Source organism: Acartia tonsa, chromosome 1 (genome assembly GCF_053477335.1).
Source record: "Acartia tonsa isolate MP-2025a chromosome 1, ASM5347733v1, whole genome shotgun sequence".
NCBI lineage: Eukaryota > Metazoa > Arthropoda > Copepoda > Calanoida > Acartiidae > Acartia > Acartia tonsa.
This window is the reverse complement of record NC_137260.1, coordinates 22,499,248-22,571,336: the sequence shown is the minus strand read 5'-3', so window position 1 is coordinate 22,571,336 and position 72,089 is coordinate 22,499,248.

The window sequence follows — 72,089 nt, the reverse complement described above, 5'->3', positions numbered from 1 at the left end:
TTCCCTGTTATACCTGGATGCTTTGTATTAACAACACAACTCTCGGTTGCGTGCACAGCAAGATAAAAAAGGAAGGTAGTCTGTCATCATTTCTTATAACCCCGACATTAACGCTTCTAAAATAAACTTTATCTACCAGGCAACATTTGATAAAATGATTCCATGACCATAGTTTTGTGACGATATAATAACAGAACCCAGGTTTAACTAGGTTGGATTAGGAAATGTCTGATATAAGTTATTGAAAAGGTCATCATAAGTAGATCTGTTAAGAAAAGTCAAGAAGATATTTGATACTAAATTAGGAGACTTACATCCGAGATACAGACGGATAGATAGATAGAAAGAAGGACCAAGGGAAAACTCTGAAAACTAAATAGTCAAAAAAAATATATATTGAAAATATATTACTCCAAGATTTTGTAAGTTATTTTATAGAGATATATTTATTGGATATCAATTATCTCTTTTGTCTTACACTTTTCCGCCAGTATGAAAAAGGCACCAAAATTCAAATCAGCCATAATCAGTCTCAGCAACAATTAGCTGCAGCCACCTTATTCTTAATCAGTATCAGTTATCACCAGTCACTATGACATTCACTAATAAGACCTACTCCTTCAAACAGTTTTCAAAAAAACGCCAGTCACCATCAGTCGCAGCTACCTCCAAAACTGCCGAACCCTTACATTTACCATAGCTTGCTTTTTAATAAGATGCAGCCACAGCCGCCAATAATCTGCCGTTTTCAACAATCCGCACATTGTTTTGTATTTTATGCTGCTAGAATAATTTCTAACACAGCCAGTCGTTTCCTTTTTTGGACAATAGAAACCTTAAAACTAAACAATAAGTCTTTAAAAGTGTGTAAATATAGTTTTTTTTTATACACAGCGAACTTCAAAGGCCGACAATTTTAATAAATAATTTTCTTGCTCCGGCTCTACAGTACGTACTTGTTAGGCAGGGAGGGGACATTGGACTGTTGATTATACTGGTTCCCAAAGTTTGTAACCATATTATCTTATTCGTCGTATACTCTTATACAATTATTACAAGAACTTTCCAGCCAATTTTTGTCATTGTACAGAAAGGGTAATTTTGTTTATTATCATCGGTTAGATACATCAATTTATCGTTCATTGTCTTATCCCTTAAGACCCCTGCGTACTTGTATAACATGTCTCATATTTTCTAGCAATGACTTTAAAAACTCCCAAGAGGCTAATTTCAACAATATTTTAAATCTTTCAACTTTTAGTTTTTCAGCGCTATCACACAAAATACCTTGTTGAGCACTGATAACCACCCCAATCCCAATATTTTTGTTATAATGAAAAATAAGGCCAGGGAGCTGGTTAGTTTTTCCTTATTTGTTCATTATTTTGGGCCAGGTTATGTTAGGTTATTTTAGGTACCGGGTTGCGCCGCATGGTTACTGGTTAGGTACTCTCGCAGAGCATATCTTCAATTTGTTTTAAAAATAAGTTGGAGAGAGGGGGATTATCAGTGCTAAACGGGGACTTTGTGTAAAAAAGCACAATTTTTCCCCTCTCCATGTTTTCTATATGTTTTGCTTAGATTTGTTAGATTGAACATCAAGGCTATCAAAGACTTAACAAAATTTATCTGTAGATTAAGAAAAAATCCAATTATAATAATAAACTGATAATTTTACAAGCTAAATATAAAAGTATGATCTATAATTACTACTGTCAAGTGTGGATGGAAGGTCGAATAGCAACACCAACACATAGCTGCTATGCAACATCAAAATTATCTTCGGCAACCCTACTGAAGTCTGAAGTTTAAAAACTCCCAAGAAAGCTAAAGTAAAATAAATCTGTGATAAAGGGGAAGTATTTTACACCCCTTTTAACCTGGCCTTTTATGAAACAAGGATTAATTAGACCAACGCAGTTCAATAAATGAATAAATTTCTTATTTAAAAAAAAATCTTTGTATTTAATTAAAATGTATTTTTGAAGACCATATATATTGAGTATTTGCGCTATTCAAAATGAATGGTTAAAATAGATTTTGATCCAGTTGTATTTAATAAGCAGGAATAGGACACTGTGCGATAATTCAATACTCCCCAAATTAAGTAATTTTAATTTTAATGTTTAATTTTGCTCTTTTTTTTAGAGTAAGATTCATTTACCTCTTTACCCTGCATTGTTCTTTCCCTCCCTGATTTGTAAGATTTTGATAAAAGTTTTGTTAATTTATTGGCAGTAAAATAGGCATTAACACCAAATTTGGAACACGGATAGATTATATGAAATTAATAGTTGAACAGGTTTTTTACTAACCCCGGAACCTATATTGTTCTCTTTACAGTGAAGATTCTTTTAGGTCTTAGTAAGGTTTATATCTATTTTGGGGTAAGGTAATCATCTAGAGAACCTAAGGGCATCATCCGCTTGTTATAGGATGCAATACTCTAACGCCCACTGGTGGATATTAGGTTAAGTAACATTTAAAAGACAACTAACCCTTTTGTTGCACGACCTTTGTCTGAGAAGTCCTAACTTGTTAATGAGTTGCACCAGATCATGTGTGGGGAAGAAATTTTTTTCATAGGACCATAATTTGTTTTAGAATTGACCTGTACAAATACCTAGCTTCCTTGAAAACTGTAAGCTTATTGATCCATTTTATTCAGAGATCTTATTGAAAACACGGTTATAAAACTACACATCCACCTATTTCATTATTTAGGATACTTATCCATATCTAAGCACATGCTATTCCTGTTTTGTTAATTGATTTTGAATGAAGTCACTTTTATTGTCCACACACCTTTTAAATTTACAATTATACTAGTGAAGCTACTATATAAGTAACCCTGTTCTGTTTTGTATATTTTGAGCAGACAACTATTCTTTTGAAGGATAATGGTCGTATCAAGACCAGTTCTTATTTAATAATTTATTCCTTTAAGAACAAACTATACATAATTAAATCACATAGTCTTGAAGTATTAATATATACAGTTTAAAAAAATAGCACATAAATTGTTAATAACAAGAGATATTATAATATACTGTAAAAATTAAATAATTATATTTGAGTATCAAGACCAGTTTGCAGCCCATTCTTGCTCTCACTGGGTGCAAATAAACTCAAAAATAAAATGGCTTCTTACTACTTTAGGAAAATAATTGACTAAATGATTTTATTGTCTAAAACTTTTAAGCTCTCAAATTTTTCTGGTAAAGCTACTCTTAGATTTTTTTGCTGGTCTACACTGGGGACTGATATTTAGCACCGCAAATATAACTATTTTTTCTCTAACTTAAAAGATTCGCTGACATAAAAACAGATTTTAGCCTTTTATGTTTATAATTGGGAATACGTGGTTACTTATCCTTGTAAGTGCTATTTAAAAATACTTATTTTTAGCTTTTTACTTGGGTTGGCTATGGTAAGTAAAATTTCATCTTTTCACAAAGTTTACTTGATAATTTAGTTGCATATACTTTTAATAAAAGTCCTCTAAGTTAGACAAAGTATGCAAAGCTGCGCCTGCTTAAAATGAAATGTATTCCCCTTTCCCTGACATTAAGCAGTAAGTAACATTTCTAACGTTTCTAATACGGCACTATGTGGTTTGGTCTAAATTCTACACCTTCCGGCTGAATGCCGATGTTTAATGGCATCTTGATTAATCAGGGTGTATATAATGAGTAGCTTCGCGTTTAAAACTGACCAACTTATGAAATTCCTTGTAAACTTTCTCGGAAGTTTAAAATTTTGAACTACATACTCAAAATATATTACATAAATTGTGGGTGTTTTTACAAAAATATATGTAAATAAGTGAAAACGAACATTTGATTTAATTCTTAGATTTTAATTACTTTTTAATCCAACTTTTAAATTTTTCTTTTCATATAGTTCCCCAGGTTTGAAATAAATGTTTTCTTTGGATGCGCCGTCTCCACGAAACCCTTACTGTAACCCAGTAAAAGGCATCCTTTATATATCACCTGATAATTACTAAAGAAGCATTCGTAGCAATGGTTTTCTAAATAAAGAGGTGATGCAATCATAAATATCTCTAAATAACTCTATAATATTTAAATTTGTTTTCTTTAAAAAAAGGCCGTACAGATTTTTAGTCCTCTATTCATGAAAATTCTTAGCTCACAAAGTGTTAAATTCACATAAAACAATTGGAAGGAGGATCATTTTATTGTCTTAAAACTGTATCCCTGCCTCACTATAACCAAGGGAAATTCCTTAACATACCACTTGATAATTAATATGATTAAACTCATAGACAAATGTTGTTTAATCAAAGGGGTGATGCAATGAAGAATAGCTTTAACTATCTGATATTCAAAGTTTCTTTAAAAAAGTTCAAGCAGATTCTTTAGTCCTCTATTCATGAAAATTCTTAGCTAACAATGTCACAATTTCACACATAAAAATTGGAAGAAAGATCAATTCATTGTGTATTGTCTTAAAACTGTATCCCTACCACTAGTAAATGTTTGCGGGTTTAATAAAACACTTTTTATGAGCAGAAGATGTTATTTTCATTTTGAGGTAGATTGCGTAATTTTATTTAAAACTTATTTTGAGGCAAAAATAGGCAACATCCCGCAATTCCCATTTGTACCACCATGAACATCTTCCTATCTTCATCTAAATAAAATAGTTGTATTTTTTTAGATTTGGTGTATTTTTTTTTATCACAACTACATAATAACATAGTAAAATATTATTATTAAAGTAGGTTATGTGAAAGATATGATATATAATTATGAATGTTAATCAATAGGTCTGCATAAATAAAAGAAAAATTTATACGTTTATTTAATGTTATGTAGTCGAGAGAAACAATTACATACATTTTAATAGGTCCAGGGACCCCGCAGGAATAGGGCTTGTTCTAGGTAAAGAACGATGGTGGAAGAAAGGGGGCTCATAGTCGGTCCAGTTTTTGTTTGAAATTTGCAGACCATATGGTCTTAAAAATGATGCTATTATGAATATTACGTAAAAATAATTTTTTAAATCCTTTATGTAAAACAAGTAGGATGAGTGTGTGTATATTTTTCACTAAAGATCTGTGAGGAACAAAACAAAATATCTAAAATTTAACTCTAATAAGGAAATTATTTTGCCATCTAAAATAAATTTGGGTGTCTAAACAAAAAATATGAATTTTAAGTAACCTGATATTTTTTTTATAAAATTTAATAGAAAATTCTGAAACATTTAGTAATTTTGAAACACATCCATAGTAGATATTTACTTTTTGTCTATGTAGATTTGTTTTAAATTAGATAAACCCATTCGAGCCAATACTTAATAAGATTTTTAAATTTTATTTCGGCCATATTTTTAAGTTTTTGTTTTCTCCCCAAAACATTTATCAAAGTTTGTTGATTTACAAACAGGCCAAATAGAATAATATCGAATACCAGTTTTTATCAAGAAATAAACAAAGTTTTGAAAGAAAATTTTAATGCTATTGGTGTATTCTAATAATTAAAACAGAAATTTCAATTCGTCTCTAGAGTGTACAATTAAAGCATTCATTGGTTACTTGCTTCAGATTAACGCCTGCTTACACCTTAAAAGGAAACTCTTTTATTTCATATTTTTAAAGTCTTTACATCCAGATATAATTAAAATACTATATGGCTTTCCTATACAGTGAAGCTCCTTATTGGTTCTGGGATAGTTATTAGCTATTTTAGGGGAGGGATTTTCCTCCTCTAATTTTTTTTTAAAAATTTGCCCTTCCCTCACAGTACCTCAAATCAACCCACCTCAAATGAATTGAAAAAAAAGGATGGGGGGGGGGGGGGAGGGTAGTTTTTTCCTTGTTCCTTACCCCTACGGGGACCTTAACACTGCTGTGCTAACTAATCTAGGGGCATATTTTTTCTTGGGTGGAGGGGTTAGGCGATGACTTTAAATACCCACTTTTTCTAAAATTGTGGGGCAATCATTAGAGATCTGTTGGACAATCAGTTCAGCTGTTTACGAGATATCTAACTGTACCTTAAAACATTCGTCTAAAGGGTGATATTAATCTAAAAGATAAGGCCAATAAACTGCCTAGATATATACCAAAATTAATGAGTAACCCTATGTAGAAATGCCTCGACCAGTACTACAATTTTGTTAATTTATTGGTCCATGATAGCAGGGCTTAGAGGGATAAGTAACTGGATAAAAAACCCTTGGAGTAGCCCTTCAAAAAAAAAATGCCCCGACCAGTACTACAATACTGTTAATTTATTTGTTTATAATAGCAGGGGTTAGAGGGATGGATGAACTGGATTGAAATGCTATAAAGTTGAAGGTATGGAATTTGAAGATTAACAAGAATAGTTATTTCTCTTATCGTATTATAAACGGCTTTCCGCGGATATAGAATGTACAATTATAAGATTAAAACTAGTTTTTTTAGCCCCGTGGTGCCGAAGGCACCGGCTAAAAAAACTAGTTTTAATCTTATGATTGTACATTCTTATATTCGTAGAAAACTGGATTATAATACGATGCTAGACATAGTTTTTTCGTATTCATGAGAACCGGTTCCTATCCACCGGATTCGAATAAATACGAGAAAAAGATTTCCAGTTTCGATTCGAAACCGATTATTATCCGGTGGGTTAGAACCAGCGTTGCGGAGCCGTTTAATTTTGATGCGGCTCCGGCTCCTACCTAAAATTAATATATAAATTTTTGTTTATTATTGAATTGAGAAAATAAAATAAATAATATGAAATATTTTGCTTTGATTTCATTAAAGCTATATAAAAGTAGAAGGATGTGTGCCTATTTGTTAAGTAACAATAGTTTTTCAATTTATTAAATAGAAGTAGATCGTTAAAAAAATCATTTTTAGCTAATCCGGGGCCTGAGCCGTTTTTAACGAAAATTACGGCTCCGGCTCCACAAAAATATGGCGGCTTCGCAGCTCCGGCTCCGCAACACTGGTTAGAACACGTTCTCAGCCATACTGAAAAACTATGTCTAGCATAGTACTATAACCAGTTTTCTACTAATATAAAAATGTACAGTCATTTTTGCAACTGCGGAAAGCTGGTGATAATACGGTGCGAGAAATAACAAAAAAATTTAGCCTAAATATGAGTTGGTTTCATTTAACCTCGAGAAAGTTCTTAATTGATACTTTACTTTAATCCATTTTGCCTGAGCATATATAAAAAATGTTTGAAAGATTAATGTTATGAAATGTTTTAATTAAATACTGTGAAATGGAGGCCATATTTCAGCCAAGGCCAAGGGCTATCACTGAAAACGGCACTGTAAAAAATATTTTTTTTTGTGATGTTATTGAAGACATATCTCAAAAAAGAATAGACCAAAGGCTACATTTAAAATCTATGATTACTTTTACAATTTGGTTGTTATCTAAATAAGAATTGTTATTATTTTTTTTCTTCAAGAAAGCTGTAAAGAAGCCCTTCCCTGGAATGCGTAAATAAATTAATACAACCACCTCGTTTTCGAACTTTTAATGTTTGTATAAAAGTTCTTCAGGAATTGCCTTTCTAACATAAAAGTTAAAACTTACGAAAAATATATTATTTTTAAGAGTACTGTTTATTAGGGTCTAAAAGTGCATGTTTATTAAGTCATGATATCTACATTTAGAACTTGCATATAATAATTAGGAATTTTGGAGCAAAGCTTATCTATGATTAAATGTGTAATATAATTCGCAGGTATCTTAAGGGATAAATTGATCAACAACTCCGATGATGATATACAAAATCAACCCTACCGTAAATTATAAACATTGGTTAAAATTTTGGACCAACCAGTTAAAGTTTAAGAAAGGTTTTTGATCCATAAGTAACGAATCAAAGGCATTAAAAGAAATGTGTTAAGATAGCATAAAAAGCTGAACAGGCGAACAGATAAGTAAGTTATTAAATAAGACGCTCATAAGATAAGTGATTATAGGAAATTTTAGAGAAATGTCTTATATAACAGTCAAATACCATAACATTTTCTGATCTACAGATGGGTGGATGGATTTACAATGTACATTTTACAAACAAGTAAATCAAAGATCAATTTTTTTTGCAAACTATCATTTATTCTATTATGGCTTAGAATCTAACCCATACTAAAATATCGTGTATCGTATCGTATTAAGAACAATTTACCACGAAAATATAAATAAAATATCTCAGAATTAATATCTGTTATATACTGAAATTGGTCGTTTTTTTGCTAACCGCAAAAAAAACTATCTGTAATGTGCTGCGATAAATAACTATTCCTTAATTCTGACACAGATATTATGATATTGCAATTACGGTTGTTTTAATGATATTTATATTAATTACTGGCTATTAATCTAGGCCATAGATATTAAACATATAATTATCCACTCACAAAGATATAACTTCTGAAGAATATTTGTTAGTATCCCAATCCTATTATATAAAGTAGTAAGCGTTTTTAGTCTGTCCCGAAGGATCTCGCTAACCGCTGAACCGATATTGTTCTCCTTTACAGAGAAGCTTCTTATAGGTCCTGGGAAGGTTTTAAACTATTTTTCGAGAGGGTGTCTTAACCCCCCTCTCCCCCAAAAAATATTTTTTATAACTCTTTGGAAACTCAAATTTAAAATAGGATGAGGTCGACTTTTCCTTCTCCTACCAGTGCAGTGCCCCTAGAGGCTTCTAGGGGCGTAGCCGCTAGTAGTATTATATTTCATAACATTTTCAGCATGCTTTTTAGAGTAAAATATAAAGTGTTAGAGGCTGCGACCCTAAAATCTAGGGGCTTTGTTTTCAAAGGGGAAGAAAGGGGCTGCCAGAAAAATAGATCAAAACCACCTGAAATCTGAGATAAATTTACCTAAAACTATTACGAAACCAATGTGAAGCTTACCTGAAATAGAGAACCCAACCAGTTCAGTAGATATTGAGATCTTAAGCTGCAGGCAAAAAAACTTTACTACTTTATATAATAAGATAGCATCTATTGACACCTGCACTAATTCTTTATTTCTAACTAGCGGCTACGCTATTTGAGGCCCATTATGACACTTGCTGTGAGGGGGGTGGGGTCTTTAGTCGCCCACCACCTATTTCTATTTCAGTTTTAAAAGAAGAAGAAAAATTAGGTGGATGTGTGATCAAAAGTTTAGGGGCAAAGCAAATTGTGTGGAAAAAAAAGATGTTTGTAATTAAAATTAGAGATAAAGAAAAAGAAAAAATGGAAGAGAGAAATGTTAATTAAAAAGAATAAGAAAAATCCTATATTAATACACCATTTTACTCTAAATAATGAAGTTTATTGCACTGATAAAATAGACTAATAGATTAAACAACTTATTGAAGTACCTAATATTAAATTTAAGTTTTTATATGTGTTTGTAATATGTGTGTTAAAATAGGGTTAGAAATTTAGCTGCTTTTTAAGGATTCCATTTTATAGATACTTCATAAAACTTAACTATTAGCTGTAGATAGGTTGCTATATTTTTAGCAATTACTATTACTGCATGGTTAAAAACTCATGCACTTCTGTACTAAACCCAGAACCACTTCATTATGCAATCTACATTTTCCTGGATATTTTGTCTACGGTAGTCCATAAGTGTACAGCTTTACAGTACATTCTTTTTATTTGTTAAAGCAACACGTATGATAAAAGAAAACGATTCTTTTAAAAGTAAAATGCTTATATTTCAATCAAAATCTATATTTTTGTATTTTTTACCGATCCACTTCATTATGCAAATCAAAAGAAAATCAATGGGAAAACGTTTGTTTTGCACTTTTCTCCACTTTTAAAAAATGATTCTGATAAAATAACATTTTTTTAAGGGATTTATGCATTAATTATAATGAAAAACAGTTTTAGGTAGATTTTAATGATTTTTCTAAATAAGAAATAATTGAAAAAAAGAAATTCTATCCCTATCACTTTAGAGGACAGCTGCTGACCCCCAGTCTTATGGATGAAGCTAAATACATGTTAAAGATAAAAATAAGCCTGAAAAGTAAACAAAAATGTTTTTTGATGAGTTAAAAAAATCCATTTTAAAATCTTGATTTTGAGGATGATAGCCTTTAAGATGCTCTTACTGGTAGTGAAGGTGAGCTAAATGTTATCTAAGTATATGACCATTACAACAACTTGACTATTAACCTATGTACCATTTTTTGTAGTCATAGCAGCCTCCAGTGGAGCCTCTCGACATGAATATATAACCATTATCTAAAAACTACATTATTTACTTTATAAATTTTAGTAATTAAAATTGCAATTTTTTTCTTTTTTAATATTGCTTGGCTGGAGGCTGCTATGATTACAAAAATTGGACTATAGTTTAATATATAAGTTTTCTTCATGGGCATGCACTTTGATAACATTTAGCTCACCATCACCACCAGTAAGAGCATCTTAAAGGCCATCATCCTCAAAATCAAGATTTTAAAATGGATTTTTTTTAACACATCAAAAAACATTTTTGTATACTTTTCAGGCTAATTTTTATTTTTAATATGTAATTAGCTTCATCCATAAGACTGGGGGTCGGCAGCTGTCCTCTAAAGTGATAGGGATAGAATTTCTTTTTTTCAATTATTTCTTATTTAGAAAAATCATTAAAATCTACCTTAAACTGTTTTTCATAATAGTTAATGCATAAATCCCTTAAAAAATTGTTATTTTATCAGAATTAATTTACAAAAATGGAGAAAAGGGCAAAACAAACGATTTCCCATTGATTTTCTTTTGATTTGCATAATGAAGTGGATCGGTAAAAAATACAAAAATATAGATTTTGATTGAAATATAAGCATTTTACTTTAAAAAGAATCTTTTTCTTTTATCATACGTGTTGCTTTAACAAATAAAAAGAATGTACTGTAAAGCTGTACACTTATGGACTACCGTAGACAAAATATCCAGGAAAATGTAGATTGCATAATGAAGTGGTTCTGGGTTTATAATATATACTCCTAACCTTCAAATTCAATTATATCTCAACACAGTGCAAGTGTGGTATCCGCCTAGGTTAAATGGCGGACACCCAAGTTCAATTGACTACGGCAGTGCGAACAGACGTGGACACATATATTATAGAGAAGCTACGCTTCTCTAGCAATCACTAAATAACAAACAGAGTCTATTCAGATGTTCCTTTATTCAGGGTCTAAGGTTTACTACTGTTATATACAACAAACAATAAATACACAGATTGGAATAAGTAATCATAAACAGAATCAATATAAATACATACACAATAATCAGTTTGGGCAATAATGATCCCCCATCCCTGGAAAGGGTGGGGGAATTGAACAATACAGCTTAACCATAATAAGGCTGTCAAAATCTATCATTAATTCTAAGGCATAGGGAGGGGTCGGCTGACCCCTTCCCCAGTACTCGGGGGAGGGCCCTCAGCCCTTCTCCGAACCAAGGTCAGGGTTGCCATAGAACATGGCTCACGGCTGCCGAATACCACACAAGCATAGAAAATATAGAAAGTAGGGGCACCAAAAAATATTTATGATTTAATTAAGAGCTACATATATGTTTATGTCCAAAAGGATCTTGAAAATGGCTGACTTTTTTATAAAGAATTTATATACAATTTTTTGAATTATTCCTTGGGTTTTAGGATTCTTTTATACAAAATTAAATAGGTTAAACTATAATGCATATTTCTTCCATATATCAAAATACTCAATATATTCATAGAAATATTATCATTGTTTTTCTCTCGGGGGGTTAATGTATACCCAAAAACCCCAAATTATGTGGGCATGCCGGATTTAAACTAAAAATAGTCTCTTTTTCTGACCATAAATAGCAGCAAAATAATATGTTATTAACTATTAATTTTGCCCTTTTCATTACATTAGAAGTAAATTATATCATTTGACTTTACTGAAACTAATAGCATTTGCACCAAAAGCTTGAAAACCTCTAGAAAAAGAGTACACCACATGATTTCATTTAGGTTTACTAAAAGTTTTTGTCTAAAAAAATGCTGGTCCTAATATTGTTCACTTTTCAGGGAAGCTCTAAAGAAGTCTTGGGGAGGGTTGGGGGGTTAGGCTATTTTCCTGACCTGCACGCCCTTTCCTAGAGGCTATTGTAAAGCAACCTAAAAATATTATAATGTTAAGATATGTTTAATGTCTCAATATCGCTTCGGGGGAGATTCGATGGGCGGGCTCATGTAGTATTGAATTTGAATATCTAAAAGCAGATATTTTCATTTATTGTACTTTATTAGTAAAGTTGTTTTAAGACCATTCTCTTTTATTTTTAGTTGTTTCATTAAATTAAAAGATCATTTACCAAGACGTTCCTATAATTTTCATATAAACATGAATTTCAATGCACAATTACAGGGAGGGAGGGAGTAATGGCGATTTAATTAATCTTCAACTATAACTCTTAATATTTTCAATAATTATTAGTTACCAGACATATCATACTAAGAAAACAAAAACTAAGATTAGTTTTATTACATTGTCTTATCCCTAATTCCATAGAATTATTTCAATGAAACTATTTTAAGGATTCAGTTAGGGATTCTTCATCTAAAAAAATTAACCTACCAATCTTAAACTATTTTCCTGTTTTTTTTTACAAAAAAAGTCCCTAGGTTCTTTTAAATAGTTTATTTGTATAAAATTTTTAATACTATTGAAATGTTTGGATTATAAATTGCTAGAGAAGTTAAGATGATGTTTGTAGGTGAATTTGTGGCTGGATTCAATATCCAACATGAAATGAAGTTGAGTTCAAAACCCGCCCCTCTCCCCTTTACTTAAATCATTTTCATTTATTTAGAGAGCTGACTTTTCATCATATTAGTTTAATGGCGAATACGCTCCTAGTTACCTGTAATAACTCTTGTGGCCGGGTTAGGGGGAAGTGAGGGGGAGGAGGGAGGGGTTAAACCCCCACTTTCAATTGTAGTTTTAAAAAGATAAAGTTTCGAATTTCCGCACTCTTGCAGGAAAGAAAAACCAGTAAGTCATACAGTGGCGCCGCATAGCGGGACATATTTTTTTTTGGCGATTTCTATTGGGAGGGTGGTTGTAACCTTCCCCAAAATAGCTATAAACCTTCCCAGGACCTATGAAGACCTGCACTGAAAAGGAGATTCTTCGGTAGAGACAGACAGATGCACATAGAGGTCATGTTACTTTTATATAAGGATTATATCTGATTTACTAGTAGAGGCCTATAGCAACCATGCAACTATTGTGATTTATGGTGAGGGTTTCATACTGGCCCAATAAATTTATGGGGTTATTGTGCAAAATTTGAGTAATTGTTTACACCGAATTATTCAATCTAATGGTGAAACTTTTTATCCTATTCTTATCTAAGATTTTTTAAATGGTCCAATAAAAGTTTTTTGGCGCACAGCAACATAATAGAGACGTTAAAATTGGTTTATACCTAACTATTGTTATTATGTCCGGCACATGCCATTAGTAGTAAGACTATGGAATACCTTTGCTACTAGATCAAAACAAATGCAAATTAAAACTTATTAAGGCAACAATCGGTTGATTGTCTTTTTTGTTATAATTTACCTAATACCTAGGAAGAAAAGCTGTCTAGCTTAAACGAGGTTAAAGAAAAGAGAAAATTACACTAAACAAATGTTAAGATTATTCTTGGATATATTTCTTTGAAAAGTTTGTAATGTTTATGTAGATGTTGTACCTAGAGAGATTGTAAATTAATGTATTCTATAATATAATATGTTTAATCAATACCACAAAAATACCTATTCTAAAAAAAATCAAAATCAATTGAAATGAATAAAGATATTAAAACAACAAAACATTACGACCAAAAAAGTTTTACTGAAACTCAGATCTTGATAGAAAAACGTCTTAAATTATACTTTAGGATTAATAAACAACATAAGAGAAATTTAGTACTTGTCCAAGGCTGGTTTTAAGCTATTTTGCAAGCGCAGGTCAAAAAGAAATAACCTCCCATTGGATTACCATTCAACCTTCTCGTGTTGATTTGCCTTGTCTGTAAAACTTTATTTATGTTATTTACTAAGTATATTTGCGATTACTTTTATTTAATGAAATCTTCTAATTTTTAACATGTACAAAACGGCCTGCTGTATTACATCAAGATCCATGACAGATCTATATAGGAAATAAACGTCTATATATGAGCTCGAATTCTCCAAGTAAAGAATGTTAAAAACTCATAGTGCTCCAATAATCTTTATTAAATTCTCATTGACCAGAACGATAAGACCCATTATTCTATTTTTAGCATCATTAATTCAGTTTTTTAAATTCATGTTGCTATTTGAATAACATTGAAGTATTTGATTTCTATTCATAACACAGAAAACTTAAATTTATAATATAGTAAATCTAAGAAAACTTAGTTTTAATATAAATTGATTCGTGTGACACTCCCGTAATGTGGTCTGATATTAAACTAAACATTTTAACCCTTTCAGGAAGAAAATTTGAAATGAAAAATATTAGGAGTATATTTTTTAAAAAATGTTAAAAAAAATGAAGCGAAACGTTAAATCGTGTATTGTTACATTAAATATAGATAAAACTGAATAAATCAGTTAAACAGATATTATAGAATAAGACGTTAAAGGCGTAATCTTTATGTGCAACTTAATATTTTTAAAAGAAAGAGAGAGAACGGGTGGATAGAGAGAGAGGGAGAGAGAGAGAGAACGAGGGGATAGAGAATAGAGAGAGAGAGAGAGAGATTTAGAGAGCGAGAGAGAGAGAGAGAGAGAGAGAGAGAGAGAGAGAGAACAAGAGAGAATGAGAGAGAATTAGGGGATAGAGAGAGAGAGAGAGAGAGAACGGGGGGATAGATAGAGAGAGAGAGAGAAAGAGAGAAAACGAGAGAGAACGAGAGAGAATTAGGGGATAGAGAGAGAGAGAGAGAGAGAGAGAGAGAACGGGGGGATAGAGAGAGAGAAAGGGGGGGGGGGTACATATTTAATTTTTGTATAAAATAAAATTTGAGTAAAATACACATTAAACAGCTTAAATACAAAATATTTTATTTGGACATACTAATGTGATAGAGCAGCTATGTAAAGCAATGGTAAAAAATAAAGATTTTGACTTTGACTTCATTGAAGGACATAACAGTTTCAAAAATTTTATTGTCGAGTTTGAATTCAATAGGACAATTCTAATATGCCTAAATTAACAATCAGAACCATCTGTTAGGGATATTCGGATGGACAGACCAACCCCCACTGTAGAAAAGTTTTGCTTTTAACAAGAAATAGATCATTAACATTATACAATTCCTTTTCAAACTGACCAATAAATGAGGTGCATACTGGAAATGCTATGTTGGGAATATTTACACAATTTTTCAGCCATTGATTAGTAAATGAGAAAATCACATTTTCCCCTAATCCTAGCCAACAGACGAACGGACAGACATTTTGAATTATAAATGAGATTCGCTACTAAATAACAGCGGAAAATAAATTTTGCAAATGTTTCATTATAATCTTGATAAAAAATTAAAGCCATCTAATTTTAATAGCAGCTGAAAAAAACGTACAAATATTTTAGCTATAGGCAGACAGAAGTGCATTGGTTTCCAAAAAATTAAACCTTCTATATTAAATAGCAACAGGGAAAATAAACATTTCTCCTACAGTAATTTTATTTATTTCAGAGCACTTAAGACATAAAGTAAAACTTTTTAAATTTAAATTTATTGACTTCGCTACTAACATTTAACAGATAAATAAGGATGACAAAATCCATAACTATAGAAGCTCTTGAATTAAAAAAATAAAAGGCAAAGCAAATGATAGCAAAAAGGGTGCACAAAAGACAGACATACTGAGTAATGATACTTAGTGGTATTTGAATCTTTACACAAAAAAATATCTTTGATAAAAGCTGGGAAAATTATTTAAGAGCATTACCGATAGACCGACAGACAATATTATTCTTAGAGTATACATGCTTTGGTCAGCAAACATAAAATAAGCCTTCTGTCTTAACCCTGAAAGATCGGGCCCTCTACAAATTCTTAATACATCGGATTTTATACCTTAATATTTGCATCAGCCTTCTACCTTTCCAGTACGGATATTTAATGTTCTCAAGAACATTACAGACCAGCGAACAACGTGAGCTGTAGGCTAGTTTTATATATAATTGCCACCCTAATAAATTTGTGGAAGTGGATGAACACCTGGTTTTATTAATGATTGTGCGGGGCGGAGTAAGACTGCCAAATTCAAATTTATAAAAAATTATTATCAACACTTCAGCAGTTTACATATTAGTTTTGAATAACTGCATTTTGTGCAGAATTGGTTCCTACCTACTAAAACAGCTCATATTTGTTTCTATCTGTACGTATTTATGATTCTCAAGATCTTGGAAACCATTTAAACCCTTAAATTTGGTGCTAAGCAGAGGGATGAAGAGCCCTTCCTTTTGGAAGAAGTGATGCAGCTAAAATAGGTTTTTTTCTTAATAAAAATAACATGTTTAATTAAACTGTGTTGATCACTCTATGTAAACTAAATAATTGGAAGATAATTTCTCTCTGCAATAAAATTGGTATTAAACAACAATTCTTTCTTCACATTGTAATAGTTATTTCTCGCATCCGGTGGATAGGAACCGGTTCTCATCCATAATTGTACATTCTATATCCGCGAAAAGCCGTTTATAATACGATGCTAGACATAGTTTTTTCGTATGGATGAGAAGCGGTTCCTATCCACCGGATTCGAATGAATACGAGAAAATAATTTATGAATTCTTAGCCAAGCTAAATAACTATTAATGTTTTCTTTTGAATTACCTTAAAAGCCAGTCTATTCAACCTGAATTGAATAGAAATAATAGTTTGAGCCTAGAACATCTTATTTAAAGAATTATAAAATTCAATAAGATGAATAATTCTTTCATTTTGTTCAATTGGCAAACTTTACAAAACATTGCATGGCTACAAGTTATGCTATAATTGTTGTTCCTATACTAATTAATTGTTATATTAAGATAATTCAATTAATATTCTATTTTATAATTACAAACAATTAGTTTATGATACTACATTAATTATGATATGTTGCTGTAAGAATAAGGGATATTTTTAAAAGCGAAGCATCTCTAAAATCAAGATCTAAAATGTAAGAATGTCCTATATTCTGTATTTAAGCAATTTTGCAACAATTTTACATTATAATTATATACACATTTGTTCAGACTTATAAATTAATATTCTGCTTATCAACTTCTGATAATTTACAAGTGTTCTGATTTTAGATCTTCGCTTTTATGCATGTTGTCATTCTTGTTTTATTTTAAGCAATCTAATAAGGCGCTTATTAAAATCACATTTAATTTCAGTATCAAAGACTTTTTCACTTAGTGAATTTATCATATTAAAAAAGATTATTTGATCCAAATACAGTAATACTTTTTGGGCTTTAATAGATCACACTTTTTAACAAAAAACTTTCGCCTATTCATACAAAAGTTACTGAGGAATATAACGTCGGTCTGATAGACAGTAGGACAAATACAAACAGTAGCTGCGGTACTAAAAAGAAAAACAATTTTCAGCATATTTTTAGCGTGTTATTGTTTACCAAGCTAATAAGACATGAACATTAAGGATTAATTTACGTTTTTTTTTTACAAAGGAGCATAGGGTAAACTAGGGTAATATATATTTTTCCAACTACTGATTGAAGCAATATACAGTGAATACGCCTTCAATTACATATTAAATTAATATACAATACAAACACAATCAATCATGCCTTGCAAAATACCGTAGTCCATCCTGCAAATAAAAAAATTACCCTAGGCCACCCTGACTTAAAGAACAAGAGAGATAAAAAGGTACAAGGATACACTCTACAAAATACCCTAGTCTACCCTGACATAAAGAACATGAGATAAAGAGTTACAGGGATACACCCTACTGAATACCCTAGTCTACCCTGACATAAAGAACAAGAGAGATAAAGAGGTACAGGGATACACCCTACAAAATACCCTAGTCTACCCTGACATAAAGAACATGAGATAAAGAGGTACAGGGATACACCCTACAAAATACCCTAGTCTACCCTGACATAAAGAACAAGAGAGATAAAGAGGTACAGGGATACACCCTACAAAATACCCTAGTCTACCCTGACATAAAGAACAAGAGAGATAAAGAGGTACAGGGATACACCCTACAAAATACCCTAGTCTACCCTGACATAAAGAACAAGAGAGATAAAGAGGTACAGGGATACACCATACAAAATACCCTAGTCTACCCTGACATAAAGAACAAGAGAGATAAAGAGGTACAGGGATACACTCTACAAAATACCCTAGTCTACCCTGACATAAAGAACAAGAGAGATAAAGAGGTACAGGGATACACCATACAAAATACCCTAGTCTACCCTGACATAAAGAACAAGAGAGATAAAGAGGTACAGGGATACACCATACAAAATACCCTAGTCTACCCTGACATAAAGAACAAGAGAGATAAAGAGGTACAAGGATACACCCTACAAAATGGCAATTACAGGAATTAAGAGAAAGGTATAGTAGATTTTTAAAAAAATAAGTGTATCGTTTACCAGAGCTGGATCTTTAAATCATTTTAATGGTGATTTAGATCGGGGTGCGCCGAATTTCAGCCAATTTGGCGCACCCCGATCTGGTTCACTACAAAAATGATTTAAAGATCCAGCTCAGATTGGAACTAATTTTACAGACTAACATGCAATTGATTTAATTTATTTTGTCTTTCTATTGCCCCGCCTCCTGATTAACAAAAACAAGATAAAAAATTATTCCCTACTCCTCATCATAAAAAGTCATGTTTTAATCTTTTTTTTTAAATTTCTCCAGTTTTCATTTGGACTTTCTGGTGAAAAGTTTCAAAATAATTTGTGACATTTTTTTTCATACAAATTTATGTTTCATATGTTGATCATATTTGCTGTTATCTAATGTCTCATACTTATATTTTTTAGACAAAATAAATTGAAAATGATTGCTAACATCGAAATATATCTTCATGTCTTAGAATAGTGTGTATTTTTTAAAAATAGGTTAAAATACATACTAATTTTAGAATATTGTCTTTCAGTTATCGTAATTTTATGCAAATTGGAAGTTAATATGCCAGGGCATTCCCTTTCCTTTTGATTTATGTTTGGCATTATCTATACGGATTATTAAGTGACCTGATTAAAACCTATTACTCCAAAGACAACTTTAAAAAAACTTTTTTCCTATCCCTTTATTAATGAACAATTATAACTGGTAGAGAAACATTTTAAATTGCTAAAAAACCTATTTAGTAATTACAGAATTACAGCGCATCTGGGGTGTAGATTTTGCTGTAAGTTTTTAACCTAAAATGATTTTAGGAATCACTTAATATGAAAAAGGATTTAATGGCATTTAGGGTTTTACCGAAATGTATGGATTGGCCATTAGCAGATAAATCATTAATTTCAAAATAAAATCAACTACCAAAGATATATCTTGAATATATAATCATACTTATTTATTGTCATAATTTTTAAGTAGTCATAAAAAAATGACTCTTATAACATCATATTTTATGATGTTTGATAAAAAAACCAATGATTTTATATGTCAATGAAATCTTTGAAATTTGTTTTGGGTCATACTCTTTTATTGTCCCCTCCCTGTATGCCTGAGGTTTAATTATTATGTTTTGTTTAATGATCGTCATTATTCACCGCCTTAACGTGCAAGAAGATACATTTTTGGAGAATTCTTCAAGGAATATACAAATATGGTTGAGATACATTAAACAATTCCACAAGTAGCGAAGCAATAGCAAAATTTATACATTTTATATAAAACGACCAGAATAAACTGTGTGTGTAAAAAACATAGAGAAGAGGGGAATTGCTTGTTCCTAAGGAGGGTGTAAATAATAAAATCTTTTGAGAATGGTCGTGCAATCAACGGGTTGTTATTTTATTACAATTTTTTATATCTTACTAGGTGAAAAAATAGATAAAAAGGATTTTTTAAATTTCATGGTAAAATTTAATTTAGTAAACCTTATGATTTGTGAGAATTTATATTAAAATCCTTGAAATCGTTAGGGCAATTGTAATAATTTCAATGGTTATAAATTTTTAGTTAAATATGGGCCACTTGGGCCACTGAATGCCATTCCCTTCATAAAAAGTACAGATACAAGTCTATTTTGAGACATACAGTAAATTTTTAATTTAATATGTCATTGTCCAACTTTTCTATCTTTATGATATAATTGCAGGAATTCACACTTGTTGATAATATTTTTTGATATAAAACTTATTTTTTGAATTTTTGGTTGAAAAGTTTGAATACTTGTACTAACCAATCATGGTTAATCTTGTCTAAGTTGTAAAAAGGCTTTCAATACACTGTAGTAATGTTTTTTTTTGTCTGAAGCTAAAGATCTCGAAAATTTCTGACTTAATTGGATGTATTTTTCAAGTAAGGTCTATAACAATCTCGGGTGGTTTTAATCTATTTTCCTGACATCCCCCACCTTACCCCAGAGGCTAGAGGAGAATTAGTACACATAGTACATATAAAATGTGATATTGAAAAACCTTTATAAGGATTTTTACACCAAAATAGTAATTTTAAAAATATGCAAGCTGGCATTTACAATATTTTACCATAAAACAGCTCAAAATAAAATTTTTACAAAGTAAACTAGGACAGGGATATATTTCTTGGCAAATTAATCCTTACATCTTCATTTCTAATATGGTTAGTTATTTATTATGCAGTTGTCTTATTTCTTTAAAGATTTTTTTGGCTTTCTTTTATCATTCTCATTATTTTGCTTGATAAAAGAGTGCACAATTTCAAGTTTTTTAGATTAAATCTTCTTTTATCCAATTTTTTTTAAGGCGGTAAAATATTTTCTTTTAAGTAGATGAAAAAGTGAAAACATGAACAATATTATTCTTTTCTAGCCAAAAAAGTTTCAAATTTGGTTCAGTGTGAATAATTACTTTTTTAAAGTGTATTATATAGACTGTTAGTCTCCAATTCCACTTTGATCAGAACATATTATTGCAACAGCACAAACTCCCTTCCTCTTTTCGCTCTCATCATAAATCAAAACATCTCTTGCTTTTTTAATTGTTCATTATATGCCGTTGTGATATATTTACGCGGAGTTGAAGACTCACACCAAAAAAAGTTAAAACATGAACTAATTTTGTTATTCTAGATTAAGAAAATATTCCCTAAAGACCCCTTATTCTCTTGTAGTAACTAGAGTTTCATTTTTAGATGGCGGAAAAAATATTTTATTTCATCAAGTTGCACAGAAAACAATCAGGAGATCTTTGCCTTGGGAATGTGAAAAAGAATATCAAAAAGATCAATGTCTTTTCACAAGGGATGAGTTGACAATGCACATGGCCCTAAAACGATACAGGGCAATTTCAACTCCTTTATTATGTTTTGCTCTATGTTAGGTAATATCTGTATCTATTTTCCCTTATTTGTTTGTTAAATGTTCAAGAAAAACAGATAATGACTTCACGTAGGATGTTTCTTTAATCTGAAAATATTTTATCATTCATCTTAAAGGAACAAATAATCCACTATGAGCTAAAGTCAAACTGAACAATATATCCAAAAAAAGTTATAGATAAAAATTAGTTTTAACAGGCTTATCATTTATAAACCTTTATATCTTGAATAAAAATTATCCAATGCTTGATTAAGTGGTGTGTTAGATGGTGTATGAACAAATTTGATGGTTTACAGGAAACATAGTACAGGATCAATTTTAAAAATAAAGATAGGAATAGTTATTTCTCGTATCGTATTATAAACGGCTTTCCGCGGATATAGAATGTACAATTATAAGATTAAAACTAGTTTTTTTAGCCCCGTGGTGCCGAAGGCATCGGCTAAAAAAACTTGTTTTAATCTTATGATTGTACATTTCTATATTCGTAGAAAACTGGATATAATACGATGCTAGACATAGTTTTTTCGTATTCATGAGAACCGGTTCCTATCCACCGGATTCAAATGAATACGAGAAAACATTTTAACATTTGTAATAAGGGAATTTTTAGATATATTTGTAGTTTCAAAGATATTTTGAAACAATCTGTTTCTTTGCAAAAGCGGTGGGGGGGGGGGGAGGCCGGGGGGAGTTGGTTGTTGACAAAGAAGTGCCAAACTAACCCACGCGGTAGGGGCGTGATTTAAATATATATAGTACACATACATATTATTACAACGTAGCTATAAGACTTGGGTAGCAATAAAATGAGACGTTGGGTATCCCTCTAACTGAACCGATTTTTGATTAGTCAACGGATCTAAATTTGTCTCAGCCAGGATATAATTAAAAGCCTAAATCAGCCAAGGATTAGCTGAGTACAATAGTTTTAAACTAAAAAAATTAAAAATAAAGAGCTAAATGAGTGATTGCGTCTTTCTCTTTTTATCGACAGACGCACTTGGATATATCATTTTCATAATGAATGATATGTATTTCGCTTTTTAATGTCAGTTTATGTGTAAATTTGGTGAGCTACATTATTGAGTAGCGTTGTTAAGTGTGGATGGAAGAATTTTGTAATGAAAGCAAAAGTGGGGTAGAGGATAAGGGATGGGGTAGAAACCAGTTACAATAAATCCTGAATTTCTTGTCAGTGGATCAAATTCGACCGGGGAGTTTATATTATGAAATCTTCCTATGACCAATATAAGCCGACATAACATTTTTTGTTTATGGCTAATGTTTAGCAATGGATAGTTGCCATGGCGGATGATGTGACATTTTTCTTATAACACCCTTTGCATACCTTAGAGATATTAACGGTAAAAATTAAACAAAAATCAAACTAGTTTACTAAAAAACTTTTTATATGGCTTAATAGTTATTATGAAAAAGCAAGAGCCCGGTGGCCGCGCTTAAGAGTCGCAAATTATAAAATTCACTGAACGGACAAATTTCCTTATAATAGACAGAATAACATTCAGATGATTGTAAAGTTGAGGGGCATAAACGCGGATGCCGAGCTCTGAATTAGTCTATCTTTATATTATACCCCCCCCCCCCCATCCAAACAAATTTTGACCATCTTGATTTATTGAGAAACTTTTAATGAGTAAATAATCAACAAAATATAGAAAATAAATATAATGTGTTGACAAGGATAACTATTTTCATCTCTAAGCACAGCCTGTGTACAAGAAATGGCAAATAATCTGTCAAATCTCTGCACTACTACGGTTTAAATATTTGTAGTAGGAACTCAACATTTTATTTCAACCTACAGACGGACAGACTAAACTTACTTCTAGAGTAACTTCGCTATAATAATGGATATAGAATATACTTGGGTACTATGACAGAGGGACAATTGTCGTCAATTTAGGTTGCTTACATGAACATCAATTATTGGTCAGTTCGTTCATCCAGCATAAAGGGAGGGGATGTGGTAAAGGGAGGAATTGTGATGGAGGAATTGTTATTTTAGCCAGCTACATGTTTAACTTTAATAGAGTACATGATAATCTGGTGCAAGAACCATTTTAGATAAATAAATGATTAGTTTCAAAGGTTTATAAGAAAATATCTAATTTTCAAAGACAGACAACATAAACTAAAGAGTAACTGCACTAATTTGGAGATAAATGAATAGGGGGAGAAAATATCTAATTTTAGGTGGAATCCGATGGGAATTGAATTTCGAGGGGGCATAACACTCCGCAAACCCTCTCCTCTTAAAGATTCCCTGGCCTTATATTCTTGAAATAAGGTAAAGCAAAAAAGGTAAAGGTAAGTTTTATATAATATTAAACCTCTTTTAATATCTATACTGATTTCAAATAATTTATCGATGACTTTATAAATAATCTAGATTTAGGTTTGATTTAAATGCCAAAAAAAGCAGCAATAAAATTTCAATTATTCAAATTATTTGCGCATCCTTTTTTTCTGAACTTACTATAGGAAGCACATAATCTATGTGGAATGTTTTCTTAATCTCATCAAAACTTTCAACCTGGGACAATGATACACAATCTGAAAATTATTTGTAAAGCATAGCTGGCAAAGGTTATGGAATAAAGTTTTTTAATAAAGTAAATGAAAAAAGGAATAATATGCAAATTTGAAAGGGCAAGTATGGAATGGAAATAACCTAACAATAAAAAGAGGATACGTCATTAACAACAGACCATCACTTAATATCTTAATTTGTGCTTGACTATTTAATAACAATTAAAGATATTTACTGATTAATTGCTAGATACTACTTTCCTCTCCTCGATCAAATGTTTTGAGTTAACACAAAAAGTGATATTTTGTGTATTTTATTTTATATGCATGTCTATTTATTTTATTTAACATTAGTGGCTGCTTCCCTAGGAATAAGAATGAAATACTTTTAGGGGTATTTACTCTTCTTGGGTCATTATATTTTATGAGAGATAAGAGGTAATAACCTGTTAACCAATGTTGTTTAAAAGTTATTGTTTTTGAATTTGGTATAGATATGTAAAACTTTATCATTAAAAGCACTAAAGTTAAGAGCTTGGGCCCAAATATATAATTTATATCTAATTTACACTCTACTCTTTGAATATTGAAAATTTTATAACTGAATCTTAAAATACAACTAGAATTTTCAAAACAAAACATTTTAGAAAGGGAAAGGGAACTCAATGACAAAAATAATTTAAAATATTTGATGGATGACTCCTTGTCAACAGTAAATTCCACCTTTTAGCAGCGTTCCAGGGGACAGGGAGGCAGATTTGGGGCACAGTGAAAGAAATTCTTTAGAAATAGACATTTAAACTCTAAATTCTGCATTTTGGCATTATGACAGGGTAAATGGAAATTTTGAACACAGCGAAAAAATACTTTGAATTGAAAACTTAAAAGAGTAACTATCAACTATAACTATCATGAAATTTAAAATGTACCTTTTTTGGGCCCTTTTAAAGTTAGTTTTATGTAATATTGTATTTTTAATTCTATATTTTCCCCATATGTTTCATAGCAAGACACTCCCGTATCTTTCTCTTTATTTTCATATGGGTTAATATGGGAAATTTTCTTGGGGGGGGGGGGGGGCGGAAGGGGAGAGGTTAAAGTCCGTAGGGAATGTTAAGGTTAATATTTTTAAAGGGGGGGGGGGGGGGGTTATGTAGGGAATTGTATAGGTTGGGTCATGTGAATCAGAACAGAAAAGTTTAGGTATGTGAGTCTATTATCAAGGCAACATATATTTCATCTTAAAAACAATTAGTAGAGCAAGTCAGACAAAATTAAAAATCACAAAGATAAAAATTAAATGTATTTATATGACAAAAAGATAAGTCTAAGATAAAGCACCATTGATACTAATAAAGTGCTTATAGATTTAAAAAAAAGTAGATATATAATTAAATTTGGTAATATTTGAGCAACTCTATTGAAGTATGCACGTATCTTGCATTAAATTCATTTCAGAAACGGATTTTAATTATGTAATTGGAAACATGCAAAGTATTAGAGAAAAATATATTTCTTTTTCAACTTTTTATTTTTTTTTGTAAGTTTACAAATGTTTTAGTTTTGAATATTGGTCAAGTAACATAGGATTTGCTATCGTTTAAAAAGAACACTAGGAGAAATTGTATATAAATCAGTAAATTTCGCCAAAAACTACATCTTTAGATAGTATAAATTTGATAAATAAATGCTTTATATATAAATTAACCTTATGAAAATATCCAGACGAATGTGCACACCAACGAACAGACCCTGGATATATAGTATAGATGCGCTAATTTCTCCTCATTTTCTTTAAAAAAAAAATGAAAGTTAAAGTCATAACAGTGTAAAATGTGAAAATAGTCATAAATATTTCCACATGAAAAAAAACTTTTAAATGAAAAGTGTATTCATAAAAATTCACACAAGTCTTAACAAACTCTTAAGAATTATTTTTAATGAATGCAAACTTATTCAAGCAGAGATGTGGATATGTTTATTAAAGCATAGCTGTAAAAAGATTTAATAAATGTTTCAGGGTAAAAGATTTATTGAAAATTATTGAACATGAAAAGCAATCATAGTTTTAAAAGCCATTCATACATTCATACCTTCGCCTCATTAGGCATGTGTCTTCTTAGAAGTATTATAGTATTTTTTTCAATATCAAATCATGTAAAAATTTAATTGTTTGAAAGATTATTCGTACCTCACTAAAATAATTATTATGTAAACTTTCCTTTCATTTTCCAATCTATTTAATTTCAACCTTCAGATTTTATACAGTATGACCCTCGAAAAAGTATTTTTTAGGGTGTACAGTCCTTATTTCTAAATGTATCATTAAAAGTAGCATATGTCCGTGTTCTCTGTACATTTCCACACAAGCATATATACAAATTTTAATTTTACCTCCATTAACACCAGAGATTTTTAGAGATAAAGTTTTGAAAAAGTGATTGAGCAAAAAGTAACTTTTAACATGAAACGACTTTTTACCAAAATTAAGGTAGAAATCCTTTTATTTTTATTACTAGCAGAAACTTTATACAAGAATGAAATAAAAAATTTAGATTTTAAGTTAAAAGCATTTTTTTATACATATTTTTTGAGTCTTTTAAGTTTAATGATATTTTGAAAAACATACTTATTAGGCAAAATTGTTTTAGATTGAAAAACAAAATAAATCTTTATGCATTTAACAGGAAAATTGTTTTTGTTTCATAATCCTAACTTTAATAACAAAAAAGCTATAAAGAAAATTAAATTACAATATAATGATTTTTTAGTCTAAAAAGCTAAATTAAACCCCTATTAACCCTTAACAGTCAGGCCCCTTGCCGCACTTAATCAGTCGGGGGGGGGGGGGGGGGGGGTTCAACGCCCCCCCTCATTATCTCAGTTCCTATTAGAGCTAGAGGGCTAAAAATTTTTGTGCAAGTCCCCTGTGTTATGGTGAATTTCCGACCTTAAGTAAGTCAAGGTCAATTTCCGCTTCCTTCACCCTTTTATTTAACAACCTTTGTTTTTAGGTCCTTTTTTACTTAAAAATTTCAAACGGCTGTAATTTCTTTATTTTTAAAGCTAGAAGAAAATTTTTTTTGCAGAAAATGTTTATTCTATTTAAATTTTATATTTGAAATATCAAAACATAAGTTTCAGCGGCCGCAGCTGTACTTGGCAGCTGCCAGCCGCCGCAGTCGGCGGTCGGCGGGAAAACGGCGGCGGATTTTTATGAAATTTTAATACATTATGTAGACATGTAAGAAACGCTTAAGTTTAAAATTTGAAGTCTCTAAGTCAAACATTGCGGCCACAGGAGCATTTTAAAGATTTCTGGAGACCTGGAGGATCAGGACCTGCAGGATCATACCTGGAACCTGAAATTGACTTGAACACCTGTATTTAATATGAGGATGTACTACTAGAGGATATTTTAGTATTTTGGTAAGATAAAATGCTTTGTTTAAATCAAAAACAAATTTTTGTTCTTTACCTGGATGACCCTGCCAGGTTTGCTGGCATCCTGTGCCCGCCAGGATAGAGATATTCAAAAAATTCCAACTCTCAGTTATGTGTCATACCCATACTTAAAAAGTCAAGCAGTTTGGGCTCTTTATCTTTCACACACAGAAAATGAGATAGAAAAAACCGTATGGGGGGGGCGTTCAACGCCCCCCCCCCGACCGTTAAGGGTTAAGGGATTGAGATGTCAGAAAAGGGGGCGGAGCAACTGTCATAATTAATCTTTTTTATAAATAAGAGTAAATAAATAGCTTGAAATTTGCAAACAATCAATTCATTTAGTAGTATTTTTTGTCTTTAAAAATTGATATTTTTTGGTGGAATAAAAAAGAAATAATTAGTTAACTTGTTTTTCTTTGTATATCATTCTTCAGTTACCAGAAAGACATAATATAACCATCCAAAAATTCTAAGAAACCCCAAAAAAATTTTTCTCAGTCACTTTTTTAAAACTTTAGCTCTAAAAATCTCTGGTGTAAATGGAGGTAAAATTAAAATTTTTATATATGCTTGTGTGGAAATGTACAGGGAACACGGACATATGCTACTTTTAATGATACATTAAGAAATAAGGGCTGTACAACCTAAAAAATACTTTTTCGAGGGTCACACTGTATTATAATAAGTTAGTAGCTAAAAGAAATAATTGTAAAAACTTAACTACAGTTTTACCATTAAAAGAGATTGAGCCCAGGGGTCATCAAATTAAATTTACATCTATATTCTGTTGAACATAAAAGTAAACAAAAACCTGACCAGGACAAATACAAATCTTTTCTGAAATTCTACACCTTTCATCTTTTTTTTTCTTCAAATCCTATAAAAGCACTTTAGCACAACAAAACTATGTCAGTAAAACCACATACATACTGAGATGGGAGAGGGTGGGGTACAAAAGTGTAGTATCAAATTTTAGGGCATTGTTCATTTTCTTTCATTGATTTGCTTATGAATAGGCTCACACATATCCCTCCTTTATTTAAACATTTATAAACAAAACACCTATACTTTAATTTATTCAACAATTTTCTTTAGATTTTAAAATATTTCCTTTTCCTTTTTTGATGTTCTAAATATTATCATATATTATTTTAAATGTTGTTTAAAGAGAGGTCCTCGTATATTTATCAATGTCAATATAAAGGGTGTGCAAAAAAAATGCGTAGATTCAAATTCAAATTGCCCGGCTTGTGATAATAGTAGAAAAATGTTACGGATACCGTTAGAATCGCTATGAACTCTATTTTTTTTGGAAATAAAACAGTTCCTGTGCTACAAATAATATAGGAGCTAGGTGGTAAAATGTCCCAAAATTTACTCGCAAGTCAAGTTTTAAGGCAGTTTGAACATTTTAACAAGTAGCTCCTAGACTATTTGTAGCACAGGAATCGTTTTATATTTTCTTAAAAGTAGACTTCATAGCGATTCTAGCGATATGCTTACCTTTTTTCTACCATTAACCCAAGCCGCCAAATTTGAATTTTAAAAATCTACGCAGTTTTTTGCACACCGTTTATAATGTCAAATAGAATGGTATAACTTAAATGATACACTTATAAAATAAATATATCTATACATATACTGGCTTGCATGATAAGATTGATAAACTGATTGCAACTTCATATTATCCAGAATCCGTTGTAACCAGAAGGCCTGTTGCTTACAATGGCAACATTTTTTTTGTTGACAGCATCGAAGATATACATTAGATCATTAATTAATATTAAACGCTTAATTACCTAGTCTAAATGAATTCTATCAATGAATATAAATGCAGCTGCACTTGTTTAGAATATAAAACAGAGACAAGGTGAGAAAAGATTTTAATTCATTTTTCAGAAATTAAAGAAAAGTTTAAAAAGATTTATACTTTCTTTATTTCTCCACCTTATCTACCATTAATAATAAAAGTACAATATGCAATTGTATGCTGTAATCAACAGAGAAATAGTATAGTGATTTCGCTCAAGAACAATTGACCAGTACCATTAAGAAGTATTACTAAAATTAGTTGTTTCCAGTTGATTATAAATTGAGGAGCCTCTAAGTGAACTTTCATAATATTCCGAAACAAACTTTCTTTTATTCCTGATAAATGTTGAAAATTATCGCAAACAATTTCCCCAATTATTCCCCACATATCTATGAACTTTAAATAACAAAAATACTTTAAACAGGAACTGAGAAAAGTGGGCCATAAGCATTTTTGTGTTTGTTGCAGATTTGACAAAATTGATAATCCATTGTTCTTTACTTAATTAAATGTGTTCCTGCATTATTATATCATTCTGAATGTTCACTAAAACAAATTAAATGCTCACTGGACAAATTTTTTCAATTTAAATCAAATTATCTTATTGTTTTCATTTTAAATATGAAAAAAGTAAATTATTTTGATATTCAAATTTTGTCAAAACAGTTAATAGTTTGAAAGAAATACGAGTTTATGGAATAAAGTAGAAGGACAATTTCATAATTCTTTTCAACACAAATATTTCCTCATCAGTTTTTATTAACTAGTGTATGCGCTCCTAGAATCTAGAGGCTCTGTATTGTATTAGAAGGGGAAGGGGAGAAAAGAAAAAAAGCCTAAAACCACCATAAGACTGAAACTTTAAAAAATAGCTGAACACAACCCTAGGACATGTCTGAAGCTTCTCTGAAATGGAGAACTCAATCAGCTCAATGGTTGTTGAAATCTTAAGCTACATACAAAAAATAATTATTACTTATTAGAAAGATCAACAGAATAATAAAATTATGTGTCTCTTTGTCAGTTGTCAACTTGCAAGGAACCAGATTCGTATGTAAATGTGGTAAACACATCATTTACTTCTCTCTTTCTAAATGTCATCATAGGTATTTAAATTTCGTATTCCTGTTTATGGGTGCAAGGGATTTGTTATGAACTAAAAAAAAATTTGATAATTTTTTAAAAGAGAATTCATTAAAATTTATTAAAATACTGTTTCTAGGCTATAATTAATTAGCTTTAATTTATTTTCTTAACTTATTTCATAATTGATACAATTTTGCTTTAAAAATTAAATGACCTTTTATCCATGGGGGTGTTAACGCCCCCTGTTTATGACATATTAAAAATTCCTGCAGAAAAATATATATATCAGTTTAAATTGATAAATAATCTACCTGACGACGTCCGGTTCAGGGACAGGGAATAATATCCTAAGCTCAATATAGAGCAGGTTCAGGGACAGGGAACAATATCCTGAGCTTAATATAGAACAGGTTCTGGGACAGAGAACAATACCCTGAGCTTAATATAGAACAGGTTCAGGGACAGGGAACAATATTCTGAGCTCAATATAGTATAGTTTCAGGAACAGTGAACAATATCCTGAGCTAATATAGAACATGTTAAGGGACAGGGAACAATTTCCTAAGCTCAATTTAGAACATATTCAGGGACAAGGAACAATATCTTGAGCTCAATATAAAACATGACATTAAAAAAAAGGGGGATCAAGAAAACGACTATTTGGTTAATCTGAATGGCGAATAAGTCAAGAAGTGGTTATCATAATATAAAAAGTGGTAGGATTTGTGTCTGTCTTTTAAAAGATATTTTTAACCGTTACTAGGCTGAGAAGGTTATCTTTTGCAGGGAAGCTTAATACAGGTTCTGGGTATGAATAATATTTTCTATGTGTTTTATGTTAGTTTCTAATTAACTGAATTCGACCTCCCCCCCCCCAATTTTTTTTTCGTTTTGAAAAGAATAAATAAATAACTTCATAAAAAAACCTTCTAAGTACGTATGGCAAGCTGCACTGTAAAGAAGAACTGTAGCGGTTCTGTGGTTAGTGAGATCCTTCGCTACAGACAAAAAACACCTTATTACATTTTATAATAGGACAGGATAATTATTAATTATATGTATCATTTCAAACAAAGTGTTGAACGAACAAATATAGCTATAGCGTAGCTGCGCTTTAGAAATCAAAATCAAGCTTTTTATCTACCTGTCCACCTGTTCTTTATCTATCTTGATAAAAAGCACTAGAATTAACAGGAAGGAAAATAGATTATTATCTTGTAAGATTATTGCTATGATATAAATAAATAGGATAAAATATTGTAGACTTTAAAAACAATCAATAACAATAAATGCTAAATAAGCAATCTATTACAATCCTAATAATTTCATCCATAAGTAGCTTATCATGAAAAAGAGAACACCATTGTGTTAGAATGTGTTTTTCACACTCTCAAATAGATTAACAGATGAATTGAAACATCCAAAACTATCAGAACTACAAGCTTATGACTTTTCAGTACGCTTTTTGCTAATGAGCTTTTCTTAAACTTGATTAACCACAAGATATAAAAAACTCATCTCTGTATATAATCACATCGCCCTTTTGTTTTATACACAGAATAGGAAATAAGTAATTAGGCGCATTTATTTATTTAATAAAGTTTTACATTTACGGAGGTGAAAGCACACCTGTATAAGGATGACTTTATCAGATTATCAATCTTACAACTTCCCAATTTTATCAAATGTTTCGATATGCCCTTTCCTTTTAAATAGCAAAGCCACTCTTAACGTCTTTATTTGTCGGTAGGTCGACAATGTTAAGAATTTTTTTTATTGGCAAAAACTGGGAAAATTATTATGATAATATAAAGAGAGAGTATGTGCGTTTTCTGGTTTTTCTAATTGTGGTTTTGCGCAAAGCTGCATAAATTAAAAACCTTAAAAAATTATTTAATGGGTTTAAATCATTTAAATCAAATTCTCATTCACAAACAAAGTTTATTGCATTTGTAGGATTATAGATAATGGATGTGCTTAGGGACATTAATTATACAGTAGCTGCGTTACACAAAAAAAAAACAAGGATGTAAATAGGCGTGTGTGCGTGTTCAATGATGTTGAAACGATTTTTCAAAGATTATTTCTAATTGAAATATGACAGGTATTTAGGAATAGGGAAAGGAAAACTTGAAAAATTTTGCTTCAACAATTCCGTCAATTTTTTTTTACATTTTTTAAGAATGATAAATTTAGGAAAATATAGTTCAATAAGTTAAAAATAACCTATATTTGACTTGTTAAAACAACCCACAACCTTAGCCGCGGATTTGCTAATCAGCAGCCACCGGAATATATGTCTTTTTGAATGCCTATTGCCGATATATAAATGTATTAAAGGATGTAAATTAGATAGCTAAATAAATAAGTATAGATATCTTTTAATTAATACATGAAAGGTGTTAAAAGGTAATTAAAAATATGATACATTTAGATATTTATGTCAAAATAAGATATAACTGATTGATAAAAGATCATGATTTTAGTTACTCCATAAATAGGATTCGATGTCCGTCCGTCTGAATGTCAGTTTTTCTAAAAAAACACACTAAACTTTTAAGAAAGATTCTAAATACATAACATTAGCGGATGTACATGGAGGTTGTGGGTGAAGCTTCTATTTTCAATTCAATTTTATATAATACGATAGAATATCAATTGCAGTAATTAACTTTTTTTAAAACAAGGATTACAACATCCAATCCTATGGTAAAATAAATTTAGGACGGTTCGATAAATCAATTGACTTTTCCCAATTAAACTTACAGTATGAATTTACTAAACAGTAAAAAAATATTTCTAATAAAAATGTTTAATTGAACATTTTGTAAAAAACAGATGAAAGAGTATTGAGTTAGTGTCACATTATAAACATGAGACTTTGAATTCTATGTAATGAATTGTTGGATCATATGAAGGAAATGAAGTCATTCCTGAAAAGGACAGAAATCGATTTGTTTCTACATTCATCAGATAAAAATTACATTGCAGAGAGACTAAAGTAATTTTAAGGCAGTCGCACTTCTACAAAAAGACAAAGACTTGTTATAAAAAGAGTTTCGCCTTAAAAAATGCAATATATTTTTCATAATAACATAATGTTGCAAATTTGCAGAAAATAATTAAATAAAACAAGGATAATAATGTACATCGTATATATGCTTTTTATTATTCAATTGTTAAGACGACAAGAAAATTATATTTTTTTATGCGCAGCTTCTTTCCAATTAGAATTTGCCTGTCTTACTATGTACACTACTAGCGGTTTCGTCCCGAGACTCGCCCTATGAGTTAATGGGAAGTCGCCCTCCTATAAAAAAGAATATTTAGTGAAAATCTTTACTTCATCCATACTTTTTGCTCTTGCAAGCCGCAAATACATTATTCTCATCATTTTATTATGTAGAAAGGTTAGATTTTTAGAAGATAAAAGATGACAGAAATACAAAGACTTATTTTTTACAATAGAAATTAAAAAGTAGAGAACTTTATTTAATGTCCTTTTTCAAGCCATTAGCAACTAGTTCAACTAGTAGTTTTAAATCATATCTAGGACTTTATCCTATCTATTTTTGTTCCTAATTTGGCAGCTTACTTATTGATAAAACAAATTGCAAGGGGTTGTAAATTATTTCTAAAAAAAAAGATAATTTTGGGACATTAGAATTGTTACTTTCATGTTACTTTAATTATTCAACTAATCTAAATCTTATTTTTCCAAAGAAACAATAAATTATTTTAATATGAATAAATTATAACTGTAGTAATTATAAAGACAACAGTATTTTTAGAATAAAGAGTTCTTTGTTTTAACTAGTGCAGGGAAACTACTCTACAATTTCTTCTAATAAAATAATATGTTTATTTGTTTTTCCTGTTCTAAACACTAATAAGTTGCTTGTTTGTTTAAAGGATCTTGTAAATTACTGAAATGAGTGATATATAGGGAAGTTTTTAGTAATGTTCCAAGAAAGGTTTTAGGCTATTAGTAGGAGGGATAAGTAACACGAAGATATATACTCCCACCCTCCCCCCAAACTAATAAAATAATGACAATATTTAGGAAAGATTTAGTAATGGTCCAAAAAAGGTTTTAGGCTATTGGAAGGATGATTAAGTAAAAATATACCCCCCCCTAATGAAAATAATATTTTTTTCAAAACAAAAATAAATGTAGATGATCTCCCATTACCTTCATACATTTTTTCTCTTCATAATTATGTTTGCACAATATTTAATTAATTGCGTATGTTTTTCCTTTTTAGGAACGATTCCTTACAAATAAAACGGTTTCTCGTATTCATTCGAATCCGGTGGATAGGAACCGGTTCTCATCCATACGAAAAAACTATGTCTAGCATCGTATTATATCCAGTTTTCTACGAATATAGAAATGTACAATCATAAGATTAAAACCAGTTTTTTTAGCCGGTGCCTCCGGCACCTCGGGGATAAAAAAACTAGTTTTAATATTATAATTATACATTCTATATCCGCGGAAAGCCGTTTATAATACGATACGAGAAATAACTATTTCAGTATGATTATTCCCGTCCATCCGTGTTTATCTTTGGCTACCATCACCTTTTTGGCCCAGAAAATATGCATATGAATCAAAATATGTTTATTCGATGCTACAGTTTTTAACCTAATAATGGTAAGCAATGTATTGTAATGTTAAACATAATTAAAACATGCTGAAGTTACATGAAATTTTTATTTTTCACTACTAACACTAGAATTAAACTGTACTTAATTATGATTACACTTTTAATTTATTTGAAGTTTTGAAAGAATTCCTAAAAAAACAAGAGAATATTAACTAATACGGAAGACCAAAATATTTTAATAGACTGTATAAATAACAGTAAATTAGAATATGTAATATGTTTTGGAAGCGAAGACACTCTATAATTTGAAATATCCGTTCGTCCTTTTATTTATTTAGACTGAATGGGTTTTGGGAAAACGTGATTTTTTTTAGCTCAGAATCATTAAAGACTGCTAAAATCTCTTATCAAGATAACTGTCATTATGGAGCATATTTAAGTTTAAAGTACCCATGGCGGCCATACTGCTGTTAACAGCTTTTTAGTCGCTTTTATATTTACCAACTTATTCCACATATCTTTATTTACAACATTATTCATCAATCTGATTTTTAAATTAAAGTAATATATCACAAGAGTACGTTAACATTTTAACATAATATTTTACCATTCTATGTAACTCTGCAATTCTTAGTAATTCTAAAAAATATCTCATGAATGACTCCTATCTTATTTCTAAGAATAATATAAACATTATCATTAACTATTTTTGTAGAAAGGCCTCCTTACAGTCTGTTTAGTTCGATAATACTTTATTTTTCCCCATAAACACTCACTTCCTTTGTTTACAATTTATTATGTTGCAATATCTTATTAATTTATTTCCTTGAAATAAATTATGGAGAAATAAAACCTTTGTTTGACAAAAAATCTGCGATAAATAGACAACGATCCTATTCGTTTTTCTAAACTTGAAATAGAAACTCAGAAAAATTTCACATAAAAATAAAAAACTTCCCAAGAAAAAAAACCCACAAATTAAAGGAATAGGTACGAGTTTTCTAGAAAAATATTTTTTTAATGGACCTATAAGCAGATTTCTTAGTTCTCTAATATGTCAGGTATAAACCTTTCTTTTTTATATAGTTGTTTTAAATTCATAAATTTGTATGTCATCTTAATCTTCATGGTTTCATTTGAACTTTAATCTAATTGATTGTCAGATTTTATTTTAAATAGCATCTAGGGGCTTTGTATATGCAGATAAATAACCTAAAACCATAGCCAGACTTATTTACAAAAATAAAATTGCATCTATAGACCTATAAGAAGCTTCACTGTAAAAGAGAACCATATTAGTTTATAGAGTACCGATTTCCTTAGTTACAGACACATAGGATAAGATATTTGTTGATTCCTTATTCCTGCATGATAAGAGAAAACCCAAAAGTAATGACGGAAATACTAATGTGCTCGTTAAACCTGATATAATTGGCTAAATTTCTAGCTCGTGCCTTATTTGCATCAGGGATATAGGGAATGGGATACGACAATTGAGACGAAGCCCAATTTGTATTACTTTTGAGACATTTTTGTTTCTGTGACGTCATATATGTTTCGGGAAAGAAAAAGAGAAGAGGGGAAGAAAATCTTTTAAAAGGAGATGGGAGAAATAGGGTTTTAATTTTTTTTATAGTATCTTTTTGCCTTTCTTTAATCCAAAAGTCTTTTCTTTTTTTTACTTATTCTTCACTCCTATAAATAATGCATAAGGTTAGGTCACATTAGGATCTATAACTAAAAGTAATTTTCAGTTTTTTCTCATGACGTTAGTTTCTATCTTTTGAATTTGGAAAAACAATGAATTGGTTATGTTAAAACTTAAACGTATCATCCTTTTTTAAAGCAAACTTTATAATATACAATGAAATTAACATTTTTGCATAGATATTTCCTTCATAAAGAAAAAAATTTATGCTTTTTCCAATTTTAGCACTTTTTGACCATATAATTTTAAAAGAAATTGTTAAAAATATATAGAATTAAGTTGCACTTAAAAAGCTTGTAATATTTTAATTGCTAAAAATGCAGTCACTTTGTTTAAGAATATTTTGGGTAAGAAATTCTTAAACAACATATGGGAATAGTCCCTTTCGTAACATCGCCCCATAACGGGCGATTCGTCGTATTTTTAAAATGGCTTTGTATAGGTTATTTTAGGTTAGGTTAGGTTATATTGGGTTAGGTGATTGCCCCACAGGGTTAGGTAATTGGCCCCGCAGGGTTAGAGCCCCCCGCAGGGGCTAGAAATAAGAGAAAAGCTATTGTGAAAAATACAAAGAATCGCCCCTTAAGGTGCGATGTTATGAAAGAGACTATACCCCAACATATCTATGCGGTCCAGTAAAAATGTGTAAAAAAATTAACAAAAACATTAAGATATAGACAATTGTAAAAAAGTTGATAATGCATTTATAAAATAAAGACCATTTAAATTGTTCAAAAAACTTCCAAACATACATGTACTTCTATCTTTTCGTGATTGCCCCACAGGGTTAGGTAATTGGCCCCGCAGGGTTAGAGCCCCCCGCAGGGGATAGAAATAGGAGAAAAGCTACTGTGAAAAATACGAAGAATCGCCCCTTAAGGTGCGATGTTATGAAAGAGACTATACCCCAACATATCTGTGCGGTCCAGTAAAAATGTGTAAAAAAAATAATAAAAACATTAGACATTTGTAAAAAAGTTGATAATAATGCTTTTATAAAATAAAAACTATTTAAATTGTTCGAAAAATTTCCAAATATACATGTACTTCTATCTTTTCCTATAAAAGAAGTATCTAATCTAAAATTTACATCGTGTTTTCTAAAAGTCATAATTTTATGAACCATTTAAACTTCCTAGAAAATTACACCAGCATAATTAGTTGATTCATGAACGTCTCATACAGATTTAGATCATCATTTTTTTAGAAATTGAACCCTACCAATAAGAAAATTAATGTATACTATGAATTTATATAAAATAACAGATTAAAAAAATATAGACTTTAAGGCAATCTTATATCTTGTATCAAAGTTAGTTTTATAAAAAGATTTTTTCAGCATAACAAGAAACATGCTAATTATGAATTGTATAAACTTTAGAATACCCTTTCTAGTTATTTCAAGTTGGGTGTCCGTTTCAGCAATTTTATTTATTTCATACATATACTCAATACTCATATGGTTGTCAGTTAAGATGTCAAGAACGTATTTGTACCCAAATGCACAGATTCAGAAAATAATTACAAGATCCTATCGGAAGGAAGAGCTTTTTTTAGTACATATGGTTGCAATTTTTTTTGTTTTATAAAGAATTAAGTATACAATTAAGTGTAGGTACTTTTATGACTTTATTATTATAGAGATACTACGCATTCAAAACATGCAAATAGTTCCACCAATCAAAGTTTCAAGAATCAATTTAACATTCTGTACACAAGGTTCCTAAGGGACAAGACAATGGAAGATAATTTAATCTAGATACACCCCTAATTATGGTAATCAAAACCACCCTATAGATTATAATAATGGGTGACTAATAGAATAAACATTCCAATGCCCCTCCCCCCCCCTAACATCAAATGAAAATGTTTCTTCAATATGAAAAAAAAAATACTTTTAACATAAAATAAAAATGATAATTTTCAAGCTCTTTCAAATTGTTTTCAAATTGCAAAGGTTGTATGTATTTTTGTAACTTTAGATCTCAGAAACTACAGCATGCGTTGGACAGACACACACTAAATGTAAATAGGTTTGGCTTATAAAACTGTAAAATTATACTTGGTTATCAATCGCTTATAATTATATCCAAGTAATAATAATAGATTTACACAATCTTGATATTTTGGTTCTAAAGATTATAAGGAATACAACAATTTTTAGCTTTTAAAAACAACTGGTTACTGGACCAACAAAAATATAATATTTCCACTGATAGGGTTTTAAGCTATTTGTAGACAAAGGAGAACTAATTCAATTTACCTTCTAAAAATATTAAAAACGAGAAAATAATTTTAATTTGTTATATAACTAAGAATAACTATATTGTACTCAAATATACCAGACGAAAAAAAATATAAATGTAATCATTAGAACCTTAAAGGCAACATACACACAAGAGTATAAGCATCTTAGACCTTTCTTCACCTAACTTTAACAATAACCAATCCTTTACAGTGTTCTTAAAAACAAACATTATTTTAGAAAAAATTTTGCTTTTATAAGTATACATCAAAAATAAGTATAGATGTATAATCTTTACTTGGCTCAATTGGTGGATCACTTTTCGTCTGCTAGCAATTTTAAAGACCCTATGCAAAAGACAAAACAGGGTCCCCACCTCTTGGCAGAGTTTTATACTGATCATACCCCCTCTAAAAATTTAATGCATCATTAGAATGCTATAAAAGTATAATACAGGTGAATGTTCTTATTTCACTCCTAGGTATGGTCAGATTTATAGATTTTATTTTTATACAATTTTGAATAAATATTAATTCTTTGTATTTATATATTGCTCATATGAAAGGGCATAGACAATTTTTCATATTGATAAAAAAAACCAGATAAGTACAATAATCATGTAAAAAATTTAATAAATTATAGTACAAAATTTTTCACATATTGGTTTTTGGTATCTTTTTTTTTTATATAAATCAAACACAAAATACCTCGCGTAAAGCTTTTAAAATTGCCATGGCCAGTTCGCATTTCCTTTCAAAAGAATTTCCAAATATATTGATTTGGATTTGTTTTTTTTTTAAGTCTGGAATTTTAATGGATGTCTAATATATTTGCATCTCTAATGATGATAAACAAATTTACCTCTACTGTAGATTATGACTATTAGTTGCAGAAATGATCTGTGCTAGTTTTAACCAACCAATCAAGATTTGATAAAAGTTCCAAAGTTTTTATAATTCGATGTCAACTTAACATTGATTTTCTATGATTAATTAATTGATTTCACTAAACCTGTCCCAATCCTTGAGTGTATTTATATGTAGAATAGTTTGTCGATTAACTTCACGATTTCGTCATTTAGCTGTTTAGACAACCATACACCACCTTTTCTAGTATCCGCGGATACAGACATATATTCTTATGTTTTAGAAGCACAGCTACTACCAACTAAACTATTGTATGTCTGTCCATCCACTGTAATCAAATTAAGAAAGGACTACGACTTACTAATTTTCAACTTATCTTTTTCGGTATGAAATAATGGGTGATAGAAGGCGTGGAGAATTTAAAAATCTGTTTATTATAAGAGCTCTTACAAGTCTTAAATAGCTGCACTTCTTATGAGCATAGTGATAAATTATGAAATGCTATTCTTATACTGAGGATTTCTCTTTTAAAATAAAGAATCTGCACCAACATTACATGATTCAATTCCCTGTCTCTTATATTGACTCTTTTGTTATATAACAGCCCAATTCTTTAAATGATTTTTTTGGACATTACAATGTAAAATATCTTTTACTCACAAGCTGACAGTTGTTGGTTTTCAGTAAAGCTAATATGATGAGTAAAATAAGAAGAAATTGTCTTAGTAAAGAATTTAAAAAACCAATGGGAGGGGTTCATTATTACGACACAATCCCCCCTCCTTTGTTGTAATTTTTCCTGAAATTTAGCTAAATAGTTTATAATCCATAACACCACGAGAGAGATAATTAGACTGTTTCTTTTTTTTTCTTTTTCGTCCTCCTTAAAAAGGGGCTTCAGGAATCAAATACACTATCCCCATTTAGGTCAAGATAGTACTCCTGTAGCTCCTGGTGCATATCCTGAAAATTTTCCTTTTATTCCACCAATTTATATTTAGTTAATAATTAAAATTAGTCTATATTATTTTATTTTTGTATGAGACTAAACATCATAATGTAAACTCTAAATTGTCAATAGATAGCAGCAATTTAGAGTATTGTATGTGATATCTCCTAAGCTAGGGGGTACCTGGCAGCACCAAATAAATAAACTGTTGGAAACTTGCAGTAGTAGGCTTTCTAATTACTGAACTCTTGGCTTTTTGTTTAAGAAAGGATTTCAATAGTAGGGAAAAGGACAGAAATCTATTCTTCAGGCCAAATCTACGCCCCAACCCCCTTTTTCCATTTTACACCATAAAAGGCATTTGACAATTATACTAATTTTAACATTAATCTATTTTTGTATTTAAACCTTTATAAGTTTTAAGCAGGGTTCGGAAGCCGCAGCCGCAGCCTCAGCCTCAGCCACCATCAGCCGCGCGGCTTACGAGAAGCCTCAAAATCAGCCGCGCGGCTTCCTCAGCCACCCAATAAGCCTCAGCCTTAGTCGCAGCCGCGCGGCTTAAAGAAAACATAAGCCACTGTAAGCCTCAGCCGCATTCAGCCACTGTAAGCCTCAGCCACTGTAAGCCTCAGCCACAAAACTCCAATTCAGCCACATTAAGCCTCAGCCGCACTAAGCCTCATTCAGCCAACGCCCCTCTAAGCCTCAGCCGCAATCAGCCGCGCGGCTTATAGTTGGGGAAGCCTCAGCCACACTCAGCCGCGCGGCTGTTAATAATTTGAAGCCGCAGCCGCACTCAGCCGCGCGGCTTCAAGAAAGCCTCAGCCGCAGCTGCAAAGTTATGATTATGCCGCAGCCGCAGCCGCGCGGCTTGATATTTGTAAGCCGCAGCCTCAGCCGCAGCTTAATTTTTTAAATTCAGCCGCAGCTTTGACACAGCCGCGCGGCTGAGATATTGTAAGCCCCAGCCGCAGCCGCAGGTGCTAAATTAGTACAAGCCTCAGCCGTCAATTCAGCCGCGGGGCTTAATTTTCATTTAATTTTGTCTGTCTGAAGCTTAAGATCTCAGCAACCACTGAACTGACAATGTTGTCCTTCTCAGGAATCCTTTTACTAAAGTAACAGGATGTCTGTGTGTCTGTGTATCTGTGTGTCTGTACCGAAGGATCTCGCTAACCGCTGAACCGATCGGGTTCTCCTTAACAGGGTAGCTTCTCATAGGTCCTGGGAAGGTTTATAATTTTTTTGGGGGGGTTGGGACACCCCCAACCCCCCAAAAAAATTAAAAATCTCCCCCCCCAAAAGAAAAAAAAAATTTTAATTTTTAAAACTAAAATTAAAAATGAGGGGGGAGGTACCCCCCCCCCCAAAAAAAAAAAATTCCCCCCCCCCAAAAAAAATTTTTTTTTTTTACTTTAAAAATTTAAAATAAGAAATTGGGTTATTAAATTTGACTCTCTCTCTTCCTCAAGTGCCCCCTAGAGGCCTCTAGGGGCGTAGCCGCTAGTTATATATATATTGACATTGGATGGTTTTGAGCTAATTTTGGGGTGGGGGTCAGACATTTCCATCGCCCAAAAATATTTTTTTTAAATGTATTTTTTTTAAATGTTATACTTTTATATTTTTTTATATTCTTTTATAAAAATTTTATCTTAATTTTTTTTAAAAATTACAACATAGAAACTACCATCTCGAACAACTACAAAAAGTTTGAACCTGTAATGTAAGAGCTCCAGTGGCGTAATCAGTTAGCGCACGGTTCTTCTACACTGTTATGCCGGGGTTATAAGTTCGTATTTCACCAGGAGCAATACGTTTTTGAACGTTGATACTTATGAATATTATTGAATACTATTTATAGGGTAACTGCCCTACTGACGTTTGCCTAATTTTGTTGTTTTTAAAAAATACAAATTTTTCAGAATTTACTTAATATTCACTATGAATTTGTATTATCTTAAATTTTTTTTCTTTTACAAGGGGTCTATTTTTCTCAATGGTAGAGCACTCGTCTTGTAAACTAGGGACCAAGAGTTCAAACCTCACAGGGGGCAATAAATTTTTGTGATACTCAAGTTATATAGTAGCTTCTCTATTATTTTTCCGTTTAGGTACGCAATACTTGTTCTATATAGTTAAGCATCTCCTACTTAGATATTTCTTCAATTTTAAATGTATTTAATACTTTGTGGTTGATGAGAGACACTGAAAAAGTTATGCAAAAAAAAGATTTATACATATTTCATTTTTCATAGTATTTTTAAATTAATGAAAATAATTAAATTAAGATTTGGGGAGGGGGGAGGGTGTGTGTGTGTTTATTTTGAACACAAATTATCCTAATATGTTTTCTAACAAAAAAATTTAAACAGCGATGTATTTTACTTTTTAAAGTTGGTTAAAAAAAGGTCTGTAATAGTTATTTCTCGCATCGTATTATAAACAGCTTTCCGCGGATATAGAAAGTACAAATATGAGATTAAAACTAGTTTTTTTAGCCCCGAGGTGCCGGAGGCACCGGCTAAAAAAACTGGTTTTAATCTTATGATTGTACATTTCTATATTCGTAGAAAGCTGGATATATTACGATGCTAGACATAGTTTTTTCGTATGGATGAGAACCGGTTCCTATCCACCGGATTCGAATGAATACGAGAAAATGCAATAAATTGTCCTGTATAATATGCAAAAAAATCTACATAATCTTTATGTACTCGATAGATTGAAATAGTTAAATGATTATCATATATCATCCGATTTTGTTTATTTTACAAAGATGCTAACTAGAATTGATTTTATTTTCGAAACTGCAATTATTATAAAAAAAAATGTTTCTTTATCTTTATCATTATGTTATACAATTTCTGAATTTATAAGCAATACATGAATCGATATATTATTACTTTGATGTTGTCCATATTTTCATGTACTCTGATAAAGAAATAATCTCAGCTGGCTAAAATAACAATAACCCCCATAAACCCCCTTTAATCCATCTCTCCCCTCTTATGGGATATATAAATGAACTGGCCAATAAATGAGGTCCATAATTTTATTAACAAATTTTCTTTTTTTTTTAATATATCCACATATTCTATTATATAAAGTGGTAATGTGAAGCTTCTTATTGATCCAGGGAAGGTTTATAATTTTTTGGGGGAAATGTATCTTTTCTCTCCCAAAAAAAGATTACCCTCAAAATAAATTATTTTTGCTTCCCTTAAGTATTCCTAGAGGTTTTAGGGGCGCAGCCACTAGTATCCTTTAACCATTAACTCATTACATATTAAAACAGGTTTTAAAAGTATGTACATAAGAGTTATACCTATGAAATTTAGCACCCAATAATTTATTATAATTGTGATATTTAGACCTAAATTTTTCTTCAAAATTTCTGTCACTTTTGGTCTAGGGGTTAGTGTGGCAGTCGTGTGTTGGAAAGGTTCTTGGTTCAATTCCACCAAGAATTGAATGTGATTAAAGTTTTTATTCTGCTATGGACAATGGACAATAATTTTTGTTTCCTCTCATTTATATTTAGTTATTTTCCTCTCAAGTTGAAAAAAAATATAAAAGGAGGGTGAATATAATGTGTAAAAAAAGATTAGAGGAGATTTGTTCTAGGTAAACTTACTTTATTTGTAATATTATTAACTAAATTTTAATATAAAATTGCTTTACACCTATGTTCTAAGAGTTAGTGCACAGGGAGTAAGGGAGGGGACAATGGATCAAATATTCAATTTTTAGGAGTCTCAGACTTTGGGGACTGGCTTAAAGGGAATGTGCAAGAATTTAGCAGTTTCTGACTGAGTTTGGGGACTTGCGCATGAAATGCCGCTACTCGTTATGTATGTTTTGAATATTGCAGACGGGGAGAAGGGATAAGGGAAGTGGGGGCAAGGGAAATAAACACTCGTTGTGTTAGTTTGGAATGTAGCAGACGGGGAGAAGGGAGAAGGGAGGTGGGGGCAAGGGAAAAAAACAGAATAAAAAGGGGCAGTCATATTCTTGCTAGCAGCTGGCCGGGTCCAATAATCTTTTAAGTTATTTTGTCTGTAGATTAAGAATTCGATAACTACTGAACTAATGAAAACTTTTTAAATTGCCTTTTCCAAGTTTTTGAATTTTTTTTTTAAAATTAACCAAACTCCCCCCTATTTTCCCATAAAAAATTAATAAAAGTCACCCTTCATCCCCCCCAATTTTTTCTTCTTCTGGGATTCGAACCCGGATGATAGATGGTTCAAAGCTGTTACCATACCAAAAAGCTATCAGAGCTCCAATATTTCAAAATGAAAAATTGTCTTATTTTTAGATCATTAAGTATTATGATGTCTGTTTGTTTGTCTGTCTGTTTGTTTGTCTGTCTATCTGTTTGTACTACAGGATCTCGCTAACTACTAAACCTATATGGTGCTCCTATTCAGGGTAGTTTCTTATAGGTACTGGGAAGGTTTACAACTATTGTGGGGGAGGGTACCATCACACTACCAGAAAAAAATTGCCTTAGAAAAAAAATTAAACATCACCCCAAAATTAAAAATGGGATTTACTCGCCCCGGCCCTCCCCACCCAATAAAAATCACCCTACCCCCCAAAATATTATTTTAATTCAGTTCTTCTTTTTCCAGTACCTATTGTTTAGTATTTTTTGTAATAACTTCATAATTACATTTGTCATTAAGATTATGTGACATAAAAAGTTTGTCATAAAAATTATACCCATGAATAATTGTAATAAAAAGCACTTTTGTAAAAAAAAACATTTTTCATAAGAGGTAAGTTAGTAATACATTTATTGCAAGTGTACATATGATAAGCATTTTAAAGACGATTATTTTTAAGACAAATGTAACCTGCTAACCATGGCTCAACATGTAGCGCATCTGCTTGTCATCATGGAGGTAATAGGTTCGAATCTTGGCCAGACACTGCGTGAAAACTGAAGACGTTAAATGGTTCCTACTGCAGCTATGCCAGGTATGCAACATGTAAAGTTAGAGTATGAGGATTTCCTTGGCTCGTAAACAGGCATAACTCATTACCATAGGACTTTCTGGCAGGTAGTTGGTTGCTGGATAGATGTCACTTAAATTGGAAAGAATTGTTTCCCTTAATTATCCAAGGTTCAACAAGAAGCGCATCTGCTTGTCATCAGGGAGGTAATAGGTTCGAATCTCGGCCAGACACTGCGTTATAACTGAAGACATTAAATGGTTCCTACTGCTGCTATGGCAGGTGTGCAACATGTAAAGTTGGAGTAGGAGGATTTCCTTGGCTCATAAACAGGCGTAACTCATTACCATAAAACTTTCAGGCAGGTAGTTCAATAAAAAAAAGTTGGTTGCTGGATAGATGTTACTTAAACTAATACAGAAAAGGAAAGAATTGGTTCCCCAAGGTTCAACAAGTAGCGTTATAACTGAAGACATTAAATGGTTCCTAGGTGCTAGGTGTGCAACATGAAAAGTTCCTCGGCTCATAAACAGGCGCAAAGGAAAGATATAATTCCCCTTAGTTATCCAGGGTTGTTGGACCTTGAGTTAATGTCATAGAAACCCTCGACCGTGGCTCAACATGTAGCGCATTGGCTCGTCGTCTGGGAGTTGATAGGCTTTGTACTGCATCATAACTAAAGATGTTGAAATAAATTCCTACTGCTAAAAAACTTGCATAAAACTTTGGGTACCAGTATAAAACTTTGGGTATCAGAATAAACTTTTGTCTATTAGTATAAAACTTTGGGTACCAGTATGAAACTTTGGGTACCATTATAAAACTTTGGGTACCAGAATAAATTTTTGGCTATTAGTATAAAATTTTGGGTACCAGTATAAAACTTTGGGTACCAGTATAAAACTTTGGGTACCAATATAAAATTTGGGTATCAGTATAAAACTTTGGGTACCAATATTAAAACAAAATTTTAGGTATTGGTATAAAATTTTGGGTACCAGTATAAAACTTTGGGTACCAGTATAAAACTTTGGGTACCAGTATAAAATTTGGGTACCAGTATAAAATTTGGGTACCAGTATAAAACTTTGGGTACCAGTATAAAATTTGGGTAACTGTATAAAACTTTGGGTACTAGTATAAATTTTTAGTACCAGTATAAAACTTTGGTAACCAGTTTAAAACTTTGGGTACCAGTATAAAACTTTGGGTACCAGTATAAGACTTTGGGTTCTAGTATAAAACTTTGGGTACCAGTAAAAAACTTTGGGTACAAGTATAAATTTTTAGTACCAGTATAAAACTTTGGGTACCAGTTTAAAACTTTGGGTAACAGTATAAAACTTTGGGTACCAGTATAAAACTTTGGGTTCTAGTATAAAACTTTTGGTACCAGTATAAAACTTTGGGTACCAGAATAAAATTTGAGTACTAGAATAAAACTTTGGATACCAGAATAAAATTTGAGTACTAATATATAATTTTGGGTACCAGTATAAAACTTTGGGTACCAGTATAAAACTTTGGGTACCAGTATAAAATTTTGGGTACAAGTATAAAACTTTGGGTACCAGTATAAAACTTTGGGTACCAGAATAAAACTTTGGGTACCAGTATAAAATTTTGGGTACCAGTATAAAACTTTGGTTACCAGTATAAAACTTTGTGTACCAGTATAAAACTTTGGTTACCAGTAAAATTTGGGTACCAGTATAAAACTTTGGGTTCTAGTATAAAACTTTTGGTACCAGTATAAAACTTTGAGTACCAGAAAAAAATTTGAGTACTAGTCTAAAACTTTGGGTACCAGACTAAAACTTTGGGTACCAGTATAAAACTTTGAGTACCAGTATAAAACTTTGGGTACTAGAATAAAACTTTGGGTACCAGAATAAAATTTGAGTACTAGTATATAATTTTGGGTACCAGTATAAAACTTTGGGTACTAGAATAAAACTTTGGGTACCAGAATAAACTTTGTGTACCAGTATAAAACTTTGGGTACCAGTATAAAATTTGGGTACTAATTCTGAATCAAACATTTGAAAAAATCCTGCTGTCCTCCCCCCTCTTCCCTCCACTCCTATTCTCACAACCCCTAACCACCCTCAACTCTCCAAAAAATGTCCTAGAATGCATTTAAAAAATCCAATTTAGCCGAAGCCTCAGCTGCAAAGCTTATTTTGTAATCAGCCATAAGATCAGCCGCAAGGCTTAATATTGTATTCAGCCGCAGCCGCATTCAGCTGCACGGCTGAATTTAATTCAGCCACAGCCTCAGCCGCACGGCTTTCAGTAAGCCGCAGCCTCAGAATCAGCCGCGAGGCTTAATTATGTTATCAGCCACTCTCAGCCTCAGCCTCACTCAGCCGCGCGGCTTAATTTTCCAATCAGCCACTGTAAGCCGCAGCCGCTATGAGCCGCGCGGCTTTCAGTAAGCCGCAGCCTCAGCCACAAATCCTTCAGCCACTGTAAGCCTCAGCCACCCTCAGCCACTGTAAGCCTCAGCCGCTCGAAGCCTTAGCCACAAAATTCCAATTCAGCCACTGTAAGCCTCAGCCACCCCAATTCTTATTAAGCCTCAGCCGCATTCAGCCGCAGCCACTCTCAGCCGCACTAAGCCTCAGCCACTCTCAGCCACTTCCATAACTATAAGCCTCAGCCACATCAGCCGCAGCCGCAGCTGCAAATTAGGATTCAGCCGCATCCGCAGCCGCGCGGCTGATAGCGCGGCTTCCGAACCCTGGTTTTAAGTATCAACCTTTTAGCGCGTATTGTCCATAACATTGCAGCCATAAAATATATTTCCGAAGGCTCACATTTTATTTTATAACGACCTATAAATAAAGTTTCATGTAAAAAAGAAACATGATTTTACATACAGATACAATGTATGTACTATACATACCTTGTGATAAATAAAAGATGTGTATAAAGTTATCTGTACCACAGGACTGTTTGAGTTCTTCTTTTAAGGCTTTTAACATGTTAGAATTGCCCTATCGATTTTAAACTTTGTATAATGATTCTTATAACAGTTAGGAAAGCATAGCAACTCTATAATCGGTCACAGAAAGTCTGTATGTCTAATATCTATTTAAAATATGCTGATATTTTACTTTTTAAAACAAATTTGGTATGTTAAAATTATCCTAATTATCTGATTTTTAGATTAATGATTCCTATTACAATATATATGTAGAATGTTTATGATTTTTATTTTAATATGTATGATATCTTTTCCTAAAGTTGAAATATATCATTTAAAACACAACAAGGTACGTTGTTATATAAAAGCATCTCAATAATTAAGTCCTAAAAAGTAAGTACGTTCTTAGAGAGTTACATGTATATAATTAAAAAGTTTTGCAACAAATTTAATTCAATCCTTGTTTTTTAAATTTACATTCCGGAGACCTTAACTTTAAGGTGTGAAAATTTTACTAGGACATAACGTCACAAATAGAAAAAATTGTAAATATCGTAGTTGTACAATAATATCTACAAAATACAAAGTAAAACTATGTATACCTATATGTCGGCCCGTCTGAAGCTTAAAAATCATCTCGGTAACCGCTGAACCGATTAAGCTCTACTCTCAAGGTATCTAACTACAATTTTTATATGTATCGTAGATGATAGATGTAGATAAATAATATAGAATGTTTAACATTTTATAGTTTGTTTATTCTACTTTTTTTTAACTTTTTGATCATATAATATTTTAAATTTAATCTAGACCCCTTCAGTAGATAAAGATTATTGTAAATCAAAAAGAAAACAGCAAAAATAACATAAAGAAAATGGGTAAATTTGAGTCTCTAAATAAAGTTAAGTATTTTCTTGTAGATTTATAAGCTATGAAGGACTTTTAGACATACATATTACATATTGGACAATATACTTTTCTTTTCCAAGGTGTTTCAAACATCTTATTGCAAAAAATGAGCCCCAGGTGTTCATATAAAGATATTGACTTCTCAAATACCCCTTGAGTCTAGACTTTAGACTTGGTGGTGTGCAAATAAAACTGCTAAAGTATTTGTAATAAATCTGCTTATTGGTTTAATTTTAAAAATTTCATTATTTTTACATTATTTTTGTTATTGTTGCGTTGCTTTTTATATAATCAATAAATATATTATGAATGTTACACTAGATTTTCATGTTATCTAATAAAGTGAAACACGCAGCGGGCTAAAATAAAGATTTCCCCCTTATACCCCCGTTACACCATTCTTTTCCCTCCTAATAGATGAACGAACTGAGCAATAAATGAGTTCCAAATTTAGCAAACAAAATTCCACGTATATTCAACATCCATTACATAATCGCACTTGTTTTAAATAAGTTTTTTAGTAGATTTATAAAAACATCAGTATCATGAAAGAGCTTTTACCGAATGTTTATTTACTTAAGTCTGTATTATATGTTATATAATATGCATTTTCAGTTTGTGTATTGATTTTATGTTATGTTATATGTTTTTTTAGTAGCGAAGCTCCTCTGTAACTCCACTGTCTCTTTTAGTGCATCTTTGAAGGAAATAGAATAAAATTAGCGTTGATGTTCATTTTTAAGAAGTGTATGTTTCAAATTTGTTTATCCATTTAATGTTAAGTTACGTATTTTTATTTTATTTGCGATGCTATTCTATATCTTCAATTGTATGTAATATGTATGTTCGTCTTTTTTCAAGATCTTTTGAGTATTAAAGGCAGTATCTTGCTTTATTCTAACTAAAGTGTATTAAGCTTTCTTTATACTAATAATTCTACTTTTTAAAGCTTTTTTTAATATTTCTTTTTAAAGTTATGCTTCTATGGAAGCTTGGTATGAACCAATATAACTTTATTGTATGCTTCTAGTGGTTATAATGGCGAAACCATTACAAATAAAATCATAGAGCAAATATGAATACAGATATTCATGATAAAGCAGTGTATAATATTTAATAGGAACAAATAATATTGGTTTTTCCTCATCCTTATTTGCCTACCAACCATCTTAAAATTTTTTTTAAATATTCACTCATATAATCTTTTCTTCAGTAAACATATCTTTGCACCGTACTTTATACAAATATGAATGCATATTTAGAAGTTGATTAATTCTACCAGGAGATTTTAGTAGTCATGTTTTATGTTGCAGCCGGAGCTACTCTACAATAATTTTAGTAGCCTTGTTAATGTTTTATGTTACAGTCGTAGCTACTCTATAATACTTTTTGTAGCCATGCTGTATGTTACAGTCGTAGCTACTCTATAATACTTTTAGTATCCATGTTTTATGTCACAGTCGTAGCTACTCTAAAATACTTTTAGTATCCATGTTTTATGTTACAGTCATAGCTACTCTAAAATACTTTCAGTATCCATGTTTTATGTTACAGTCGTAGCTACTCTATTATACCTTTAGTATCCATGTTTTATGTCACAGTCGTAGCTACTCTATTATACCTTTAGTATCCATGTTTTATGTCACAGTCGTAGCTACTCTATTATACCTTTAGTATCCATGTTTTATGTCACAGTCGTAGCTACTCTATTATACCTTTAGTATCCATGTTTTATGTCACAGTCGTAACTTCTCTATAATACTTTTATTAGCCATGTTTTACTTCATAGTAGAAGTGGGGTAGATACTTTATACCTGACGAGTAGCTGTTCAGGTGTAACATTTTACTTTTTATATCGTTAAATGGTAACGTAAATTTTGTTTTGATCTTGTAGAACCTAGTCCTTCAGAATAGTATCATGGCCATATTTTTGTAACATAAATAATGCATCCTGTTTTGATAAATTTATTGTTTATCTTTTCCTAGCTAAAAGTTCACTTACATATTTTTGGAATTTTAAGGCATCTAAAATTACCACAATTATCAAACAGTAAAATCAAGTATTGCGAAATTTAAAACGAATCAAACTACCTGTTTTAAAATTTGCTCTATATGCAGTGAAAAAATATCTCTACGTTTAATTGCTTAACTTTTAATTATTCTTATCACTATTCCAGCAAATAGCAAAATTTTATTTTGCAAATCATATTTTGACCTTTTCCTCAAGTTCGTCTGAATTCTATTTTTATGTCAGATATAATTTACCATAACTTACATCAAATTAACAGTATTCAAATCATTTTTAGTAGCGAAGCTACTCTGTACGTCATCCTTGTAAGTCTATTTGTCTGCTTATGAGAATGCTTCGGGTTGCGTATTTTGAAATTAGGGTCTTCCTGCTTTCTGCTTTTGATGTAAATCTATTTATTTCAATCCTTTCCTTGGCCCTTTCAGTGACATAATCACACCTTTACCCACCCTCCCCCTTTGACCAGTAAAACCATAGACAATAGTTAAGCTTACCAACTATGAATTTTGACATTCTTGTTCTAGGCTTCGAAAAAGGAACTTAAATAGGTAGATAGTTAAACGGCAATTCTAAATTTGTTTTGATTCCAGAAATAATTTACCATATCTTACTCTAAATCTAACGTTATTCAGGAAAAATGGTTTTAAGGAAAGGGATAGATAATAGTAAAATAGATAATTTTGCAGGTATATAAGGGATGATGATTTAATCAATACAATTGATAAAAAAGGTAGATAGATAGATATAAAGATAATGATAGATAGATAGACTTAAAGATGCGCATAGACATAATTACTTCATTCCAATAATTGAAAAGCCCAAAAGAAATTTTGTAAACAAAGAAAATAGAAAAAATAGATTACTAATTTTATAATACACAATGACCCATTTGAAAAACAAATCTTGCCTCCTTAAATAACCCTCCATTTGAAAATATCAGCTTATAGATATTTATATAACTTGTTGTACTTCTTTTTATGAATGTTGTCATCCTTGTTTGAATTAAAACATTCAAAAATTCATCTTTGCTTAAACTAAATCTTTATCTAAAAATTCTATTATCAAAAAGATTCCGTGATCACAATAATTTTTGGGAGAAAATTGATTATTGAAACCTCTTTTTGCTTAATCATATTTGGCTGTGTTGCACCACGGAGTAATAAAAAAGAAGAAACATTACAGTTTTCCTTTTTGAGCATTGATCTATCTTGATATTATTTTAGAGGACAATAATTAATTTTACATAAAGTTCTACTGTAATAGATATCTAAAGTAAAAACCAAATAATTGTAACTTTGGGTTCAATGTCTTTTCTAAATCATGAAAGTTTTATACAAAAAAAAGATTGGAGGCGAAATAAAATTGTAGAGATCTATCCCCCTTGTCTCTGTAATTCTACGTCTCTGTTCTGTATAATCTTCCTCTTTCATATTTCTCCATGGCAAAAAACGCCCTGTTGCGAATTAAATTGGAAAATCGTAATTTTCATTGCCAATGTCGAGTGTCTGCGCTAGTTCTTTGCCTTTTTTGGGGCGTATACAGACTTTTTTTTAGGGGAATAGATATTCTACAATTATTATAATGTCGTGGTTACTTCAGTTATATAAATAGATAATGCTGTGAAGTATAATGTATTATAAGTATTATATAAAACTCCTCATATTGATCATTAGATAGCTAAGGAATTTTATAACCATTTATGAGTGCTAGAAGGGCATTACAAATATTTTATAAATAACTTACCTTTTAGTATTAGTGCTTGTAATTATAGAAATAAATCATTTAAAACATTATATTACAGCACTTAGAATTGTCCTAAAAAGCTCAACTCTTGACTACGCCCTTCATGACTTAATAAGGATGCAAAAAATGAGGATTCGATAAATAATCTGAAAAGCTTTAAAACACAGTTTTTGAGGATTGATGTTGCGGCTGACATAAAAATTTAAACAGTGGCGCGCACAGAATTTTTCCATTTTAACTAAAAATGTTGACTCCCCCCCCCCTAATTTTAGAAAAAGTTTCACTTTTTTTACTTCACACCCCCCTTGGAGGTTTATGAGGTAGTATATGGGGGTGTAAACAGCTTCTGATTTAAACTGCAATTTAATGTTAATCAAATGCTAACATATATTTAATTTTTTATAAGACCTATTCCTTTCCCTGATGGCAACAAATAAAATTATTTGTAAATATTTACTAAGAAATATGATTTACCAGAAAAATGAAGATGCTTTAACCCTTAGAGATCGGGGGGGGGGGGGGGGAGAGTTGATTTTATTAGGATATATTATCTGGTTTGTGGCGGTCGTGGTGTTCGGTCAAAGTCGGTTGGGAAGCATCAAAATTAGAAAAAATTCTAAATAAATCTTAATTTCTACAATATGACTTTTGTGTATAAGGTAAAAACCTAAATTTTTTTTTTGGTGAATACTTAGATATCAATGACCTTCTGAAAAAGGGGTGTTATGACCGTTTGACCGCTCCCTGACCGACTTTATGACCGATTTTTGTCCGGCTTTTACTACAGACATATATCATGAATATCATGGCTTCTATTACAGCTAGAGACCTATTTTTTTTTTGGTATATCTTTGAGCAACAATAAACAGATAAAAAAATTTTTTGGCGCCGCCAACCGCCGTTTTACCGCCGTAACTGCCGAAAATGGCGGTTTCCGTTTTTTGCCGTTTTTCGGCGATGATCAGAAAAGGTATTTTTTTTGTTATTAAAAATAAAATTTCGTCCTAAAATTTGGTCATCCTAGCTGCAAAATTGGCCGCTCTACAGCTGTTTTAAAATTTAGCGGCTGGCCGCTAAAAAGCAGCTAATGAGCGGTCTGACCGCTATGACTAGAAAAAGTAATTTTCTCTAAAAATACACATGAACCACCAGAAAAAAATTTTAGAGCCCCCCCCCGATCTATTAAGGTGAGAATTGGGGCCCGATCTGTAAGATTTTTAATGGAAGGGAAGAGACATTAGTCTGAAAATTACACTGGAACTCAAAGTTTTATAACCAAGTTATTTATTCTATTCTTTGGTTCAAAAACTTTTAATACGTTTATTGAATTTTGATTTGTTTTTGAATCCAATAATGTCAAAACCAATTAGCCAATAATTTCAATCTGTAGATTGGGTATTCATGTTTATCATCTTTGAAAATGTGTATAAATTTATCGCCTATTGTCCTATCACTTAAGTTCCCTGGATATTTCAATTACAAACACATAGACATATATTTGCAGGGATCCTAAGGGATAAGAAATTGGATGTTTACAATGAAATATGACCATCAAAAGTACACTTATTTAGATTAAATTCTTGGTTGAAAACTTTGTACACAGCTGCAATGAAGAGTAATTCAAAAGCAATAACGAACGAGATAGCATGTTTATAGAACATTAGGGACAAGTATAATAAAGTTTCAATCTTGCTGAAAACCTGGAAGTTATGATGAATTGTTACCCGCTTATAAAAATCAAATATTTTGTACCACAGAATCGCGCAACATATACTTAAAACTGTGCAAAAATAATTTCATTCCATTTATGTAATCAAATAAATATCCATATTATATGTCTTTGTTTTGCACAAGGGTAATATAAATAAAAGTTAAAAATCTGGAACAATTGTTATCACAGCCCTTTCAACAACTTGTTATTGTTTGTAGAAAACCCAGAAATCTTTTGGGTAAGACAATTGACTACAAATTGATATGATAAACAATATTACCCCTTCTTTAGATAAGAATTGTTTGACGTTGGACCCTGCCAGTTGGAACCAACCAATCAAATTCAACAAAAGTACCCAGTGTTTTCGAGCAAACGAGTAAGAAAATGTGGTTAAAAAGTGGGTCTTAGTGTAAATTACAGTCCAATGTTACCTCCCTTCCTGAAAATACCTCAGGTTTTGTTTTATTACTTTCGATTTACACTAGAAATAGTTATTTTCTAGCCTTACAATAGACTATCATTTATATTTATGTATGACTCAATAGCACACTATGTTGCAATCATGTTACATGGGCAACAACTACATTTTTTGATGATTTACATTTTATTTAAGCTGTACCATCAATACCGCCCTCCCCCGTTAAATATCCCTTGTAATATGTTACTTAGGAGTTAAGAAACGGCTATAGGAATCCAGATATTTTGTTAGATGATTTGTATGTATAAGTTTTTGTTCAATAAGATCTAGGTAACATCTGTATCCGGATGTTTACACTTTTCAATTAAGATTTATTTTGGTCCTTTGAATAAAAAATCAATGTTTATCTTATATTGATGTAGTTTTAGGTTAGGGTTTTAAAGGATCAAATTAAATAAAAAGTAAAATGTTTTTTTAATTTGTCAAGGAAATTATATAAAGAAAAGAATTGACTAAATCCTTTAATCTACTCTTAAAGTCCCCCTCCTCCTCCCCCCCCCCCCTTCAAAATGTTTTTTTTATGCTGAAACTTTGTTGTATTACATATAAGGTTCTTACCACAAGGGCAAGATACAAATATTTTAAAGTAGAAAATTAAGAGCAAGATGTCTCATAAATGAATGATTAATGATAGAATATAGTATCGACCAAAAAATTTCATCACTCTTTTAGCCATAATGACAGACTGAAGGATGAAATGTAAGTTCAAGAGTAGTTGCTCATTCGTCTGAATTCAATAGCAGCAGTTTAAATCAAGTTTCCCCCAAAAAACAATACAGACAAACAGACTAAGAGATTTATAAAGGAGCCTTGATACTAAGAGATAAGAAAGGTTATCCAGAAGCACTTAATGTGATTTTACTGAATTTGATTGTGGCCCATAATTTAAACAAATCTTTGCTAATTTATTGCAACCATTTTTACATTCGTTACACGGCCAAGGATAATCTACTATGAGTTCTAAACCATAAGTATGCAATTTTGTTTAGTTATTTTAGAGTATGACAAATAAACCATGGCTGTCTTATGAAAGACATTTCATAACTACTTATCATGGCAATTTAAAGATATGTTTCATATTTAATCATCCACCAATTACAAGAAAATTATTTTAAATGTATAAAAATCATTTTTTTACACTTTTATTTATGAACCTTGAACTAAGGTAATTTTGCAAACGCACCCTTTTTTAAAATTACTTTCAGCTCCAATATTACTTCTTAATCGGAAACCTTTTTTATGATTAAAGATTAAATTTACTGTTAAAGAAAAAACTGATCAACTTCATGTGGATAAACGATACCCCTGCTTACCTTAATTTACAATATTATGAATATTAGTTTAAGTATTTAAACAAAACATATTTTTTAAATTTAGGAGTATATTTTTCATGACACAAAAGATCTCTAAAGTTTATCTCAATGAAGCTTCAAATTTGCATAAAACTGCTTAGCCCATTGCAACTGTACTATTAGTAATACTCTTTTTAAATTGTTTTAAATAAGGTTTAAAAATCCATTTAGGTTAGTGAATTAATATGAAAGAAATTATGTATGATTAAGTCTTTCTTATTGTAATTTTATTTTCAAATTATTTGGTACTAGTTGACTATAAACCACTAAAATTAGACTAATGACAACCTGCATGAATTATGCCCTTATTTTACCCATACAGAGTTTAAGGTTAGGGTAAGTAGCTTATACAAATATTTAACACCTATCATAATTTATTTACTATAATATTTATATATGTATAATTACTCATATTAGGCACCATCTCAAAGTAATAAACCTTAATTTCCTGATTAAGTTTTTATAAAAGGAACATATCTTATGTGTTTGGAAGAAAATTTACCCCTGAACTAAGAAGGGCAAGCCTTTTGCCAAATAAATAATATCTGTAATAGACAATTATAAATCTACTACGAAAGAAGATTTGTCAGATCTATTGTTATCTGTCTTTTATATTATGATTACTAGCCCTTTTATCCCATAAACCACCCCTATAATACATTTGAAAATCAACAGCTCTTCATTCAATTTTTGACTTACTTTAGATCACCCAGGCTGTTGGTCGGTGTGTAGGTAATTCAGCAAATAATAGAAATTAGATAAACATGCAGTAACCACTTTTTTCCCCCATATTTTAAACACAACCCTAGATCTGTTTAAGAGATTTAACTGAAACAGAATCAAAGTAGCACACTTTGAAAAAAATATTGAATTTTTGAGCTATGAAGTTACGTTACATTGTAAGGACATATACTCTGGTAGCGCGAGGTCTAGAATTAACCACAAACCACGCCAAACAGACAACCGGATACATAAAGGTGTCTTAATTTCAAAATTTCACAGGAAACACTTATTTGTAGTAATGTAGGGTTTAGGATATACCTCAAACAAGGATGACAGCTACCATAATTAGCACAGCTTCAATATATTTTAAGTGCCACAGTAACCATTTGTAGAATAGAATTAGAAAAATGACTTATCTCACCTATCTGTAGCAGTACAGAGTTTATATACATATTATTTTCAACAGGGATGAGAAACAAGCATGGATAGATTATAATAAACTAAGAAATCATTTACCTAAATACAAAGTAGCTTGATGTCTGTCCGTCCGTCCCTTAAGATCTCGGTAACCACTGAACCGATCGGATTCTACTCTATAGGGTATATACCTATTGGTCCTATGGTGGTTTTAAGCTATTTTCTTGGGGGTGGGACACCCCAACCCCCCCCCCAAAAAAAAAATGATTAAAAGATTGAAAAGAAAGCATTATGGGGAACCCATAGATTATGGTTTCTAGCACCAAAATATGTTTTTTTAAATTTGTTCGAAATAAGTGGTTGCATCTCCAATTTATTTAAAAATTTCCTCGTGGGGCAAACTTTTAAGAATAAGGATAATGACAGGAAAAATTACTTTTAATAGCACTAGGTAATAAGGAAAATAGGCCTACAATTCTAAAGTATATGAAATGTTACATTAGGATAACAAAATTATAAATAGTTAAGTTTAGTTTTATGGATTAATGATAAAGCAGATTAATGCTAGTTGTAAAGACGCAACGTTACAATGACAGTTCACGCTAGGTTTTTTATTAAATGAATAAGTTAGGGTACAATGTTTGGCACTTTCGATATAAGTAAATGATAATGAAAAACCCATAGAATACGATAATACCTTCAGAAAAATCGATGAAAATAGTTTTCATACTAAATTTTGATTTTTTAATTTTTTTTCTTAAATGTCATAGCAGAAGATGCAAAATGTCGTCTTAGTTTTTGAGGGTTTTCATATTCTCTGAAATCTAAATTATCAAAATATTTTTTTTTGGTAAATGATTATATGATATATGTCAAACATTTTATCAGAAAAAAAATATTTAAAATTATAAAGTAGAAACCTGAATAATTTTTCTTGTGGAAATACTTTTCTTTAATTTTGATAAACATATGTCTGCTAGCATGAAGATGTTTCTACTGCCAATACACGTTGGGTTTTATTTAAAGAATTTCTTTAAAATGTTGTTTTTTACCTTGTATACCAATAACGCAAATTGCTATCAGAGAACCCCCGTACCCCCCAATCGACTAAGACTCGCCTACGGCCTATTCTTTTAGGATTGCTTTGTAATTCACATTTTTGAAAGTCTTTCAACAGTATACACAGCAAATTCTCTCTTTTTTAACTAACTTTCCGAATAATATACCTAAAGCATTTGAATTAACAAAGGATATGCTAATATTTTTACCATTTAAGTTTATTTAATATTCTAATAAATAGCGCAACCCTCCAAGTTATGGCTACTTTTCATGAACATATGATCTAAAGAATAAGCTCTGACGCAATGTCATATAAGGATATTATAATATTCATTAAAAAAATTGTTATTTTTGCATATATGTTACATTTTACAGTGTTTTGTGGCTCAAAAGAAAGACAATTAAAATCTATTTCATATTATATAGTTTAAATTGCATAAGATAACCTAGAAATAGTAAAAAAGTCCCTTTCTTTTTTGTCGTAAAACAGAAATTAACAAAGATTTTTATTAAAAAACACCTTAGTGTAAAAATTAAAATTTTTAAATATGGTCACAAAAAGATTCAATTAGTTTATTAAATGTTTCATTTTGAGCAAATGACGATTAATCTCTATTACAAAGAATAAAGTGTAAAAAGATATTCTCGTTTTAATTTTAAGCAACTTAAAATGCATTTTAATACCTTTTAATGATTTATTTTTTAAAACATCATTTTATAAAATGTTATTGATTTTTAAAGTTATATATTAGAATGTTTTTAAATTATGTTAACATTTTGTTTTAAATGTAGAAAATTGGTAATTCTAAACATTCAAAAAATGATTTTATTAAATTTTCATCACTTAAATTGCATGTTTGATGAAATTTTCAACTGATAATTCAAGAAAAATCGTTTAAGTTTTATTATATTTTACTTTGAAACGTTAAAAAAATATAATTATTGTCAAAATGTGGAAGTTATACTTTCCTCCAAAAAAGACCTAAAACATGCAAATTAACACGTGTAATGAGATTTTTTTTCTTTCAGGTTTAATTTTAAGTAATTATTGATATTTTTTGTAAAAAGGATTTTATATAAAAAGTTTTAAAACTCGAGTTATGTAGTGGTTCTAAAAAAGGTTGCGAATTTATGCAATTTTCTTGCAAAAAAAATTTTCTAGGATTTTAAAAATAGCAAAGGGTGTTATTAGACGTACTTACAGATACAATTGCTAAGTCATTTTGGCCAAACACTAAAATAAAGTTTTGACATCTGAGGGTCCAAGCGTGAGTTATAAATTCTAGATTTGGAGTAGCTATGCTATCAAAAAACTGAATGATTATAATATAGGGGCACGTGGGCTATGGCTTCCTCTAATTATGCACCTTTTTGGAGTTTTTGGTAGATTTTTTTCTCGTAGCCAGCTTTAATTTACCAAAAGTATACCAAAAACATAAAGTTATACTTCACAGAGGTCCCACAGGGTTAAACGTACATAAGGCTACAGCAAGATGAACAGCAATATTAGATAAGGGCGGGGTTTAATTTTTATGGGTAGGACGTCTGGTAATTACTTAACTAATAATAGACATACAAATTATTATTTTTTTAATAAGGTACAAAAAAGCTGGCTCTAAATTTTCAAATACAAAAAAATGATTGAAAAGTCCCTAAAATACAGGGGCTTGCAATGGTTTGTGATGGTGCTTTGTTCTATATTGGTTAGTTAGGCCACCCACATAGGTTTTCAGGACAGTAGAGTCAATTTAGAGTAAGCATATTGTTTTTGTGAAAGAAGTTTTAAATAAAAAATTATATGTCAAAAACCTGTCTCTAGTAGTAATGCTAAGTATTTGACAACAGAGTTTGTTCTAAGATCAGATATTTGCTAAGACCTTGGTTTAAAGATTAATGTAAACACAAGTCGCAACAAAAGAACAGTAATTTGCAAGCAGACGAAAAGGTCTACAATACTGGATCCACATAGTTATCTGGATTATATATCTATATCTAAACTTATACATCTAAGATTAGGCATCTTTATTCCAATGCTACAATTTTGACTCGGTCTATACTTTATACTAGTTAACTCTAATGAAGTAATTGGAAAAAAGAACAAAAAGGAGGGATGGGGGTAGAAAAAAAGCAATAATTCATTTCAGAATTTGTAGTGAAAGAATAATTCAAAGCAAAAAAGTTATATTTTTATTTATAGATTAAGTCATAACGTTGCAGCTGGTGTAAAAAAAATATTATATACAACATAATTATTACACTTTTCAGTAAATGTATAGAAACCGCGATTTCGAATATAATATCATCTGTATTGCATTATTATTACCTACAACACATGCACTGTAAATCGAAAAATGTTCGAATCGTCCTATTAAATGTAAACCTGTAATATTCTAAATATCCAGCAATTGAAATATGAAATTTTGCCTGATAATAAAAAATATTTTAGCTTCTTTTCTGTCGTTTGTATGTCAGTTTGTTTTACTCGACATCTTTTTTCTATAGTAAGGAATGAATAACGAAAAGTAAAAAAGACAATTGAAAGTATATCCTAAAAAGTTGCTGTTTTTACGTAAAAACTTTTTATTTTGTTTTAGACAAAAAAGTTTTGATATAAGCAACAATGCTTGACTTTGAACCAGCTAAACTGCAAGCACTTTTATTTTTAAAAAACAATTATAAGAACGGAATATTCAGCAAAATTATAAAAAAGAAAATCTTGTGTGTGACATCGATCCTGATTTCTTGAAAAAGTGGTTTTAGTTTAGTTAAAATTATATATGATAATACAAAGTCAGGCACTAACCAAGGCAAAAATAACTATTGTCTATAAACATATGTTAATCAATACTTATAGGACTTTACAAAATATTTTCAAAATAATTGTCTATGTTTGATTTCTAAACATGTAAATATGAGAACTATGGACTTATTTTGACTAAAAAATATGATTGACTGATCACTTTTTACATATTTATCATAGGGGGATAAATACAACAATGAAAGCTCCCAAAGGTAGCGAGGAAAAGTAAAATATCATTTGCAGTAGATCAATCAAAAGACAAGTAGGACCACAGAAGAAAAAGCTACTCGAATTATAATGAAAAAGGAAATGGTATATAGCTGAGATTAAAAATGACAATTTGGAATTTGAAAGAAATCATCTGTAAGGAACAATACTTACTACAGGTGGAAGATTACTCCAACTTACAAAATTAATTATAGAGTAGCTTCAAAAAATAAGGGGAGGACAGTAGCAACAAGGGACAATTATTCTACAAAAGAAATCACAAAATCGTAAAAATAAAAATTTTCCAATTCAAAAGGGTAAGAAAGTTTTAAAATTGTATTAGTATTGAAAGTATTAAAGATGTTTTTTAAAACCAAGTTTAGTCATCTATGTAAAAAAATATTTTTGTTCCTATCCCTAGAACTTTCGAAGTACAGGGTTGGGTGGGGAGGTTGGGTGGGGGGTGTACTATTCATTGCCCCTGATTGATCGCCTCTTGCTTCCGAGTGTCAGAAGAGAGGGGGGAAGGGGGAGTAATATTCTAAAAAGTAAATGATTATTGACAGTGAAAACATCCAGGATTTTTTTTTATCAGGGATCTTTTTTTACAAAAGAATTATTGAGATTGTGCGATATTTCTTTTAAATAATAGTTTTGAAAATAAGATGTATCTCATTAATGTTAAATTTAGGTTAGGTATGTAAAAACTTGAAATTATGTATTTTCTGTTTGATTATTTGATGTTTGAAAAAGGAAAAAATTAAAATAAGCAGTAAAGGAAGCTAACCAAAAATACAGGTATAGGTGAATGGGAAAATATTAAATTCTATGAATTTATAAGGACATTAGAATAGCCATAGAAGATAATTTTGACAACAATTTTTTTCCCTTGGAATATCCCTGTAAGCCTGTGAGTTTACCTCTTATATAACAAACAGGAATATAAAGAGGGGATAAATAAACAAAACAAAAAGTTGGACATTTTTATGATAAAGCAAAATTATTAGATTAGCATATACAAAAATAAATCAGGTATAAGAGTATTAGCTGCTAATTTTTAAACAAACCTTTTAGATCATGGAAAGAAAACGAAGTAGCGGGTTTCGTCGTATTTTTAGAGTAGCTTTTGATAGGTTATTTTAGGTTAGGCATGTTAATGATTGATAAAGAAATTTGCCTTGCAGGGGCTAGAAATAGGAGAAAAGCTACTGTGAAAATATGACGAAACCAGCTACTTCCTTTTTTTTCCATGATCCAAACATTTAATTGGATAGAATTTCAAGTTATTTAACTGTGGTATAACAAAGCTTTAAAATTTACTTTGTAAAAACTGTCCAAATTTTTGCGAATTAGTTTGCAATAATGAATGAACATACATACATGAGTAACTATTATTGAGAGAGTAAATTCAGGATATAAGTGAAGTCAATCCAAAATAGGAGGGTTTTAGAAAGTTCTTGCTATAGAAATGTCACAGTACAGTACATTTCTTTGCCTATCCTAACATTTTTTTTATAGAACCGGGGATGTCGAATAATTTCATTATAAATGAACACATTAACATCTTAAGCTTAGGCATAGACTATTGGTATCTTACTTTAATAAACCAAATTTGGTATCAGACAAGTTTCACAAAATTACGTAATTCATATCATCCACCCTTATTTCTATCCTGTAATTGATTGCAAGATAATTACAAAAAAATGTCAAATATATTCAAATTCAACCTAACATAACATTGTAAATGGCAATTTTATTAATTATACAAGTGTTTAAAATATCTATTTTTAAACTTGTAATAAATAATCGCGTTTTATCTGGCTTTCTGTTATAACAGTTATCTTACACTGTCACACCATTATACATTGATGTCTCTGGAAACCCCTGAGGGAGAAGTCAATCCATATTGTCAAATGTCACTTTATGGAGACAAAACCAGAGAAAGAAGTAAAAGTAAATGAACTGAATAAAAGAGAAAGCGACATTTCATTGAGTAAGATTACTATTTTCTTTAAAACAACGATATCAAAACAAAAAAGAGATAAATTTGGGTTATCGTTTTTTCCTGGTCAAAAATGCTCATTACTGCTACAAAAGGAATTGTTTTGTGAATCATAGGTTTATTTCTATATCCTTTTATTTCAGATATAAATGATACATAACAAACAGAGAAAGAAAACAAAGGCAAATAGGAAAATTGAGATTAAAATATCATATGTTTTATAGAAGAGCTACTCTATAACTAGTAACCAATAATACTATGGCAAACAGTCTTTTTAAAATGTTCTATTGTGTTATTCACATTAGTATAAAATATGTATTATTTGATTAAATATGTATGTTTTAAACTGTTTTGTGTAAAGTACTAAATATCTACCCGCTATATAATAACACAAGCAGCTGCACCCCTAGCGTCTTTGGGGTCTGCTACTGAAGGGGTATAACAATAGCCTAAAACCAGATGAAAACTTATAGCTACAAAAAATAGCCTAAAACAATCCCAAAACCTATAAAGCTTTCCTAAAATGGAGAACTCATTCGGTTCAGAAAAATCAAAATCTTAAGCTACAGACAAAATTATTTATAATAGGATTGAAATAATTTAATATGTATTGATTTATTTTGTACATTATTGTAATAAACATTTAAATGTTTCTACTAGAATTGTAATAAATACAAAATGAAAGTAGTCCTAGATTGAGTTTGTTGTATTTAAAATTTTAATATTATGATATGATAACTCACATAAGTTAGGATTTATTTGTTTAGCTTTCTTATTATAAACAGATTTTAATTAGAATGATGATAAGTGTCTGATCAGTGAATTCCTACTTGTTTAGTTAATGATAAACAGATAGACATCCTACTATTTTGTATAATTAAAATTTTTGTGTAAATAATAGCAGGAGTTGTTTGAATATGGTTGTTTCCTATTTTGCAACCAATCATATTTTTACTGAGAGGGGGGAGGGTTTACACATAAACTAAAATTCTTAAAAGATGCAATCTTTGTCAAGAAGTCAGTACTAGTTGCGCCTATCTGTGGGTCATCTACTTATTATTAATGTACAATGATTTTATTTACTTGGTTTGGTGTTTCATGAGCCAGTTTATCCTATCCGAATAGAAATTTAGTTTAGGAAGGGATTGAGCAATATATATTATCATGTGGGTTATTAACCCATTAGGATAATTCAAGTGATGAATTAAGTAGGAGTGGAGTGGAGCCATTATAAACTAACAAGAATAGAGGGGTAGTATCTCTATTATTATCATTATTTATTTCATAGTGAATAATTAATTAGATTGGAGTGGAGCCACTATAAAGTTAGAAGAATTACGGGTAGAAAAAAATATTATCTGCTTTAAAAATTCAGGATTTTTTTATTAAATATTTATTGTGTGACACAAACTATCAGGGTTGGAGGTGTACATCAATTTGCCATCCATTGCCTTATCACTTTAATTTTAAAAACTAGTAGCTTTATTGTAGGTTTGAAGAATTATGTAAACAGAGCAAATAAAATGGGGTTGAAGATTATTTGTTTATAAAATGTTATTTTAAAACTACCAAAAATTCAGAAATAAGAATTAATATTAATTTATTTTTTTTATTATTAAAAAAGTTTCCTTTTCTTATTACAATGTTTTAATTATATTATAGATTAGATTAGATTAGATTTATTTTAACACAAAGAAAGATAAATTAGCAACTAGTATAATTATATGTACAATTTTATAGATCTTCTTTCTTGTGTAGCCGGGAACTAGGTAGCCGACAGGGTGGTAATGTATCACCCCTTACAAGGTCAGCTGTGAGTTGCCGCAGATTTAGCAGCCATTCTTGATAGGCCGGGCATCCGACTTGTGTGTCAATTCAGCAGCTGGCTATGGGCACATGCCTCAAGTCTCGCTTCTCATTCCTTTGTGGTCCAATGAACCCGCCCCCTCCGCACATGAAACAAAAAAGATTATAGTAAGTATGAAATTATCTGCCAGTGCAGGGCAACCAAGTGGCTGCGAAACACTGACAGACAACTGCCGGGTTAAGCTACTAATTTTTAAAAAGATATAAAGTTGAGTTAATTTATAAATGTACAATAGATAACAATTATGAACTTTGTCCAAAGGGGATAAAAAAGTAAAATATCTATGTACCATTTTTATCTTTTCATTATAAAATTGACTACATGGGACTTAATAAAAGTGGCAATTGCTGACATATTGCGAGTATTTGTGTCCAACATTAGTGTTTCCAACCTTATGGATATAGAATACGTGGATATTGTGACAGTGGAATTGTTTTCATCAATTTAGGTTGTAATTCTAAGATTGAGTCCTCAGATATTGGCCAATACGTTCCTCAGTGGTCAGAGAAGGGGATGAGGTAAAGTCACAAGTGGAGTGGGAGGAGGGGAGAATCGGGGTTATATTAGCATTATTGAGATTAAAAAATTTAAAGTCCACCAATCTAAGAAACTCTATATTATATAAATACCACGTGCCTAACTTGCTTAAAAACAAACAAATAAATGAGGGTATTTAATCATTCTTAAGTCAACTTTAAGTTGATTTGTTTTTAAAGAGTTATGATTATTGTAATAACAATTGATAATATTGATTAGTCTATTTTTTAGACAAAATATCAATTTCAAAAGTCAAATATAACAGATTTAAATGGCTAACCAAAAATAAAGCAATTCTTCTTAAATTATATCTTACTAACGGATACGCCCGTAGATGACTCTAGGGGCACTAAAGGCAGGGAGGGGGAGAGAAGGGAAATATCCCCTCTCATTTTTATGTTAATATTTAAAAAGATAAAAATATTAGGAGGGTAAAGATAACCTCCCTTGACCTATAAGAAGATTCACTGTATAGGAGAACCATATAGGTTCTGCGGTTAGATCCTTCGCTTCAGTGAAAAAAATCTTACTTCTTTATAAAATGGGATTATTAGAAATATCTTCATTCAAGGATTGCAAATTACAGAAGACTTAAATATGCCTGACTTGCAAATCTGCAGTTACTTCTAGAAAAGCTTCGCTACAATGCATATGTGTAGTTGCAATAACAAGGTATATTTATTATGGCTAGCTTGCGGTCAAATGAATTATATTAACATGCTTTGAGGGTTGACAATATAAACAGCAAAGAACAGCCAACCAATTTTTTTTTTGCAAAATATTATCAAAAGAATTTGCATTATTTTTTGTCCAATTAATTAAACATTACCTCTAGCCTTTTTATGAGTATTAGCAGCCCACTTATAATCATATTTAAAAAGGAAACTCTGGTTAGTCTCCGAGCTTATAACCAATTATTTGCGTATTCAATTAAACACTAATTTGTATATTGAAACCACGCTGTGAGTTGCAGGTCAACTTACATGTTACAACTACGTGTGTGGTAAATGTAGTGTGTACTGTATACCTATTCAAGTATTTTACAAAAAAGTAATTTATACTTTTCTTGTTCAAAAAAAGGCAGATAATTTTAAAAATACTTAAAAATCATCAATTTAACACCTATTATGGCATTTTCGGTAAATATTAAAAAAGCAGATCAAAAAAGTTATTACCATATCATATTAACAAGCATATACAGTAGGCTATAAAAGTTTTCCGGAATTTTAATAAATATAATAGATTTGAAATCTGCATAAAATTTTAAGGAATTTTTATAAAATTCGTTTTTTGTATAATTCTTTATCTATAAGCGCAAATACAAATTAAGTTAAATAATTTTGACATCTGTGATTGGTGGATTGAAAACTATCTGCGCTCTGATTGGAGAAGCTTAAGTGACGTACATCATTCAACCAATTAGAGCGCAGGTAGTTTCCAATCCACCTATCCTATTGGTCAAAATTTATTAACTAAAATTGGATTTGCGCTTTTAAATAATGAATTATATAAAAAACGAATTTTATAAAAAATCCTTAAAATTTTATGCAGATTTCAAATCTATTATATTTATTAAAATTCCGGAAAACTTTTATAGCCTAATATACAGCTCTAAAAATCTTTTAAAACTACTTTTATTTGAAAATTTTACATACTTTATTCAACCCCTTTGATTAGTATGGTGTCATGCTGGTCAACCCATTGCTCTGCCTTCCGTTTTTACGTCTGTCTGACTTTCAAAGTGTGGGAATATCTTAACTAAAACATTTGCTGTTATATTTTTGGAGATAAAAGTGGATAAAAGGTCATAACAAACTTATACAATTTAAAACCCGTGTCTAATTTAAATCAATTTTTAGTAGCAAAGCCATATTTGTCTGTTTGTAAAGCTATTGAGAAATATGATTTTTTCAGCTGCTATTTAAGGTAGACTCCTGAATTTGTTTGTGAAGATATCCTTTACCAAGAAATATCCGGTCAGCAACTTCGTCCGTCGGTCTATGGTTCAAGCTACAATAATTATTGGTTATTAAGAGTTTGTGATTGTCTACTATTTAATAATTACATGTTATATTTTTTCTTTTTTATGACTACAGAAAATCAGCTTTTTTGTCCATTTGTATGATTTTTGTGTTTCCCTTTGTATGGATGTGGTCATCCTTGTTATACTGTATATGAAGCAATCCTGAAAGTAAAAGTGTGTTGTGAAGCCAATGAACATTGCTAAAATCATTGTATCTGCTTTAAACCCGCACTCCACAGGCTACCATGATCAGACGAGCTAAATATTAAATTTCATAAATAAAATAAACACCAAAACAGTTGAATTGAAATTAATACTAGAAACCAGACGCTATGGCGACTTCTTAATATGGACAAGTATTTCATTTTGTCCATGAAAATTTCTTTTTAGGTTTCAACTTTGTTTTAGATTGGTGTGCAAATATCAAGATCATATCTATTCATTGTTCTATTTTGTAGGCCTGCTGTATGTTTGACTGTTTAATCGTCATAAAACTACTCGCCATTATTGTTCTTTTTCCACAATTTATCTAACAAAGCTACTCTTTGAAAAAAAGTCAGTAATTGTTAAATGACACATTGATATAGTTGTTAATCCAATCAATGTTCAGTCATTATTTTTAATTTTTATGATGTTTTCCAACATGGCAAGTTACATATCCCTCATGGAATTACAACTTGAACAGTATCGCTTTTTTGGATTTTTTCACTATTAGTTTTTTTTTGCTTTTCAGAGAAGCAAATATCTTACAAAATCACCGTGGACGTGTTGTAATATGTAATGCAAATTGTTATTTAACTGTAAAATGAACGTCAATATAGGTAACAAACACGAAAATATGAAAATTGCGTTTTTAGGTAAAAATTAGAAACAGTTAAGAGGAAATAAGACATCAAAAATTATGAAATTAACGGAGCATATCAGAAAGAATGACTTAATATTTACCTTTAATATATAACACGAATAAAAGGATTAGCATAATATCAAAGAGTAACAAAAATATACGATATGAATCAATAACGTCCAAGCTTTTCTGTAGATTCAAATTCAAATTCAAATATTTATTGGGACAAAACAACATATACATTTAATAATCAACATTTATAAATAATAATTACATTGCATTAAGAATTTATTAATAAACTATTACTTTTGTAAATAATTAATACTATAGGTTTAACACAATATAATACAAGTATCCAAGGACTGAAAAACGCCTGGGGGCGGTGTTGACAGCCTTTTAACAAAATTAAGAAATATTTTACCCAAAATGAATTAAACCTTCTTATCGTACCTTTGTACTCTGCTTTAGTCTAACTCTTGCGGGAGCTTAATGTAACCAAATTATGGTCCATTTATACTCTGCCTTGTTCTAGACCTTAATTACTTATTCCTGTACCTCACATTACTTCAGAAACAAAGGGGTTTGAGAATATGGGGGCGGGAGAGGGGAAGCCTAACCTAACACCTGTCCAAAGTCCAGAAGTTAATGATTAATTATCTAGACATCCTTTGCCCTTTAATATTTTTCATTCCTTTTTTTTTGGGGTGGAGGTGGGGCGTAGCTACTCGTAAATGATCAGTTCATTTTCTAAAATAATGGCCTTTTGGAGCTTCGGTCCAAATGAAGAAGAGAGAAAATTGACCAAATTGGTTAATTTTTTATACCAGGATGATATGCATAGGTAAAAAATATTTTTTTGAACAGAATATCATCCGAAAAAGTTATTTTCAACTTACAAGTAAGTATTTAAAAAATTATTAATCCAATAAACTTACAAAGATCCAAATACTCCCCCTCCCCCTCCTTAAATTCTAATAAGCTAGTAGCGCAGGTCACGGCCAAAAGGTCAAAGAAAGAATTGGCGTCTTAACACAAGTCTTAACATAAGACGCCTCTGATAAACAAGAATGTTAACTTCCACATTTTGTTTCTAAAGATAAAATAATAAATTTTTTTATTTTAATAAAAGAATAAAATGATGTCTTAAAAACACCAAAAAATGTAAAAAAAAACTTTATTTTAAAACTAATCATATAAGTTCATTTAATGTATACATTTAATCATAGTGACAGAAAAAGTCACATATATATAAAGAAACAAAAGACGTACATAAATATTATATTATTAGCTGAGTAGCTACGCTCCTTAAACTAACTTGGTAACAATACAAATGTATGAGATATATGAGCATCACTCCGAGGGTTTATTATTTCAAACAAAAAGCGAGAAATTAATGATACATTTTATCCCATTGAAATTTGATTTCAGACTTTATTTTTTACAGGCTTGTATATGTCCTATTTTCCCAGGAAAATGACTTAACAAGGACAAATATATATAAGTAGTGTAGCAAGATTAGTATTTACATTTTACAAAACTTATTTGTCTTTAAAAATAATGGAAAATTTTCTAAAATTAGAGTTTCCTTAGTATTTCATTAATAAGTAAAACATGTCGATGATTTTTATTTGCCCCAAAACTTGATTTTGATATATCTATAATACAAAGTAGAACGATGTCTGTCCGTCTGTCTGTCCGTCTGTCCGTCTGTCCGTCTGAAGCTTAAGATCTCGGTAACCGCTGAACCGAATGGGCTCTACTCTTCAGGGAATATACCTACTGGTCCTGTGGTGGTTTTAAGCTATTTTCTTGGGGGGTGGGACACCCCCAACCCCCCCAAAAATGAAAATTTACCCCCCCCAAAAAAATACTCCTGGTGCTGCTGGTGCAGCTGGTGCTGCTGGTGCAGGTGGTGCAGCTGGTGCTGCTGGTGCTGGTGCAGAAAATTATTTTTTTTCTAGGGGCAAAGCCCCTAGAGGCTAGGGGCGAAGCCGCTAGTTATTAATAAAATCATTATATTCAGTTTATATCATAAATTTTACTTTCAATGGCATGACGGTTTGAAAAGATAATGTTGACGTAACATCTTTGTGAGTATATCTCAAAAGATGAGAACGTCCATTTAAAATTTTCGAAATTTAAATCATATTTTAACCAATCAAAATAATTTTTTATACCTAAAAAATTGTGTTTATATAACCTTGATAATCTTTTCATTTTTTAATTCAATAAAAACATAAACATATTAAATGTAACAAATTTTAAAATCAAAGAGATTTAATAAACAAGTGCGAAATCTGACACGGAAACGTAACTTTGTAAGGATTATTATTCTATTATTGTGTTTATGTTATTTGTAGCATTTAGGGTCAAATTAAAACAGGAAAGAGCAGATTTAAATATTTGTTTTAATTAAAGAAAGAAGAAGCGTAGATACAATACAACATGTTTTAAAAACATATAAGGCTTATTTTTCAGTAATTTATTATAACCACAAATATTAATTTTTAATATTTAAAAACTAAAGAGCAGTTTCAGATTCTAAAGAGTTTTGAGCATTAAACAATATATGTATATTCAAATTAATCAATATTCTAAACTACCTTTTTTAAAATTCTGAAATCATCACACTGCACTGTATTAAAGTTCATCTGCCCCCATAATTCAAAATTTTTAAAAATCATTGTTGTTGAAAAGT